At 46.4% G+C, this 59,753-nt stretch overlaps 1 protein-coding gene, 2 non-coding genes and 1 pseudogene across 11 annotated transcripts; 2 read left to right on the top strand and 2 right to left on the bottom strand.

Annotated features, from left to right (window-relative positions):
• The first annotated feature begins 7,961 nt into the window (after window positions 1-7,961).
• LOC139707423 (uracil-DNA glycosylase pseudogene) lies at window positions 7,962-9,875 on the top strand (annotated as a pseudogene).
• A 12,630-nt stretch (window positions 9,876-22,505) lies between these two features.
• Trnav-cac (transfer RNA valine (anticodon CAC)) lies at window positions 22,506-22,578 on the bottom strand. The gene has a single exon. It is a non-coding gene; the product is annotated as a tRNA-Val (tRNA).
• Window positions 22,579-25,130: 2,552 nt separating this feature from the next.
• On the top strand, window positions 25,131-58,937 carry LOC114081927 (CD48 antigen-like). 9 transcript variants are annotated; one of them, XM_071618309.1, is made up of 8 exons: window positions 25,131-25,345; window positions 33,473-33,619; window positions 35,423-35,708; window positions 38,914-39,297; window positions 47,932-48,225; window positions 49,465-49,617; window positions 51,063-51,271; window positions 51,685-52,639. In XM_071618309.1, exons 4-8 carry the CDS (start codon window positions 39,099-39,101, stop codon window positions 51,778-51,780), a joined length of 951 nt encoding a protein of 316 aa, XP_071474410.1. In that variant the 5' UTR covers window positions 25,131-25,345; window positions 33,473-33,619; window positions 35,423-35,708; window positions 38,914-39,098; the 3' UTR covers window positions 51,781-52,639. The 9 variants fall into 9 exon arrangements, 8 of the variants coding, with proteins under 8 accessions (XP_071474410.1, XP_071474411.1, XP_071474409.1 ...); XM_071618310.1 differs by lacking the exon at window positions 33,473-33,619; XM_071618308.1 differs by lacking the exon at window positions 35,423-35,708.
• On the bottom strand, window positions 52,965-53,037 carry Trnaa-agc (transfer RNA alanine (anticodon AGC)). The gene has a single exon. It is a non-coding gene; the product is annotated as a tRNA-Ala (tRNA).
• Window positions 58,938-59,753: the final 816 nt, after the last annotated feature.

Below are 59,753 nucleotides of genomic sequence, written 5' to 3'. Positions count from 1 at the left end.
GGGCCTTCTGGTCTCTTGCAGTCCCTCCAGGATAGTTTCAGACCTGCCCAGGGTTTCATCCATCCCCTGCAATTCCCGTCTGCTCAGCTTCCTTCCCTCTGCACGCCTCGCCCCCCTTCCCAAACCTCCTTCCTGCTCTAGCTGACAGCCCCCTCCCCAGCTGGCCTGAGTGCTGTGCTCTCCATCCCCACCCTGTGTCTGCAGCCTCCTGGACCAGCTCCCCGCAGCAGGGGTGAAGTCAGCTCACTCTGCCTCTCCAGCCTGCCCCTCCTGCTGCTCCAGCTGACCCAGGATGAAGGGAGCCCAGCAGAAAAGAGTGGCACAGCCCTGTGGCTGCAGAGGGGGAAGGGATGCCAGCTGGTCAGATCCCAGGTTCCAGAAGCCCGGCCTGGCTGCCTCCTTTTCTTACCCCTGGCCCTCCTTGGGTTGGTTTGATTTTTGGCACCAGGTGTTCAACCACTGAGCCATTTTATTTTATTTACAGATAGGGTCTCATTTAGTTGCTAAGGCTAAGTTGCTGAGGCTGACCTTGAACTTGCAATCCTCATGCCTCAGCCTCCCTGGTCGCTGGTATTACAGGCATGTACCCCTACATCTGGCCCCCCTTGGTATCTTTAAAATCTTCCTTTCTATGGATCTTTCTGCTCCCTCAAAACACTGAGGAGGCACCTTACTGACAAGACTGGGTTTCCCCAGTGGATATCTAATATGTAGAGATAATTAACAAAATAGAAACTACAACCAGCTAACAAACATTTGGGGAACTCTTCTAACTTACTAGTAGTTATTGAAATGCAAATTAAACAGGGCTTCTCATGTGTATCAAGAACTGTAAAACTATTCTTATTACATGCTTAAATCTAGGAATAAATCTGGAGGATGAAAATAAAAATCTTGGAAACACATTCAAAAGTTATTCACAGTATTTTTGAAGTATTTTTTTAATTGTGAAAAAAACCACAAAGTAAAGTACATAAAAATGGATGTGCAGATTAGTGATTTTTTTGGTAATGGTGCTGGGGATCAAGCCCAGAGCCTATGTACACTAGGCCAGCACATTACCACTGAGCTACAGCCCCGGCTCCAGCTTCATGAATTGTTATAAAGCAAACCCAGCCATCCGAAATCACCACCATGTCAAACAACACAACACTGCCATCTCCCCAGGACTCTGTGTCCCCGGCAAACAAGCACCTCCCCCTCCCCTCTGAGATAACCACTTCCTCGTTTTTCCCACAGTTTGACCCCTCAGCGTGGCATCCACAAGCATGAAGGTGTGGGTTCGTCTTGAGTCTGGGATTCACACATGTGTGATTGGTGTGTGTTATTATTTTTTGTGGGGCTGGGGATTGGACCCAGGGCTTTGATCTTGCTGGGCTAATGCTCTCCCACTGAGTGGCATCCCTGGTCCCAGATTGGTGTCCCTGTCTCTGGCTTCTTTCATTCAACATTACAGCAGCCTGTTCTAGGGGTGCCGTGCGCAAGTGCATCTCTGTGGCTGAGGCAGGTGGGGCAGAGTGGCTGAGTCACAGGATTGCACTAGACACCGAGTATAAGCCCTGCCAGCACTGGGCGCAGCCGAGGCGGGCACTAGCTCAGGTCTCGTCTTTGCCCTCCCTCTGTGGGTGGACCCAGCTCCGTTCCTGGAGCGGGATTCTCCCCACTCCTGTCCCAGCACCCACCAGCTTCCCTCCCTGCTCCCTGCGCTTCCTGCCACCAGCATGGGTGCCCTGGGCCCTGAGGACAGAGTGTGGGCATTTCATCCTCTCCTGTCCACATAGCTGGCCCTGCTCCTGGGAGGGGCCTGAGGTTTTCTTTCAGGAACACTGAAAAGCTGTCCCAGGCTGAGCCCCCTCCGCCAGCCACCCACCTCCCCAGCCTTCAAGAGGTCCTCGCTGTGAAGAGCATTCAGGGGGTGTCTGTGACCTGCATTAAAATACCCAGCCGTCTTCAGTCAGCATTTCAGAGAAAAAGGGACACTCAGGTTTTTCTGGGCATTTTTTCGAAGAAGTTGAGGTGAGAGAATGAAATTTGGAAAGTGGAGCCAGGTGAGATGTTCGGAGACAGGAGGTGTTGGGGGAGGGTCTGGGACAAGGGCAGAGGTGGACAGGGCGGGGCCTGGAGAAACAGCCTGGGTGACTTAACCCCCTTCTCTTCTATGCTCATCCTTTCAAAAGTCACCTTTGTGTCCCCAGTCCTCAGTTTCAGTGTCTTGTGCCATTTTGAAAGTGGGTCTTCTTGTAACAGTCACATTGTGTCCAAAGTCACAAGAATGGTCCTAAAAATTCTTAAGGGCTCAGGAACAGGCTTCAGTAGGGAAGCTTAGCAGGAGAGATTGACAGGAAGAGAAGAGGACTGTGATCAGGCCCTCATCACCCCCTGGACAGGCAGGGCTGGGCTGGCATGGTTCACTGAACACTCACAGCGTGGGCTGTGGACAGAGAAGGGACCCTCTGCCCAGGTCTTTCTCCTTCTTGTAGGACAAGGCTGGACGATGAGGGACCAGGCAGATCATTGGCCTCAAGTGTCCAGGTTGGGTGCCAGCAGTTTATGAGGCCTCTGGGAGAGGCAAATGCCCAGCACCAGGCACCTGGGGCCTTGGGGCATGTGTAAGTCTTCTGGCCCAGAGGATAGAGGTGATGGTCCCAGGGGAGCAAACTCTCCCAGGAGGAAGAAGGACTCCAGTACCAGTTGGAGTGTGCTGGGGACCAGACTGAACTCCAGTGCCATCTATGCCCAGTTCTGCTCCTGGCTCCCCAGGAGGCCTGGGAGAGGGGGAGCCTGTTCACTGAGTTTTGGGTAAGTCTGTGGCCTCGGGTTTGAGAGAGACTCCACAGCCCTGGCCCAAGGCCCCTGTCCAGTCCTGAGCCTGGACTCCTGTCTTGGTCTTAGTGTGATGGGGCAGGGGTCAGGTGCTGGGGGGGTCAGGCTGGGCTGGTGGGGTGCCTCCTCTGTAAGGCTCAGGCTGGGCAGAGGTGGGGCCTCTGTGAGCAGATGTTCTAAGCAGACGGAGCTCTGCGCATGGACTGCAGCCCGGAATCTCTTCAAAACATTAACCAGAGCCTGGGCCTTCCATCTGCAGTGAGCGCTGCTGCAGGAGTCCCCTGCCTGCCCAGGGCTGGTCCCCTCTCGGGAGCTTCTTCTCTAGAGGACACTTGTCTCAGTTCTCAGGTTTTCGGAGACTGAATCGTCCCCACACCCTGCGTGAGTGTGTTTGGTCCCCACCACCTGAAGGGCCCGTGGGAAGCCTTGACCTCAGGGTTTCGTTCCCTGGACAGGCCACAGACCCTGCAGCCTGGCCTGGACCCTGAGTCCTTGAGGGGAGGGGGAAGCGGTTCGTCCTGGCTCTTCTGTCTTCATCGTGCTGACCTGGCCTGTGACATGGGCTTCCGTCCCATCCTGCCCCTGCTGGCCTTCACCCCGGGCCACTTGGCTGTAGCTTGGTGCCCTGCGGCCTGGGCTCTCCTTCCTCTTGCTCACCCTCCTCCTACCTGGGTCTGCCCTGGGTGGACACTACTGCTTCCATCAGGCCTTGCTGCCAAGCCCCATCCCCTCAGCTCCTGGTGGTGAGGCCTGTCGTCCCCCCCCCAGCTCCCATCAGCCCTGTGGATGCTGAATCCACAGTGGGCTGGGCTCTGGGGGAGTCAGGTGTCCCTTCCCTGGCTCCATTTGTTTCTGTCCCCTGTGCTGAGATCTCAACCTTGTGTGACCCCCTGGAGTTGTGTGAGGAAGGACCTGTGACATCCTGTGAAGATGGGCTTAGTGACTTCCTCGTTGTCCTCCCCATCCAATGGTCATGCAAGGTTTTTAAGCAAAGAGGAGCTCATATTTGCTTTTTTTCTCTTTGTCAATTCTAAGCTCATTGTCCTGGCCAGCCTTGCACCTCCTCAGACACTCGGGGTCAGGGGAGGGCGCAGCAGTCTGCTCTGCTAGTCTCCATCAGGGGCAGGGACCTGGCCTCAGCCCCCCGCCACAGCCCTTCCCTTCCCTGCAGCCCCCTCACCTCCTGGTGGTCTGTGGTTTGGCCTGTCCTCTGCAGGCCCCCTGCCTTCTCCCCAGGCCTCCCTCCTGCTTTATTTAGGTTTCCATGGCTGCCTCCTCCTCATGAAGGCACATGCTTCCCTCAGAGCAGCCCTCACACCCTGCTCTGACGGGATTTCTGCTTCTTTCCCACCACCCCTGGGCCACTCGAGGACAGCGAGTTTGCTTCTGTCTTTGTGCTCCAGAGTGCTGGCACGCAGTAGGCACTCATTACAGGTGTGTTCCATGGAGGTGACCTGAGGGAGGATGGCCTCCTGTCAGGAAACCCCACCTGCAGTTTGGCCCTCAGCCACGAGGTGGCGCTGCAGGCAGCTCTGAGTGACACTTGGGCAGAGGCTGCAGGTGATTCTGGAGGAGTGTGGAGTCTCTTGGTTTCCCTCCCAGAGCATCCACAGGGCAGGCAGATGTGAGGGCCAGAGAATGACACCTGGAACATGGAGCCCAGGTGAGATGCCCCGGGATATCCCCAGAGGAATCCAATATGTATAGATAATTAACAAAATAGAAAATACCACCAGCTAACACACAGTTGGAGAATCTTGCATGTCCCTGAGGGGGTGGCAGATCAATAGCTGGGGGCGGAAGTTCCACTGTGAGAATGTGTGACTCAGTGATTGGGGGCCTGGTCCCAGGGCGATATGTGCCCAGGAGAGAACTCAGGGGGTCCTGCAGTGGGAGGGTCAAGGCTTGGCTCCTTAAATTCGAGTCTCTGCTGGGGCTGAGAGAATTGCTTGGGTGGGATGGGGTCGGTTCCCACTGGGGATCCTTGAGAAACCAGTGTGTCTGACCTTAGCTCTTATCATCCAGGGAAGAGATTTCTGAACTGAAACTGCCTCAAGGAGAGGAGAGTCAGGGCGCTCTCTCCCCAGCCCCCTGGAGACAGACCCTGAGAAGTGGAGGTGGGTGCCTAGGGGAGGGGACGGGGAGTCAGGTGCTTTCCTGGGGCTGGAGGCTGGTTCAGGTGGGGAGCACTCAGCCCTGGAGAGGATTTCCAGCCCCTGGAAGTGGATCCTGCTTTGAAGGACTGAGAAGGGTCTCAGCAAACCCTGGGTTGGCACCCACCTTTCCCCCTTCACGTCCTTCCCCTTCTGAGCTGGCCTACTCTTCTGTAGGTGGGGTGCTCACCCCTGCCTCTCAGCTCAGATTGGAGACGGCCTGAGCTATGGACCGCAGAGCTTTGGAACCTGGAGGTCACTTCTAGGTCCTCATCTCCAGCCTTCACAGCTGGGCACCTGCCTGGCTCTGGGGGTGGAGCCTGGTGTCCCCTCCCTCCTGTGTGACCTTGGGCAAATCAACCAGTCTCTGTGTGTCCAATGGGGACCTTACTGGCACAGGCCTCATCAAAGTGTTATAAAAACTAAATGACCCAGGTGTGTGGCACGTGCCTGTAGTCTCACCACTCAGGAGGCTGAGATGGGAGGATTTCCTGAGCCCCGGAGTTTGAGACCAGCTGGCAACAAAGTGAGACACTGTCTTAAAAGAGAGAGAGAGGACTGGGCTGTGGCTCCGTGGCAGAGCACTTACCTTGTACATGAGAGGCACTGAGCTTGAGTTTCAGCACCACATAAAAAGAAATAAACAAACTAAAGATATGTTCATGTGTAACTAAAAACTATCGGGAGGGGGAGGTGTGTGTGCGGGAGAAAAGCCTGGTGTGATGGCCCACACCTGTCATCCCAGCAGCTTGGGAGGCTGAGGCAGGAGGATGGCAAGTTCAAGGTCAGCCTGGGCAACTTAGTGAGACCCTGTCTCGAAATAAATAGGGCTGGGGATGTAGCTCCTGGTAGAGCACCCCTGGGCTCAACCCCTAGAATACTAGGAAAAAAAAATAGAAAAATAGAAAAAAAAAGGACGATATAAAGAAAAAGAAAAAGAACCTGGATCCAGAGGTCTGTGAGTGAGAGGCTGGCCTCCCTGGTCTTTGGCTTGCCCTGGCTGGGCACAGGCAGTGCTGGAAGGAGCTGGCCTGCAGGACGGACTGTCACACAGTCCCCAGATATGTGCAGCCTGGGTGAGGTTTAAAGAGAACCAGGGGAGGTATCTGCAGAGTGAAAACAACTTCCTTCAGGTCTCCATCCCCCCGTCTCCCCCCCAACCCCAGCCAGCATCCCCTACCTACTGTTCCCTATAAGTGGCAGTCTTGAAATACTAGGTGAAGATTCAGGTTGTCTCAAAATCCTGCCTGGATCCAGGGAAGCCCCAGGAGGCCACTGATAACTCAGTTATGAAGGAAGCAGCGCCTCCACAGGCCACAAATCCTTTTATCCCCAGGAAAAGTGGCAGATCCCTTTGAAGTGGCCCCTGAGGATGGCCTTCATAGGCCGTTTTCATTTCCGAGGTTTTGCTCTTGTTCTTTGGGGATGTTGGAATATCAGAGGGTGAGTAGGTGGGGATGCCGATCAGCATCATCTCTATGACCTTGGGAAATGACCTTTGAAGTGAGCCTCTGAGAAGGCATAATCCTATGCCCCACAAAGGGACCTGGGGTACATCCAGCCTCATGGGAAACACCAGCCAACTGGTGTGGAGTCAGCATTAGGGGACTCCAAGGTTTTCTAGTTGAAGGCCTCTGATGATGTCCAGATTTCACTTTTACTCATCCATTTCTCCAAGATGGCGACCCTATTTCCCAGTCATTAGAGTCAAGGCTCCTGTCTTGGGCACAGGCCACCAGACAGTGGCCTGGAGGAGTTAGCCTGAAAATTGATTAGCATCACTGAAACAGCCCTGGCAACAACTCAAATTCCCTGAAGAATGTCTCCAGAAACTAAGAAGGCAGAGCCACAGCTGGAGTTGGGCTCTTCCTCGGGTCCCAGGGTGGGAGTTAGCTCAGTGCCACAGGAACTTAGCTATGGCTTGGGGTGTTCCTCAGGGAGCACATGGAACAGGCCTAGTCTGTTTTTTGAGATTAAAAAAAAAAGTGCCACAACAGGACTCTTCCCACCTCTGCTGTCCTCCATAGTGACTTTGGTGGGCTGGATCCCAGAAGGACTCACCAGAGTTTCTTCTGATTCTGGGGTCAGTGGGGACCCCCGGCCTCCTCCATACCTATTGTCCTCCTAGTGACCCTGTTCTGTCTTGGGACAACCCCAGTTCTTTCTAGAGAGTCCTGGTTTCTTTCTGATAGAGCTTCCTCCCTACAGGCCATGCTTTGGGCTGCACAGTCACTGGTCAGGGACTGACTCTGGTGTTGAACCTACAGGGAGACCTACATCTGGGGAGTCCTGAGGCTGGTCTCTACGACACCGGGGTCAGAGGCTGCCATCGCCTGTGCAGTAAGTGCTGTGCTTACCAGGCTGAGATGCTGCAAGGGACCCTCTTCTTCTCCTGCAGTGACATATCCCTCTCCTTGTCAGTCAGCTGACTCCCTGCCTCATTCTGCAGCTTCCCTGATCAACCCGGCATTGCCTTCCTCATGCAGAATGTGGCATCTCACCACCATCATGGTTTCCCCCTCTCATTTCTCCATAGAACTAAGCACCGGGATCTGGATCTGCCATATCCCGGTGACACACTCATTACAGGTGTGTTCCATGGAGGTGACCTGAGGGTGGAGGGCCTCCTGTCAGGAAACCCCACCTGCAGTTTGGCCCTCAGCCACGAGGTGGCACTGTAGACTGCTTTGAGCGACTCTTGGACAGAGGCTGCAGGTGATTCTGGAGGAGTGTGGAGTCTCTTGGTTTCCCTCCCAGAGCATCCACAGGGCAGGTAGATGTGAGAGCCAGAGAAACCCGAGGTAAGAGAATGACATCTGGAAAGTGGAGCCAGGTGAGATGCCCCAGGATATCTCCAGAGGAATCCAATATTTATAGATAATTCACAAAATAGAAAATACCACCAGCTAACACACATTGGGGAACCTTCCATGTCCTGGAGGGGGTGGCAGATCAATAGCTGGGGGTGGAAGTTCCACTGTGAGAATGTGTGACTCAGTGATTGGGGGCCTGGTCCCAGGGCGATATGTGTCCAGGTGAGAACTCAGAGGGTCCTGCAGTGGGAGGGTCAAGGCTTGGCTCCTTAAATTCCAGTCTCTGCTGGGGCTGAGAGAATTGCTTGGGTGGGATGGGGTCGGTTCCCACTGGGGATCCTTGAGAACCCTTATCATCCAGGGAAGAGATTTCTGAACTGAAACTGCCTCAAGGAGAGGAGAGTCAGGGCGCTCCCTCCCCAGCCCCCTGGAGACAGACCCTGAGAGTGGAGGTGGGTGCCTAGGGGAGGGGACGGGGAGTCAGGTGCTTTCCTGGGGCTGGAGGCTGGTTCAGGTGGGGAGCACTCAGCCCTGGAGAGGATTTCCAGCCCCTGGAAGTGGATCCTGCTTTGAAGGACTGAGAAGGGTCTCAGCAAACCCTGGGTTGGCACCCACCTTTCCCCCTTCACGTCCTTCCCCTTCTGAGCTGGCCTACTCTTCTGTAGGTGGGGTGCTCACTCCTGCCTCTCAGCTCAGAGTGGAGACGGCCTGAGATGATCTACCATAGAGCTTTGGAACATGGAGGTCACCTGTAGGTCCTTATCTCCAACCCCACAGCTGGGCACCTGCCTGGCTCTGGGGGTGGAGCCTGGTGTCCCCTCCCTCCTGTGTGACCTTGGGCACAGGCCTCATCAAAGTGTTATAAAAACTAAATGACCCAGGTGTGTGGCACGTGCCTGTAGTCTCACCACTCAGGAGGCTGAGATGGGAGGATTTCCTGAGCCCAGCAGTTTGAGACCAGTAACATAGTGAGATGCTGTCTTTAAACAGACAGAGGCCAGGTGTGGTGGTGAATGGTGAACGCCTGTAATCCCAGCGGCTTGAGAGGCCGAGGCAGGAGGATTGCAAGTTGAAAGCCAGCTTCAAGCAATTTAGTGAGGCCCTAAGCAACTTAGTGAGATCCTGTCTCTAAATAAACTATTTTTAAAAGGCTGAGGATCCGGTGTGGTGGCACTGGCCTGTAACCCCAGCAGCTCTGGAGGCTGAGGCAGGAGGATCACGAGGTCAAATCAGCCTCAGAAAAGAACTCAGTGAGACCCTGTCTCTAAATAGAATGCAAAATAGGTCTGGGGATGTGGCTCTGTGGTTGAGTGCCCCTGAGTTCAACCCCTGGTACCAAAAAAGAAAAAAACCAAAAAACCAAAAAACAAGACAAACATACAAACAAGACACAACCCAGAAGGGATGGGGTGCTGGAGAAGGAGAAGTGAAATAAACCATGCCTCATGCCGGGGGCTGTGGAGGGTTTCAGTTCAGAAATCTCTTCCCCTCAGTGGACAGTTTGGGAAACCGTGATTTATAGAGCTAATGGGATCTGTTGCAGAAGAATGAAGACATTATACTGTTTATCCACCTCCACACCCAGCCTTCACATGGACCCAAACATGTGACACGAGAGATGTGAAGGTTGTCATCCTGGGTCAAGGTCCTTGTGATGGACCCAGTCAGGCTCATGGGCTCTGCTTTAGCGTCTAGAGACCTGTTCCATCTCCACGCAGTTTGGAAAATATTTATAAAGCGCTGTCCACAGACTTAGAAGGTTTTGTTCATCCGGGTCACGGAGGTTTATCAGGATGTCCTCCTGCTCAATGCTGAGCTCACTGTCTGGGCCCATCAAGCCCCTGAGTCACGTAAGGAGGGGGCTGGAGCAGTTCCCTGATGCAGTGTGGCCTTGGCTGAATCAGAATTTGAAGGCCTGTCTTCCTGCTCTGGGGATCTTCTGCTCAGAAGTGCCATCGACAGGAAGCGGCCTCCTGTACAGCCGACTGCCCATCCATCCCTGCTGTCTGTGTAGAGCGGATTCTTTGGGTGTAGACGTTTTTCTAAAGCTAATGAGCTGCTCAGAAATCTGGTAAGAAGCCCATGACTGGAAGGAGCTGTGACCTTGCACCAAGGGGGAGGGGTGTCCCTTCTTCTACAGCCGTGGTTTTGAGAAGCTGCTGTTGAAGTATTTGTCAGGTATGAAGTCACTGAAAATTTCCTTCTTTTTTTTTTTGGGGGGGGCAGGTACTGGGGATCGTACTCAGGGGCACTTGACCATGGAGCCACAATCCCAACTCTATTCTGTGTTTTATTTGGAGACAGGGTCTCACTGAGTTGCTTAGTGCCTTGCTTTTGCTGAGGCTGGCTTTGAACTCTGGATCCTCCTGCCTCAGTCTCCTGAGCTGCTAGGATTACAGGTGAGTGCCACCACACCTGGTGAAAATGTCCTTATTCTTAAGTGCACGTATAAGGTGAGAGGGCTTCCATAAAGCAGCAGAGAACCAGGCAGCCCAGCCAGGGACATCAGAGATAGACTCCAACCATTTCTTCCTTTGAACCCTCCAGGCACAGTGAGATGAAGACCCAAGGTGGCAAAGGTGGCTGAGCCTAAAAGAAGCACACTTCTCATAAGACAGATGAGGTCCAATACCGGGTTCTTCTGTTATGCCAGATTCGTGGGACCCCAATAGACCTCCAGGAGCTGAATCCGATGCAATCACACAAGGGTCTTTATTGCAAGCTCGACTTTATTGCAAGCCTGGACTCACAACTCTTTCCGACGCAGCGGTCCCAGGGAGTGAGTCCCGGTCCTTTGTTCAGTGAGATTTTATAGGTTTTGGGGGGGTACTCTATGCGTCACAACATCACACAGCAAATCATTCCATACCACAGGAAAATCAAACAACTCTTAACATTGATTAGCACATTCACTGGCAGGAACAAGTTGAGTAGAGGTGATTGGTTAATATAAGAGGGGGATTCCTTTGAACTGATTGGTTTAAGCCAAGAGGGGTGTTCGTGCTGAACTACATGCTTTCCCAACACCATAAACTACTGGGAGGGTCATCTGGCATCCCAGGTATTTCCCTGTCTCATGCTGATTGGTGGCTGCTAGGGGGTTGCTATGGGTCCCCACCTAGCCTGACTGAGCCAGGGATACCTGGCACAGCAGATCTCTCCTGTTATTTGTAAATAAACAACTCAGCAGGATGGGAATGTGCCTAGGAATGCTCTGTGGGTCTTTCCAAGGACAAAGATCATGTCCCTTCCTTGGACAGGCTTTGCTCTGAGGTAGAGGCTGTTTTTTTCACTCCCAGCCTAGGTGTCCTTCAACAGATGAATGGATAAAGAAACGGTGGTATGTATACAAGATGGAATATTATTCAGTCTTAAAGAAGAATGAAATTATGGCATTTGCGGGTAAGTGGGTAGAACTGGAGTCCACCATGCTAATTGGAATTAGCCAGTCCTAAAGAACCAAAGGCTGAATGTTTTCTCTGATATGTGGATGCTAATTCACAATGGAGGGTATAGTAGAGAGGTACTTTGGATTAGACAGAGGAGAGTAAAGGGAGGGGAGAGAGTATGGGGTAGGAAGGGCAGCATAATGAATTGCACATTATCACCTATGCGCCTATGTTGATTTAATTCTACATCATGTAGAATTACCTGGAGAATGAGAAGTTGTACTCCAATTACGTATGAGGTGTCAAAATGCATTCTACTGTCAAGAACAACTAATTAGAACAAATTAAAAAAATATTTTGTCCTCTCTAATCTCTTACAGGAGGGATGAGATGCACCTTTTTGGTGCTTTCTGTGAGCATTTTTAGCTAATAGGTTAGACTTTAAATTACACGGCCTTTGGTGGTTTGGCTTAGAAAAGGCCACTTCATCTCTGTGGGGCCTTCAGGCCATTTCCTGGAGGAAGCTCTAGGACCTTTTGCAAGTTTCAAGGAATGTGGCCCCCAGGCTAAGGATCAGTTTCCTGATTGTGGGAGAAGATGGTTCTATTTTTTCTTTTCATGTGGGGACGGATTGCCAGATTCTTCTTTTATGGATTGGCATCACTTGGAATTTTTTTCCTGCAACATTGGAGAATTTCATATATTTGTAAATTATGCAGATACATATTTTTTTAAAGGAAAATCTCTACAGGTCTGGATTTCCAAGGAGATTTGGTTTTTGCTGTTATCTGGGTTAAGGAGTTAACCTGCGTAAGTTTGGTAGTAAAAGATCGTGGAAGTTTAAAAAAAAAAATTCACAATGTGAATAGGCAAGTACATTAAAGTACACATTGGTATTTGATTCTTTCAATGTAAATGGGTTACAGTGGCTGTAGACAGGAGCTAGCTGGAGGAACAGTGATGTCTATCAGGTGTTTCCTGTTCCTAGTTTTTTGGGTTTTTTTTTTGTAAGGAGAATTAGGAAAATGCAGATCTACAGGGGGTGCTGGTGGCTCTGGTCTAGTAGCAAAGCAGCTGGCATTTCTTTTCTTTCTTTCTTTTTTTTTTTTTTGTTCCAGGGGCACTTAACCACAGAACCACATCCCCACATCTCCACACCCCACAGTCCTTTTTATTTTTCATTTTAAGACAGGGTTTCCTTAAGTTCCTGAGGCTGGCTTTGAATTTGGCAATCCTCCTGCCTCAGGCCCCCCACCCCCAGGGATGGGGGATGACAGGTATGTGCCCTCATGCCCTGCAGCAGCCAGCAATTTTGAAACTGAAGTTACAAATCCAGGTAAAGGATTCCAGTTTAAAGAAGAATATGTGTGAATATCTGTTGAGCATCCGCTAGTGTCCTCACGGAGCATGTGTGCGGGGCCTTGGTTACTAAACCACAAGCACATGAGCTCATAGGCAAGCTGACCAGTACGCTGTCCAGGGTCACTCAAAGAATTGTTAAAAAATTTCTTGCAGACGTGGTTATGCCTCGGGTGTGACCCAGTCTTTCCCAGGGCAGCTAGCTGCCTGTGGAACCAGCTCATCCATCTTCTAGCCTAAAAGGCACTGGACAGCACAGAAGCCCTGCTGGTCAGGAAGAGTCCAGCCCCAGGATCAGAGTCGTGAACAAGCCGCCCCGCAGACAGGTATTTTCAGTTGGGTCGGGAAGTTTCGGGGTGTTCCTGAACATGCAGGAATTGTCCCAGCACCCAACATCCCAGGGTCTGTGCCCAACTATTCTCCTTGCTGCTGGGAGGAGAGCTCATTATGGGAGGAAAAAATCTTGGTTTGCAGGTCCAGCCAGGGTCCCATAGCAAGGACAATCTATTAGAAAAGTCTTTCATTATATGATGTTATGATATGCAATAATATATTAATAGTTTTATAATTATAAAAATATAAAGTTATATAAAACGTACTATCCAAAAATTCAATGTAATGTCTTTTGTCATAGGCTTGGGATTCTAGTTTTTAAAAAATATTAATTTCTTAGTTGTAGTTGGATACACTACCTTTATTTTATTTATTTATTTTTATGTGGTGCTGAGGACTGAACCCAGGGCCTCGCACATGTTAGGTGAGTGCTGAGCCACAGCCCAGCCCTTGGGGTTCTATTTTTAATGTATTCTTGACTTCACCAAGATTAACACAGTGAGTCTCTTATTAAATATTGTAAACATTTAGAGGTTTGCCTTGAAGTATGGAGATTTTGAGAATCTCCCTTTCAGGGATGAAGGGTCTTGGGGGAAATTAGAGGGAAATTAGGGATATAGGGGATATTAATATCCCCTATTGGAGGAGTAGCTGGCCAAGATTATCTCTCATTCTGTAGACTCTCCCCTCATACTCTTATTTCCTTGTCTATGCAGAACCTTTTTAGTTTAATGGCATCCCACTTACTGATTGCTGGTTTTGTTTCTTGTGCCTTAAGGGTTGTTGAGGACGTTGGTGCCGGCACATATAGGTTTTCTTTCTTTTTTTTTTTTGCGGGGGGGGGGGGGGATGCTGGGGCACTCGACCACTGAGCCACCTTCCCAGCCTATTTTGTGTTTTATTTAGAGACAGGGTCTCACTGAGTTGCTTAGAGCCGTGCTTTTGCTGAGGCTGACTTTGAACTCCAGATCCTCCTGCCTCAGCCTCCTGCGCCTCTCAGCGCGCCAGGCGATCCTGTGTTTTCTTCAAACAGTTGTAAGGGTTCTGGTCTAATTCCTAAGACTTTGAGCCATTTCAATTTGAAAGTGTGTGGAATGAATGGGGTGAAAGACAGGGGTGTGATTTCACTTTTCTACATATAGCTATCCAGTTCTCCCAGTGTTATCTGTTAAAAAGGCTGTCTTTTCTCCAAAATATATTTTTAGTCCCTTTGTCAACTATCAGATGGCCATAAGTTTGTGGCTTTGTCTCTGTGGCTCTTCACGTGTATTTTGGTGTAGAAAGGTCTAATTTATCAGAATCTGGGAAGGGGGACTGGAGGGTCAAGAACGATGTGAAAGGCAGTAGGTACTTCTTGATGTCTTTCTTCTTTAGGGTATTGGGGATTTACCCCAGGAGCACTTTACTGCTGAGCAACATCCCCCAACTCTTTATTTTATTTTTTAAATAGGATCTCACCTGGCTATTTCTTTTGGGCAATTCTAGTGTAGCCACTAGGTGGCGAAATTGCCTGACTTTGTCTGTCCCTGGGGGACTGGAAGGAGGGGAAGTAGTAGAATCATTTCACAGTTTGAGTTGTTATTTTTTCCTCTGTCTCATCTTTTGTTGTGAATGGCAAAGAAATGAATTTGAGAGGTAAACCAAATGTCTGGGAAGTCCACTCTGGAAATCGAGGTGACAGACACTGTACTTTGTCTTTGGGCCCAGTCCTGTGAGGAGTCTTGCCTGCGTCTCGAGGAGGCGGAGCACTGTTCTGTATTGTACTGTGCTATCTGCTTTTCCACCATATCTATTTAATACCTATTTAGTCTGGTTCAGCAGACCCGAAAATGAGGTCTAACCTCAGCTCGCAGAGGAGGAAACTGAGGACCAGCAAGCCATTACCAGCTTGGTGACAGGAGCAGGAATAGAATCAATGTTTATCAGGATCCCAAGTCAGGCCTCCCAGGCATGCTGAGGTCCCAAAGGAAATGTCACCTGTGCTTTCCTGTGTGGAGGTAGATGGTGGGGACCTCGCATGAGTCTGGCCTGTTTATTACTTAGTGAAGGCAGAGGGCGAGTGGGCAGTAACTAAACCTCATCTATGGTTAGTTACTGCAGGGAAGAGTTAGATTTTAAGGTGGAAATCCAGTGCAATGAAAATCATTCTTTTGAAGACCTTAGGGTGCTGCCATATTGGAGAGCAACATTCTATCTCTCAGAAGTTTTCCTCCCTCTTTGGAGCACACTGTCTCTCCCCCGCCCCCTGCCCCCATGAGATAGTTGGCTGGTGTCCAGGGGACATGCTGTGTGTAAAATGTGTCCTATGTATTGAAACATGAGTTTTCCTTCCCAGCTGTGAGTGCTGGAGACAGTTGGTGTGATTTGTGAGCAGGTTTTGTGCATCTTTTCCCAATTCTGTGTTCAGGGTCATGATGTTGGTAGTTTGAAATCAGCCATGGTTGGGGTATGAGTCCCACAGAAATTGGAAAACGTCAGAAACCAGTTTTTTTTTTTTTTGCTCCAGAAAAGCCAGCTTCCAAATGGTTACCTGCACATCAGTACACACTGGGCAGCAGGAGCTCACACCTGAGAGACAGGTGGGGGCAGGGATGGACCTAGGGGCCCTGTGGTTTGTAACTCTTACCTCATACTTATTTTTGGGTCTCACTAGTCTCACTAATTCGAGTTGTTATTTCTTTCCTCTGTCTCACTTTTGTTGTGGGTCTTAAGCAGGTGGACCAGTGTCAGGCTGAGGCTTGGACCCTGGGAAACAGACTCAGGGTCCCAGCAGGTGGAAGAAGATGCGAGGCACAGCTGGCACAGTAGACATGTTTTATTTGGAGGCAGCAGCCGCCCCCAGCTCCCTGTCTTTTCATAGGCCTTTTAAAATATTCAGGCCAAAGGAAAGGCACATTGTCGATAGGTTACACGAAATCACATGCTGGTAAGAAGGTGTCCATGACCTTGAGTACATATGCTGAATCAAGATGCATATGTCAAGGTGCTGATGTCAGAGTGCTTGGCTGCATACTGAAAATGGCTGGCCAGAGGACTCAGTGAGGGAGCCTAACTGTATCATCTTGGGCCTGCCCTCAGGCACCCTCACATTAGGCAGGTGGGCTAGGTGTCTGTCAGAGGAGGTGATATAAGGTTGTGTTGCCAGGCAGTCGCCTCAGGCCCTGACTGCAGCAGATGGTGATCGGGATCAGATAGAATGACCCAGCTAGTATAAAGGCGCAGATGTGCTTAGCAAATATTTGCTGAATAGGAAACCCGCCCAGTCTATATGGCATTACTGCTGTGTTTTCTTGAGCACATGTTATACTTCCACGTCTTCAGAGGCAAAGTGGGGACTGGGGTGAGCAATAGACCCTGCATTTGGACCTCAGGTAGGGGAGCAGGTGGGCAGGGTGCAGGATGATGGGGGGTTTTTCTGAGGTCCACAGGGGATGGGATGGACTGCCATAAGTCCCCCCCCCCCAATGAACAGCCCCTGGTGGGCTATTGAAGGCACTGGGGTGCTCAGTGCGTATCTGCTAAATAGAAACCTGTCCAGGTTGCGTATGTGGTTGAGCTGAAAGCTGCTGGTCTTGTTCTTGAGCGTAGGTGATGCATTAGGAGGGGCCCAATCAGGAGGAACCCCAGTAGACTGTGGGCACGTTCTGGGGGCTGCAGATTGAAGTCTGCAGAGCCACAGTGTTTCCTGGGGGAGAGTAGCTGTGGCCTGAGGCCCGTGGGTGGAGAGAGGTGGTATTGGGTTAGGTCTGACCACCCACACTGCACAGTGAGAGACGCTGAGAACTGTAGAGAAGAGAACCACTCAGGAAGTCTGTGTGGCTGGTCTTCCACTTCTCTACAAATGACCTGCTCCAGAAGCAAGGGAGCCCAGTAGAATGGTGTCTGTGATGTGGCTGGGGTGTGAGTGTCACTGACACTGAGGTTGTGCAGGAGCCCTGGGTGGGAATGGGGCATATGCATAAAGCAGAGCATTATCTTCACCCCTGGGGGCTGCTCCAGGTTTAAAAGGAAATGGAGTTGGGACAGTGGACAAGACTAAGATGAAAAGACCTTGTGAAAGCAGACTGTGAGACTCCTGTGCAGGACAGTGTTTCCTGTGCCGGGGGAGGCCGTGGCTCATAGCTGGGGAAGGTCTCCTGGCAGCTAGAAGACCAGTGGAGGCAGCAGTGTGTGCGTGCTGAGATGCAGCCACAGGCCTCAGTCCTCTCGCTGGGGGCGGTGTGGAGGGGGAGGTACTTCCTGGCACTGGCCTGACCTTCATATGGCTCAGCATGGCTTTTCAGAATTTCCCTCTGAGAGGTGAAGGGTCTTGGAGGAAAACAGAGCCCTGCGAATAGGATTATGAAGATGTGGCTGTTCAGGGACTACTGGGGGGTGCAGAAGCCAGGAAGGTGACCTGGGAAGGGGGACCAGGAGAGGGCTCAAGAGCAACATGAAGGGGAACAGACACTTTAGGAATATTTTCTAATGAGGTAGAACAATTGCCCCCACTTTACAGATGAGGAAACCGAATTTAGAGAAGTGACATCAGTTGCTGAGGGTCAAGCTCCTGACACTTGGCCAATCTAGGGCTTGAACCAGGTGTTTCATATGCCTTGTTAATGTGGAAGATTCACTTCCCTGAGAGGGGAGCTTGGATCTGGGAAAACTGTTGGACAGGGAGATGGGAGGCGTGGGCCTAGTTCTGGCTCTAACACTTAAGAGCTTTCCAGACCTTGTGTTTACCAATTTCAAGCTTTGAAAATGCAGTTTTCACATCTGTAAAGTGGAAAGGTAACCATGGTACCCAGGACCTCTCACAGGTGCAGGGCTCTGTAGACTGGGGTGGGTGTGAAGGTGATGTAGCCGTCTGGGGCGCTTCTGCTGCGGGGATTCAGCTGGGCCAGGGTGAACAGGCCCCATGTGTCCATGGATCAGACTCCCCCTATCCTGAACCTTGTGGGACTTATCCCAGGGCTAAGTCTCATTGCCCTGAGCACAGGGGCCCATCAGTGACCTTCACACAGGACTTTGTATCACCCACATTTGGGGGCTCCTCAACCCAATAATGGTTACTGTTGGGTTGCCCAGTCTCACAGAGTAAAGCTACTTCCCAAATTCTGCTCATGGAACGACACACCTGTCTTTATTTACATCCACATTCATGGGACCTGAGGAGTCAGGATCAAGGTGCCAGCAGATCTGGTTGGTACAGCCCTCCCACCTGGGGGGATGCTGTGTCCTTACGTGGAAGGAGTCTGAGTCCCACTAGAGCAAGAGGCAGGACACTGCATGACGCCTTAATCCCATTCCCCAGGGAGGAGCCCTCATGCCCAAGCCCCTGTTAAAGGGCCCACCTCCTGACACCATCACAGTGGCAACGCCTGAGTTTTGGAGGGGACATTCTTCAAGCCATAGCAGTGCTTGTCCCCCTTTGCTAGCTCCAGGCTGAGTTCAGATAGTGAGGACATATCCACTGAGACAGTGAGGATGGAAAAGTAAAGAGGAGGAGAAATATTTTCAGAGAGAGGATCTCAGAGAAATCAGTAGTTAGGAAACCACAGGCCCTGAGTAGACCATGTATATGGAGCCTTTCAGTAAGGGCCTGTGTGGGGAGAAACAAGAATGAGAAGGGCACAGGGGACCTCAGCTAGGGAGCAGACAGGCAAAGTGACGCGAGGGGGCAAAATTGTGATGTGTGCAGTCGAGGGGAGAAATAAAGAATGTCCACACGCTTCTGCCCCTTTTAATGCCCTATTCACTCAAATTACTCAATACAATTTCTCTTTATAGGTCAAGAAAACGACGATCCTTAATGCTAGGCACTGCAATAGGCATAGTCAATTCATAGTATTCAATTCTAGATTAATTCTAAGCGCTGCAGAATACTTAATCATGACAGGCTAATGACAGACATTCCCTCTGCATGCTAAGTTCAAAAATCTCAAGCCTTAGGCTTTATGTCCAGCAGATGGACACTCACTCAGACTGCAGTGACCAGGTCTGGAACCAAGGCATGGATGACTGGTTGAGGAGAGGGTTGTAGGGAGAAGTTGCGGCTCTCACCAAGGTCCAGATGAGGTGGTAGAGTTTGAGAGTGGTGAGGATCATGCAGAGGCTCAGGAACAGTGACAAGTGATGTGATGTCAGGTCCTCATCATGCTCTCCAGCCCGAGTGCATCCTTGTTTCAGCTGGCTGAATCCCTGCTCATCAGCTCTATTATTTATGCTAAATTTGGGGGCTTTTGACCCCCCTTTCAATCCTTATCAGCTACCACTGGTTTTCTCAGTGACATCACTTGCCCTGGGGTCAGAAACATCTGATCTGGTGGTCTCCACCCTGATCCTCTCCCCTTTCCCTCTTATCAGGGGAGGACAGCCTGCCAGGGGCTTCACTCTGTATATCAGGGTGACGGGAAGTAACTTGTCTGAGGCCACACTGGAGGGCTCTGTGGGTGTGCCTGCATGATAAAAAATTATGAACAATTATCTGATAACCTAGAAGAAATGGATAAATTCTAGTAACAAACAACTACTGAAGCTGAATCACAAAGAGATTGAAATCTGCATAGATCAACAATGAATAAGGAGCATGGACCAGATGATTTCACTGGTAACACTACGAATATAAGGGAGGAAGTAGCACCATCTATCTCCAACTCTTCCCAAAGATTGAAGAAGGGGAACACTTCCCAACTCAGATCCCAAGGCCAGGATTCCACTAATGCCAAGGCCAGGGAAAGACACAGCAAAAAAGAAAATTGCAAGTCAGTATCTCTGTCAGGCATATAATACTCACATAGACAGTAAGAATGGGAGAGAAGAAAATGAGGCTGAGAAGAAAACAGAATTGGGTGAAAGATCTCATATAATCCACAGGAAAACCAGAGGCTTTGTATCCACAGTGGAGTGACCCAACATCCAAACCCTTTTAACATGGCTTCTGAGGGGACAGAGGAACAAGGAGAGGGCAGCAGGTGGCCAAGAGGCATCTCAGCTGGGGGAGCAGAGGGGCCACTGGATGAAGGGCTAATGGGAGGTCCTCACTTACCAATAGTTCCCCATCTGGTTTGACTGTAAGATGATATTAGTAGGTTAATAGAGGAGAGAAAAAGCTGTGTCCTACAGTCATTCTCAGGAGAAAGGGAGGACTGACTCATATCAGAGGAAGTCGACTCCAGAGTAGACGATGACCAGGGAAAGTGGGATCAGGACGGTTGGAGGAAACTTGTGAAGGTTGAGGTCAACCAGCTGGTCCCACTGCAACCTCGCCCACACACAGCACAGCAGTGCCAGATCCCACTGCTAATAATGGATTGTGCCTTCAGGTGGGAGAAGAGTTCACCTTCCTCCCCAAGTGCCACGGTACACAGGAAGGAACCCGGCACAGGCAATAGTGGGTGAGGAGGGGGAGTGGGCAGCAGGAAAGCATCCAGGGCACATCCTGGGCTGGGCCAGGGAGAGGGTGAGGTAGGGGTCAGTTCCACAAAACGGGGGAGATCTGAGAACAAGCCATGGCTTAGGGAGCTCTGCTTCCTTGACCTCACCACTAAGTGCCAGGAACAGCTGATGCTGGATTCACTCTGCCTTTCCACCAGGATTTTTGGACAATAAAATAAAATCACTGCATCTGAGGTGCTGAGTGATGGATCTGATTGATCAGGTGTTTGATCAACTGCCCTGGGGTCAGCAGAGGAAGGAGCCCAGGGCAAGGCCAGGGTCTGGATGGGACTATTGACTGAGACTGGGAACAGCACTCTATGAGAGCCGAGGTGACCAGTGCAGCCCTGGCACGTGGTTGTGGGCCCAGTGGAGACTCTGGTAGAGTGGAGGACAGGGGCTGAGGCCCAGCAGGGGCAGTGGGTGGAGAGGCAGGGCTTGGCACTGGAAGGTGACAATGATCGGGGAAGCCAGGGGCACAAGGGCCCTAAGGTGAGGATTGAGATGATCAGGGGCCTGTGGCAATACCAGATCTGAAATTATGCCACAGAGCTGTAGCAACACAAAGAGCATGGCATTGGCATCAAAACAGACACCAAGACCCATGGAACACCACAGAGGACACAGAGACAAATCATCTGCCTAGTTCTGTCTGACATTTGACAAAGGGGCCAAAAGTATATCTTGGAGAAAAGACAGCCTTTTAAACAAATGGTGCAGGAAAATTGGTTAGCTTTATGTAGAAAATGAAACTAGACTCCTGTTCTCGTCCTGCACAAAACTGAAACTGAAATGGCTGAAAGTCTCAGGAATGACACCAGAAACTTTATGACTGCTGGAAGGAAACATGGAGTCGACACTCCATCATAAACACGCTGACACCAGCTTCCCTCACAAGACCCCAAGGCACCAGATATAAAACCAGGCGTCAATAAGTGGGGGGCTATCAAACTAAAAAGTTTCTGCACAGCTAATGGAACAAGAGAATAAAGACAGACTACAGAATGGGAGAAAATCTTGGCCAGCTGCTCCTCTGATGGGGGACTAGTACCCAGGAATAAAAGGAACTAAAAAATCTTGACACACACAAACACACAGAGAGAGAGACACACATACACACATACATGCACACATGCACGCACACACAGAACCCAATCAATAATGGGCAAAAGAACCAAACAAACTTCTCAATAGAAGAAATGCAAATGGCCTGCAAATATATGAAAAAATGCTCCACATCTTTGGCATCAGGAAAATGCAAATCAAAACTACACTAAAATTTCCTCTCTCTCCAGTCACAATGACATAAGAATATGAACAATAATAAATGCTGGTGAGGATGTGGAGAAAAGGGTTCACTTGTACATTTTTGGTGGGACTGCAAACTAGTTCAACACTCTGAAAAGCAGTATGGAGGTTCCTCAAAAACTAGCGATGGAACCACCACATGACCCAGCTATCTCGCTCCTTGGTGGATCTCCCAAAAGATCTAAATTCAGCACACTGTCTCGATACAGCCACCTCAGTGTTTCTACCAGCACAGTTCACAACAGCTAAATGTTGGAATCAACCCAGATGCCTGACAATAGATGAGTGGATTAAGAAATCGTGGTGTATACATATGCTGGAATTCTAATCAGCCATAAAAAAGAATGAAATGATGGCATTTTGCTGGTAAATGGATGTAAATGGAGAACATCATGTTAAGTGAAATAAGCCAACTCAGAAACTCAAAGGTCAAATGTGTTCTCTCATATGAGGAAGATAGACTAAGACCAAGGGAAGAGGGAGAGAAGAATAGGATAACACAAAGAGCCAATCGAATATGAATTAATAGATGAGCAAAAGGAAGTCGAGTAGGGCAGAGGAAGGAGAGTGGGAGACGGGAGAGCGATGGGGGAGAAGGGAGGGTCATGAACTGAAATCAATTTCCATACTACTATGTATAACTATAAAGCTCTAATAAAAAATAAAAAGAAAAAATATCAAGGCCTCTGTGGACATCTTGTTCTCCAGGCTTTTTTTTTCTTTTTCTTTTTGTATGTGGTACTAGCGATTGAATCCAGGGGCACTCTACTGCTGAAGTGCATCCCAACCCACTGTTTTTACAGGGTGACCTTGAATTTGCCTGGCATCCTCCTACCTCAGCTGCCTGAGTAGCTGGGATTACATGTGTTGGTCACCATGATCAGCCCTAGCTTTTTTATTTATTTTGGTGGTGGTACTGGGGATTGAACCCAGGGCCTTGTGCATGTGAGGCAAGCACTCTACCAGCTGAGCTATATCCCCAGTTAAATCCTTAGCTTTTAAAGGTCCTAATTAGTGCAGTGCTCCACTTCTCCATTCAGGACATTAAATGACTGTATGTAATCGGTGTTGATAATTGATAAATTGTTGGATAACTCTGCATTGGGAGAGCTCCAAGTTCCGTCATGTCAACTTCCTTGTTACTGAATTCAGATCCTGACATTTCACTGGGATTGAGGTTTGAAAGGGTCTTTCTTGTATCTCTTATGCTGTTGAGTGTCACCATAAGTATAGGCTGCTATTTTTTTTTTTTATGAAGGAGAAAAGTTTTGAAGTTATTTGATATTTTCTACTATGGCTAAAATTGTCCAGAATTGCACACTTCTCCCTGAATGAGCTATTGAAACTACCCCACCCACTCTCTTATTATGATCTGGTGTTTTATATATTATTTATTTACTTATGATCTATTTTTTATGTTCTATTTATTTTTAATGAAAAAGAGCACACACACACATTTTGTTTTACCAGCAATTGGTAATAGGGATATAGAGGGAGAGGGAAGAGGACAGGGAGGACAGCGATGCCCAGCTGACTGTCCTCTGTACCCTGCTGTCTGCTGCCCTCCCAGCACAACCCCTGAATGTCGGATGCTCCTCTGCACCCCTTGCAGGCCTGGGCTGAGGCTCTTCTGTTTCCCGCAGGCAGAAAGGTCAGAGAAAGACCACAGTGCAGAGCTTCTCCTGCAACCTGGCCTCTGCCTGGCCCCTTGCCCTCCTCCCACTCCAGGAAACAGCAACCCTGGGCCCCCTAGGGTCTGAGAGTCCTGACTTGACTTTCTCAGAACCCTCACTCCCTCCCACTCCTGGGGCACATCATGGCTGGGCTCCTTTTGACAGTTTCTGAGATCCTGGCCCCTTACTGAAATTATGACCTTGGACAAGTTTTTCATCTCTTAGGACATTCAGGATACTCCTCTGTAAGGTGCCGCTAATGCTCAGATGATACAGTTTTGAGGATGTACTTCAACATAGTATGTGAATTAGCTGAAGTAACAACTCATGTAAAGCCTCTGACACACAGTAGGTACTTAGTAAATACGTTCTTCATGTAAGCCAGCTCTCAGCTGAGGTGTTGCCCTTAGACACTCAAATATGTAGATATGACCTTCCATCATGTCCCGGAGAAGTCCAGAGCCTTCTGTATAATTTCCATCAATTCCTGGGTGTCCAGCTTTCAGGATTATCTCTTATATCTCTTATTGTCCCCTGGCGTGTTGAACCAGGATGCAAAGAAAAACCACCAACTCCAATTTCAACCAAATAAAAGCAAGCCTGGCCAGGGGCTGCCTCCCTCAGAAAAACAGGGCCAGAAGACAGCAAGCAGCTGGTCTGACTACAGGGAAGTCCTTATAACACACAAAAACAGTTATCAAAAATGGGGGGTGGCTTGGGAACTTAGAGATAACAGGGTTCTGGTAAGTGAAATACAAGGGCAGATAGCAGGTTTAGGATCTACATCCTTTAACGTCTAAAGGCGGGGAGCAGACTCAGATCCAACATCAGAGTTAACGAGGGGCAGCTGGGATTCAGGGAGGGTTGTCATCTGGTCAAGGAGAGCCAGGCATGGGGAAGTTCAAAGCAAGGGCAGGAATCCCAAGGAACTGTTTAAAACATCCCATTATGGTCAGGCCAAATAGAAGTCTTGGTATCTTACAGTGAAACAGAAATGAACTTTTCATGACTTTGTGACGAGATGGCTCCCCATCTTAACATGGAATTAGGCTGGTTCATCAGTGCTCCATGAGCCTGATCTTTGTTTCTCTTCTATTTGGCTCTTGGTGGCAAACACACTGTTGTGCAGGCTCCTCTGTTGTTGCTTTTTGTCTTGTGGTGCTGGGGATTGAACCTGGGGCTCTCTGTGTCTTTGGATACCACATCACACCTTAGGGTAGGATGGCTGGCACGTTGAAAATGTGAGACGTGGTGTTGTGAAAAGTCCCTGGCACCTGTCAGCTGGAATATCTATTGACTGACTTTTGTGCACTTAGTTTCCAGTAATTATCCTGCTTCCTCTTTAGGATCCGGCCCCCCTAACCCTGCCCCCACCCCGCAATCTAAACAGTTCAGAGGCCTGCAGAACAGAGGGAAGGGCTTGTCTTTTCTTGAGCACCATTAAGAGCTCACCATGAGGCTCACCACCCTCAAAGCCGAGTGCAAATATTTGGTGGTTACCACTCTCCATTACAGTTTGGTGTTTTTTTGACCACAGTTACTCCCATAGGCAACTGACAGTTGAAATTCTTGGAATATCAGAAAATGAATGAGCTATAGAATGGGGTAAGTGCCGAGGAAAGCCATGGAACTCAGGAGGGCTTAGCTCAGGCTTGTGAGAGGGAGACTTTTGTGCTGGCCACAGGCTGGCACTGGGGATCAGGGCTGCCTGGGCAGAGCTGTTCACCCAGTGGGTGTGGGCAGGAGTGTTTGCCTGAGACAAGCTGGCTCTGCCTGTAGGAGGGGCTTGCCAACAGATGTCAGAGACCAGATGTCCATCCAGGCTCCGATCATTCATACAGTTATTCTGCAATTTCTTAGAGCAAGTGAGGTTGCCTCTGTGAACGCTGGTGGGCTTTTTAATACTGGCCTGTGGCTCTGCCCTCAGAGCAGGGAAGCTCCTCCTCTTGCTGGTTCCCCTTTCGGATGTTTCCTCCCCAGCTGAAGAGGCCGGCAGGCAGCCAGGATGGGACACAGCTCACAGGACCCCCACCTCTGCTGGACCACCAGGCTCCTGGGAGTCATTAGCCTGCTCTGTGAGTAGCTGGATTTCCTGGAAGGGAGGGCAGTTGGGGGTGCTGGGACAGCTGGGACCCTTCAGTCCTGGGGACTGTTAGGCTCTGATGCCTTTGGGAAACAAAGAGAAATCCAGCCGCCCTGTTATAATTCACCAGTGCAGTGTGGGTAGAGCCCAGGATGAACGGAAAGAGCAAAATGGCCTTTTGGTGGTGAGGACCTGGGACCCTGGGCTCGGGCAGCCCTGGCTGCATGAGGGACCATAGCCAGGGAGCTGAGGCCACCTGGGCTGCAGCAGCAGGGAGGGGCTGGAGCTGCCTGGGGAGGGGTATGGAGACAGACCAAGAGCCTGTTCCTGGGGCACAGGGTGAGGAGGCAGCACCCCAGCCTGGGCCCCCAGGGTCCTCAGGGCCTCTGCAGCTCTTCTGTGGAGGCCCCTACTGGAACCCTGGTGTCTGAGCCGGAGGAAGCTCCTCTGGTCTGTGCTCCTTCCCCCCCACCCTGAAATGCCCCTGGCTGGGAGACCTCAGCTGGAACCTTGCTTATCTCATCACTGTTCCTGGCAAAGCCCTGGAAAAAGAGGAGGCACCGTCAATTGAGGAAAGATTGAGCAAACTGAGCAGTATCTGGGGCTCCTGTGCATGGGATGTCATGGAGGCTAAGGAAACAGTGCCCCAGTGTTCTGGGAAGAATGTCCAGTTTCCATGAGGGAGATGCCTGGATTCTCCTCAGCAAGATCGAGAGAACTGAGCTCCATGAAGTCCTTATTTTATAAAAGGACAAGCAGCGGGCTGAGGCTGGGGCTGGGGCTCAGTGGTAAAGCACTTGCCTAGCACATGTGAGTCACCGGGTTTGATCCTCAGCTCCACATGAAAATAAAATAGAGGTTATTGTGTCCACCTACAACTAAAAAAAAAAAAAAAAAAGCAAAAACCAAATATTTAAAAAACAACGAAAAGGTCAAGCTGCCTCTAAAACTGAGGGTGTCTACGTACCACGTGGCTATGGTTACATTGAACATGTAGAAGGAAACAATGGAGGGTAACACAGGTTTCAGGAGCAGGTAAAATTGTGCAGGAAAATATGCCAGGGGAGAGAGGATGGGAGGTTAAACAGAGGGCTGAAAAATATATTCTGAAAAACAGAAACTGAAAAAATACACTGATGGTGACTATGGGCCACATATCACATTTATGACATAATAGAATGTTTGTATGTAGAAGGAAATCAAAAGCTAACATACATAACATGACCTACTGAACTGAATTTTGGTGACAGCTTTAAAGGTGTTGATATTAGCTTTTTCTAATTGTACTTATTAGTAGGATTCATTGTAACATCATGTACATAAGATGATTTGTTCCAGATAATTCCCCAGTACTTCCTCTTTTTGTTCTCCCTCCCCCTTCCAACTTTCTCTACTGTTTTGTCTCCTATTTTAATATATGATTATATTGTAATCATACATAAAAGTGGGATTCATTGTGGTATATTCATACATGCATATGGCATAATTTGGTTCATTTTTCTTGTACTATTCTGTTGTGTTCCTTGACCAAACACTCAGGATCACTCCAGGTGAACTGGGCTGCATGAAATCACCACACAGAGACAGAGAAATACCTTTTTCTTTGGCTCCTCTGAACTTAGGGGTCCTGGGGGGAGAGAGAGAGAGAGAGAGAGAGAGAGAGAGAGAGAGAGAGAGAGAGACAGACAGACATGATGAACACTTTCATTGATAAGAAGCCATTCAAATTTGGCAAGAGGTCAGGTTTCAGGGGGTTGAGTCTAGAGCTTCATGATGTCTGCTGTCAGCAGGTTGACCAGCATCTAGGGAGGCCATGCCTATCTATGAGCTGTGTGGGGATCATGGCAGAGTGACCTAAGAAAAGACCAGAGTGAGGCCTGCCCAAACAGAGGGGCAATGTCGGTTCAGTCCACTTTGTGTGCTCAGTGCCCACAGTTCACACACACACACCCCATGGCTGGTTGGCCATATCTCCACACTCTCATCACTCAAGGGTAAGGGGCACTCAGTTCTATTTGGCAGCTCCCGATATAGTCTCCCTTTCTTAATTAAAAAAAAAAAGGCAATTGGGGAATCATATCTTGCAGTCACTGGATTCTTGGTCCAAGGTCATCATGATCTACTATTGAAACACAAAAAGTTTTGTAGAAAACATATTATCTTAATAACATAATCAACCTGGAAGATCCCGGTTATTATTATTATTCTGCAAACATTCATCAGGAGATTCTTAATCTTTTACAAATTTCATGGGAAACATTGTGTTTGGCCATTGTAACATAAACATTTTTATTTAGCATGGCATTTAAGCCTTTCCACAAACCATAGAGCAGAGGGCTCATTCACAATATTGATGACAGTGGCTTCTAGAGTATTTTAATTTAGTTTTAATTCTTTCATTATCACTTATCTGAGTATGAAGGATCTTGGAAGTAATTTAAGTAATTTAAGCTTGCCTAGGTCTGGTTAATTGACATGCACTTGTTTCAAAGCCTGAACATTAACTACAGCATATTATAGCTCTGAAATATTAGCTGGCAATAACCTGTGATAGAGTAAGATAAGTTGTATTCTTACAGGCTACAGGATATTCATCTTCCTTTTTCTTAATTCTCACATTTAAGGAGTCTATTAGGTCTGTCAGTAATATAAATATTTTGAAGGTAGAAGTCAAACATCAAAACATCCTTTTGGGTGCCATCTCACTGAGGGTGAGGGTGTTATTACCAATAAACCTCCAGGGATTATGGCATCCTTGCACAATCATGGTTGTCAACTCTGGGAGCCAGTCTAAAATATGCCCAATATCTCTAGACACCTTATGTTGCACTGCCAAGACATTTGCATAATCTATCCTCTTAGCAAAGGTGTCAATTTCTACTGCAGAATGATTAGGGAAACAATATATTGGTGGATATTTTAATAAATAACTGGCCTGTATAGGAAAATATATTTTAATAATCTTTCTGATAATTGTCCAGATAGGTCAATATAGTCTTCATCTCTAGGACCAGCATGATTGGCTGGTTTAAGTTTCTTATATGTGGTCTTTTTCTCAAAAGATACTCCCAGACAGCCTGTTTACCATAGGATCAACATGTAGGTCTAACTGACCAGTATAGTCAGTACAGTTAATTTAGTTTCACTGATGGACTTTCCAGTCCCCTGCAATGCACGTTAAAAGTGGACCTGAGAAATGGGTCCATAGAAGTTTTTTCATGGATTTTACTTACCTGACACGCTCATGAAGCTGCATGGTTGTAAACTCTGCAGTTGGGAGATTTACTTCCTGTGTCAGGTTTTTCAATCATTTTCATGATGACAGGTTTCAACTCTATCTTTTGAAATCTGATTTAAGGTACTGAATCATGTTCAGTAACAGTAAAGCTCTCAATAAAACAATTAAGAAAAAATTTAAAAATATTTGGTAAGATCTAATATGTGTCTGTGGGGTCCTGTTTTCCCCCTTTTCTTTATTTAAAAGGCCTGGTATAAATCATAATATAATTAGTTTAAATTATAAGGAGCCCTCAATCTCTTCTTGAGAGAAGGTTTCATAATATCTTAGAATATTAACCTTTAAATAGGGGTCTCAATTGTCCTTTTAGAAAATATGATTAAGGTTACTTCCCTCTGTGGGGAGTAGTATATAAATCTTACCATATTCTTTAATGAATAATAGGTTCAGTCAAAGAACTTACATAATACCAATGAATTTCCAACAAGTTTTGCAACTTCCATGTTCAAGACCCATGTACAACCTTGATTTGGAGAACATCAGTCCTAAGAAAATGTTCTCTCAAATCTCACAACAATCCAACAAACAAAAGTTATATGCAAGAATCAGCTGTGTCTTTGAATCATCAAATTTAGTCTCCAGGGAGAATTGTCAAAATTGGGATCTAAGTTAGCAGTTTAATATATTTAGTGTTTAATTAAAGATGTGAATTTATTCACTAAAAATAATCTTTGCCTTAAACAGTAAGAATCATTGGGAAATAAAGACCTTCCTTTAAGGAAATAAGCTTAATATTTTAATAGGTCTTTATCATGTCAAAATATGGACAAAATCTCAGCTCACATCAGTATAGTAAAATCAGGGAAATAGCCTTAAATAGCCTTGAATTAATCAGCTAAAATTTTTATCGTCAGTCCAGTATATACAGCACCTGTCTAGATAATCATATGAAGATTTTCCTCTATAGTAAAATACTTTTATCATTAAAATCTAGAATATAAAGACCTTGTTTTACCCAAAGATGATTTCTGTTTTGTTCTGAGGACCTCCAATGTGTGTTTCCTCTCTGTTGATGCATCTTCTTTTCCTTTTAGAATTTTTCTTGGTTATACTTTGGAATAATTTTTGAAAACCTTAGAATCTAAACAAATTATTATACTTTGATAAGAAATATCTCAATGAAAGTATAGTTAAAGTCTGTGGATGTTTCTGTAGACAGAATTATATTTGTTTATTATTTTATAAAGTTTGTACAATAATTTGAGAGTTAGAGATTACTCGGTGGTTGTTTTATGTCTTGAAAGTAAATTTATAGAAAAATAATTTATTTCAAATATCTGAAACTAAAAGGCAGAGTATCAGATAAATGCATGTAAAAGAAATATATAAATTTTGTGTTTTCTATTGAAGAAAAACAACAAATAAATATATATTAATTAAAAAATTAGACATATATGTTAATTATTTTATGGAGTAATATAGGTTATTCAAATATCTAGAAAAATATATAATATGAATAAGGGCATAACTTATAATCGTATAAACTTCATGTAACCATGTGGTTCTTAATTTTGGATCCATTTCGATTTATTCTTAACTAGGAGTGCACTCTTATTTGATGCAGCTAAAATAAGATCATTGTGTATATTGTATTCATTTCTTTTTAAATTACATAGTTAGAATTGAAAAGAATAAGGATTTTTTGGTAACCATAGGAACATTACCGGCTTTGTTTCTTTGACAAGCAAATGCATCCTCATAACCTTCAAAATTAGAAGCAAAATATAAAGAAGCATATGTATTTCTTATAATTGTTATATAGCTCTGCAGTTTTTCCTAATAGTGCTCGCTGCAGCGTGTGTTCTCCTATCTTTTGTATTTTCCCTTGCAGCACGTGGCACCTTAGAAGTGAGTTTTAATGGCAGACGCCAGTGTTACTATCAGATCTTAAGGCAGTCTGCGTTTGGCACCCAGGCCAGGTTGTTTAAGGGTTAAAGGCACTGCTGGAGGTGGGTCCAGTTACAGACCCCATAGGGAACAGCTGCTGAGTTATAGACATTCTGATCCAATGGGACAAGAATGTAGCAAAGAGGTTCAGTACACACTGAGTATTCACAAAAATAAAAGAAAAATAAAATTCACCTCTCTACAGGTAAAGAATCCTTGTATCAAATCTCATCACAAAATCTTTTTTTCCTGTTTCTTACTCCCTAAGCACAGACTTTTAGTACATAAACCCCAAAAATCTTTATCTAATATTCCAAAATATAAATATTCACAAAAAACAATCCAAAAAAGTCCATAAAAGTGCTTTTCCCATGGGAGAGGACTGAACCTAACATATCCCATTAATCGTCTTAATAATTTTTACATTTATTTAGGGTCTCTAGAATTGCAAAAATAAGGTTTTCTTCTAAAGACATAATATTCACAAATATTAAAAAAAGTTTAACGTCACAGATTTCCCTTCTGTCTACTTTCTACAATTCAGCCCACAATACTCTGACATCCTAAGCACGCTTAACTTCTGGAGAGAAATTCCAAACCCACTAAATTTCTAAAAATCACCCTGCAGTCACCTTACAGGCCACCGATTGTCATGTTCCATGACTCGACACTCAGGGTAGCTCCAGGTGAACTGGGCTGCGTGAAATAATTATACAGAGACAGCGAAATACCTTTTTCTCTGGGTCCTGAGATGGCTCCTCTGACTTTAGGGACCTTTCGAAAGAGAGAGAGGGCTCCTGTGCTGAACCCTTTTATTGGGAAGAAGCCATTCAAATGAGGCAAGGGGTCAGGTTTCAGGGGGCTGAGTCTAGCTCCATGATGTCTGCTGTCAGAGGGTGACCAGCATCTAGGGAGGTCATGGCCATCTATGCGCTGTGTGGGGATCATGGCAGAGTGAGCTAAGAAAAGACCAGAGCGAGGCCCACCCAAACAGTGGGGCAACGTGGGTCCAGGCCACCTTGGGTGCTCGGGGCCCACAGGTCACACACACAGCCCGTGGCTGGTGGCCACATCTCCACACTCTCATCACTCAAGGACCAGGGGCTGCGGCAGCTCCCACACTATTCTTCCTCTTTACTTCTATCCTCCCTCCCCCTTGGCCCTGACCTTTCCTCTAGCATTTTTCTTCTACTTTTATGAAATACTGCACTTAAAAAAATTTTTTTTTCTCTAACTTCTTCATGGGAGAGAAAATATTCAACCCTTGACTTTCTGAATCTGGCTTATTTCACTTAGCATGATGTTCTCCAATTCCTTTCATTTTCCTGCAAATAACATCATTTTAGTCTTCATGGCTGAGTAAAATCATATATTTGTCACACTTTTAAAATTTGTTGGTCTGTTGATGGACACCTTGGCTGGTTTCCTACCTTGGCTAATTGAAGTGTACTATCTATAGACATTGAAATTCGTGTACTGCTATAATACACTGATTTCAGTTGTTTTGGATAACTTGATGAAAGCTGTTACTGTTATAGTTAAAAAACAAACAAACAAATAAACCAGCTACTAAGTGAACTTGCAAGGAATTATATGCAATTTAATGGGTTAGAGAGCACTTGTGGAATAGGACATATTCAGTGAACAATGAACTTTGCAACTGTAAGGGGCTAGGACCCCATTTTAAATGGGCAACTGTTTGGCATCCAGTGGCACCTCAGTTAGTGTGTGGTACTTATGAATGGACAACTTTTTCTTTTTTTTTTTTTTAAAGTGGACAACTTTTTGTGAACAGCAAAGTATAGACTTTCCCCATTTCACAATGCTGTGTAAATAAGAAGTATGTTAAATGGTGTAGTGTTTTCTTCAGTAGGCTCTGGGGTTGGAAAATTATGGAGGGAAAGAAAAAAGAAAAGGGAGGAAGAAAGATGAGAAGGAAAGCAGGGAAGAGGGAGGGAAGGAGGGGGTGGGGAGGAAAGACTCCACATTTCTCATTTAGGGATTCCCAATCTGAATCCAGAGGGAGACAGTGACTCGCTCAAGGCCACACAGGAACTGGGAAGGTTGAAATGGTTGCCCCATAGGCCTGCCCTCTGTGGACCCAAATGGGACAAACCTGGTTGCAGAGGAGCTTTGTAAGAGGCTCTTGGTGGAAGGAGCCTCACCCCTAAATTGCTCTGCATCCTTCCTGGAAGCCTGGAGTCCCACGGTTGCATTTTTCTTTGGTTTCTGGATTGTCCCCTGTTCACTCAGCCTTGCTTGGGGGGAGAGATGGAGGCGAAGCAGTGATTGAGAGAGTGGTGGTGAACTTCCCCTATTAAATCACAAGCCCTTTCCCGCATGTGGTGGATGGGGAAGTGTGGAAGGGAAGTAGGGAACCTGAGGACAGCTAGTTTCACATTGGAATTTTCCAGAGACACTGGTGACTGCAGAGGGTGTGGTTCTGGACTTGTGGGGACTCCCCCACGTTGATAGCAACAGCATTTACTGAATGCCCTGTTCTGCTGGCAGGGAGCTGGAGAAGGGTCTGGGTCACTATGGACCCCAGAGAGAGACACAGAGACAGTGGAGAGGTCATCAAGGAAGGTACTTAGGGCTTCATGCATCAGCTGACAGGGAACTGCTGTTTGCATGAGAAGGAGGTGATAGGGACATGACTATATGACACACAGAGGAACCATGTTCTATGCCCACGGTTGCATTTTTAATTTTGTAGTATGAAGTTCACACTCTACCTGGTAAAGCCCATGTGCTCCATGGCTCCTCTTTCCTTGTTTAGGATGAGCATCTTCTGTAGGTCAGAGAGCTCCTGCTGCCTCCCCTCTCTACCTCCCTCCTCTGTCTTGCTGATGTCACCCACCTTTGGGCCTTGGGGGCAGATCCTCCCACAGGCTGAGGCTGACCCTCCTCTGTATTTGTGGTTCCCTCTTCTAGGAAGTGGGAGTCTGGCCAGGCTGGCTGTCCAACCCTGGGCGAGCCAGAAGTCTCAGCTGTGCTCAGCCACTCCAAGGACTCTGTCCCTGCAGGCGGGACAGTTGGAGGATGAGACTCCATCAGCTGCTCAGGCCCTGGAGGGACCAGGTAACAGCTCAGGGAGGGGCAGAGCTCCTAGTGGGCAGGGAGATGGGGAGAGCTGACGGGCAGCATCCTGGGCTCCAGGACTGGCTGTGCCCTGTGTCACCAGGATGAGTCCACTCCCCAGGGACCCCCTGCTCTGTAACAGGAGGGGCCTCAACAGATCACCTCTGAAGCCCCTCCAGGGTGACCCAGGGCTTCCACTCACACAGGGCTTTCTGTGGCCACTGCAAGGCCTCTGCTCTGTCTTTCTCGTCCTGACCTGTCCTATCCTGTCACCTGACAGGGAGTCACAGCTGGGGAGCCTGTTTAGGACTCCTTAAGAGAGGACACCCTGAGCTGTCCCTGTGGTCATTTCTTCAGCCCCCAAAGGAGGGAAGGAATCCTGCTCCTCAGCTCCTCCACCTGACCTGGTCTTCTCTGCCTCTGCTCCTGAGGGGGGACCTCAGGGCTGGTGTCCTCAGATCTCCTGCCCAAGGACTCTCCCTCCTCACACCCTTGCAGATGTGCCCTGCAAACCTTGCCCAGGAGGCCATGTTGCAGCTGTGCCCTTTAGACGAGCTGATGAAAGCCTCTGCCAGACCTTGAGGTTCCTGTTCAGCACAAAACACTAGCTTCCCTGAAGGACCCTCCTACAATGCTGGCAGGGGGACACAGACACTGTGGTGACCACAATGACCTCATCAAATCCCTGAGGATGGTCTGAAATACAGGCTGTCAGAGCACCCAATTGCGCTGTTTCCCCATGGGATAGCAGGCTGTTTCTCTGGGTACTGCATTAAATAGAGCACTTAAATGTACTGACCACCACTGTACTGACACCCAGCAAGCGCCTGCTGTCCATGCACAGAGAAACCAACACGGCACCAGGTTTTGCAAGAAGAAAGAACTTGATAGTTGCTCCCCTGACAAGGAGAGAGGAGGCAGGCACACTCTGTCTCCCCAGGGAGCAGGAAGGGACTTAAGGCAGGGATGAGAAACAGAAGGCCAGCTGGCTGGAGTCGGGAGTCTTGGTGGCATGGTCCACACCAGGTGCCCTGGGTCTTGTGGAACCTCTGGGTACTTTGTGAGTGCACTGGTCTCTCTGACCCCATGCTCCCTCCTGCAGCTGTGGCTGCACCCTGGCTTCTAACCCAGGTCCACAAGACCCTCTTCTGGTTCCTCAGCTTCTCGTCCTTGGAGACTTTTGGTTCCTCTCAGCTCTCTAGGTCTGCAGCTGCATCCTGAAAAAACAACTTGCAAAGAGTTTTTAGAAACAGGGAAATTGTGGTGTATGGCCCATTTTCACACCCAGAATTACATATTTAAATGTGTTAAACTCTGATTAGGCTGGATGACCACAGTGCTAAAGGATACTTGTATTTTGCTTATTAATTAAAGAGGGGACCATAGGATGTCACAGCCCTTTCAAAGGGAGAATGAAGGGCACCTCAGGCCAGTGGGAAGATTGAGAGGCATTTATGAATAGATGCCCAGGCTCACAGGGCTGGAGTGTCTCTGGGCACACGTCATTTCCAGTGCTTACCTTGGGATGGGGCACAATTTGCTTTCATTTGAAAACTCCATAACTTGGATACTTGTTTTCAATGTAACATATGATACTTTTGTATTATAGAGCAACTCAAGAAGGGGAAGACGGGCAACCTGCATTAATAATATAAAATTTAAAATCTTCATTCAAGCATGGGATAACAAGTCCTTCCCTCCACCTTCCCACTCCCACTCCTGGATGCACAGGGCTCCTGTGGTGCTTGGTAATGGTGCCTGCATCACAGTAAATTTCCTTTTCAACTTGACTTTTATAAACAGGAAAGCCCTGGCTGGACCTTGACACCTACAGGCACCAAGGAGATTGAAGCCACAGGATGTGTGACTCCTGTATCCCATCCCTGTACTCAGGAGGAGACCCTGGAGAGGGGCAGCTGAACAGGAGGAAGGGACACCAGCCTGGAACTGGGAATGTGCGGTTCTGACCCGGGGGTGCTGGGCCAGTAATGCCCATCATGATAACAACAGCAGCGAATGGGAACAGCACAGTTATTGAATACTGTGCCCAAAGCTCTTTCTGCTTAAATCCAAAGAAGAATTCACTGAAGTAAGCACCATCACTCCCATTTCATAGATGACAAAACTGAAGCCAGAGAGGTTAAGTAACTGTTCAAGTTCACACAGCCAGAAGATGGGGGACCTAGACTAACTCTGACTTCACTGAGGTGAAGTCCAACCTTGTAACCACTCTTTATACCATCCAGCTGTGGGACCAGGCTGAAACCAAACTTAATTTTGGTTGATCGAAACCTAACCATAAATGTTGAAACCACAAAAAGAACTTGAAGAAAACTAGAAAAAATGAGAAACATACTTTTGAAGGGAGGGCTATCCTTTTAAGCAAGATATGAAACCAATAAGTACTAAAAAAAACTTTTGATACCTTTGAGTTCATGAAATAACATTTTCGACTCCTGGGTAAAATAAACTGTAATAGATTTAATGGAATTCTTACAAAATTCCAGTGAGATTTTTCACAGAAAAAAAATTCTCCAAAAAATTTGTATGGAATCAGAAAAGACCCCAAATAGCAAAAGCAAAAAGAATAAAACTGAATCTCACCCCCTGATTTGAAAATACAATGTTATTGAAATCGAAACAGCAGGGTATTGGCACAAAAACAGACACATTGACCAATGGAAAAAGAAGAAATTCCATAAATAAACCCAGTGTTTACAGTCAGTTGATGTGATGTTTGACAAATGTGCTAAGAATATACATCGGGGAAAGGACAGTGTCTTCAGTAAATGCATATGGGAAGACGGGAGGAATAGAGGAACTTTAGACAGGGCAAAGGGGAGGGAGGGGAAGGGAGGGGACATGGGGGTAGGAAAGATGGTGGAATGAGATGGACATCATTACCCTAAGAACATGGATGAAGATGCGAATGGGGTGACTCTACTTTGTGTACAACCAGAGATGAAAAATTGTGCTCTATATGTGTAATATAAATTGAATTGCATTCTGCTGTCATATATATATATATATATATATATATATATATATATATATATATATATCAGAATAAAAAAATTTAAAAAGAGAAAAAAAACAACTCAAAATGGATAAAATACTTAATCATAAGGTTTGCAACTCTAACACCTCTAGAAGAAAGCATAAAGGAAAAGTTCCATGAGCTTGGGTGGTAATGTCTTGAATAGGATTCCCAAAGCACAGACACCAAAAGCAAAAATTGGCCGAATTGCATCAAATTAAAAAGCTTCTGCACAGCAAGGGAAACCACAGAGTGAAGAGACAGCCCATGTCTTGGGAGAGAATATCTGCAAAGCACATGTCTGATATGGGGCCAATAGCCCTAATGTGTAAAGAACTAAGTAACTCGATAGAAGGAAACAGGTAACTTGATTTAAAGTTTTGAACAGATCCTTCTCAAAGAAGAGAAATGAATAGCCAACGGATCTATAAAAAATGAATAGCCAACATCTCTGATCATCAGGGAAATGAGAATTTTAAACAAGGAGATATCAGTCACATTGTTAGCTTGGCTGTTATTAGGATGATGGATGTTCATAAGCACTGGGAAAGATAGGCAGAAAATGAACCCTCAGACTCTGTTGGTGGGAATGTAAATTAGTGTCGCTATTTTGAAGAAATGGAAGGTCCTCCAAAACTAAAACCAAAACTCCTATATTATCCAGCTCCCCACTTCTGGGCAAAACATTGAAGCTGGCGTGTTCACTGAGACGCTGTTCCCAACAGCTAAGATGTGGAAGCAGCCCAAGTGCCCATGAATGGATGATTCCTTGGAAAAAGGAAATGTGGCGTTTGTACACTGGGGCATGTTATAGATACTCACAAGTGAGAGACGTGACACAAGGAGAAATCTGCAAATTTGGGTTGTGTACTGTATGTGGCACACCCCAGTGGAGCCTGGGCTTCTGAAAGCCGGAACTGTCCATCCTCAAGGACAAGATGGTTGGGTTGCACTTTCCCCTGGTGGTTAAATCCTACCTGGTCTCCAGGAAGAAGAGAGGGTCCCCAGGTTCCCTGGGGCTGTGCCTGATGGGAGAGGAAGGGCTCAAGGAGGCCTACTGTCCAGGGCCGTGCAGGGGACAGCCACTAAGGAATACTGACGGGGACTCCAGGGGCTGCTCAAGAAAGTTCTTTCTTGGTGGCTCGAACGTGTGTTCACCAACTGTTCCACTTGCTCCTCCACATTTTCATCATCATCTGGTCTCAAAACGTGAAATACATTGGTCACCCTTGAGCTGCTGCAGGGAAAAAACAGGTGTGACTCTCTGTCCCCCTTCCCTGTGTGGGACCTTAGGAGGCTGAGAGGATGCGGTGGACTCCTCAGGCTCAGCTTTAAGGTGGTGGACCCACACTCATGCGTAACCCCGCCCTCATTGTCTCTTAATGTCCTACGAATGAGACGTGAATTTCCCTGTCCTAAGTCCCAGAGATTTATAACTGATTCCACAGCACGACCAATACTATCTTGAGTGACTCACTTTCTAGAAGAAGGGGAAGGGGAAGCACCTTCAGGAATGTTTTAATCTTTTAATCCCAGGGTCTTGCAGAAACAGATCAAGGTGTTTTCTGGGGTGCCATCATCTCGAGGTTCCACTGGGAAGCTTCTGCTTGGAGCTCATCACAGTGGGACTGTGGACAGGATGCAGTTCCCTGTGGCGCCTGCCTGGAAGCTCAGTTCCTCACTAGCCATTGGCCAGGGGCTGCCCTCAGGACCTTGCCACGTGGGCGTCTCCACGGGGCAGCTGTCAGTATGGCAGCTGGCCTCATCAGAGTGAGCAGGAGAGAGGCCGAGGACAGGGAGCAGGAGTGAGCCAGGAGGAACCCGTGCTCTGGTGGAAAATGGTTGTATTAAGTGACATCCCATCATTTTTGCTAGGTGCACACTCTTTGCGGGAGAGGATGACACATAGGTGTGAACACCAGAGAGAGATCCTTGGGTGACATTTTAGGAGCCACCTCCTACACTTACACACTCAGCATGTGCCAGACAGTGAGCTAGGTGCTTTCAATTCACAGTGTCATTTAGTTCATGTCACCATGTCAAGACAGATAAGGAAATGAAGGTTAGTCCAGTGAAGTAACCCACCCAGAAATAACTTCATCAGAACCAGAACTTGACCCAGAATTGGTTCCAATTCACTGGACAAGGCTGCCTCCCTGGGTCAAGGAAGGTGCTGGATGGATTGGTTAAGAAGAAAATGTCTGTTTCACTTGTTCTCCTTGAGGAAATGTCCATGTTCTCTTTCCCAATGCCCTAGGTGCCTGCAGCACTTTAGCCAAGAGTTCTGGAGCTCATGGATCTGGGATTAAAGGTTTTAGAACCCACACTTATCTGAAGGTGATCCGGGGAAGTTCGGTCTTGTTGCAAGTGATCCAGGAGCCAGAGGATCCCAAGATACAGGAGATCTCCTGGGGCTTCGCCTCTGATTCAAACTCCACATTCATGCTGAGACTCCAGAATGGGAAGGAAGATCCACTGTGGTTCAGTCTCCAGGACAAGTACAAGCAGAGGGTCCAGGTGCCCAGTATGTCATCCCTGAGGATTAACAATTTGACCTCACAGGACAGTGGGCAGTACTGGGCCCTGATCATGTTTCAGACGGGAAGAGAAATTAAAGCAGTTTTCCACCTCACTGTTTATGGTAAGTGACACCCTCACCTAGTCCCAGGGCCGCCCTCCTTCTTTGAGTCTAGGAGTCTCTGAGACCACATGCTGCAGGATTCTCCTCAGGCACCAACACGTCAGATATTCATCACAAACAGTAGAGCTGAGGTTTTATACCAGGGAGAAAGATCACATCTGTGTTTTGGGAGACAAAATGGAAATTTGGCCATTTTCTCAGTAACATTTCCTCCTCTTTGTAAGACTAAACTTACTGCTTTTGTGTATTAGTTTTCCTTTGCTGTTTTAACAATGCATAATCGTGGTTTAAAACAACACAAATGTGTATCCACAATATGCTGCAGGTCAAGGTCAGACATGGTTGTCACTGGGCTAAAACCCAAGTGTGGGCAGGGCTGCATTTTGTTCTACAGGATCTAGAGGGGATCCTTTCCTGCCTTTCCTACTCTCCAGAGCTGCCAGCCTCCCTGGACTTGTGGTCCCCTCCTCTGCCTCAACTAGAAAGGGAGGGGGAGTCTCTCTTGCCTCCCTCATACCTGCTCTTTTCCTTCCTTCTCCACTCTGCCTTTTTATTTTTTGGTACCGGGAATTGAACCCTGGGGTGCTTAACCAATGACTCATACTCCCAGCCTTTTAAAAATTTCCTATATTTTTGAGTCAGAGTCCTTCTAAGTTGCTTAAGACCACATGAGTCTGGCTTTGATCTTCAGATCCTCCTGTCTTAGCCTCCTGAGCTGCTGGGATTGGAGGTGTGCACCACCATGCCTGACTCTTCTTCCACATTTAAGGGTTCTTGTGAGGACTCTGGGACTATCCAGATAAACTTATTTATTTATTATTATTTTTTTTATTGGTTGTTCAAAACATTACAAAGCTCATGACATATCATCTTTCATACATTTGACTCAAGTGGGTTATGAACTCCCATTTTTACCCCAAATACAAATTGCAGAATCACATTGGTTACACATTCACATTTTTACAAAATGGCATATTAGTGACTGTTGTATTCTGCTACCTTTCCTATCCCCTACTATCCCCCCTCCACTCCCCTCCCATCTTCCCTCTCTACCTCATCTGCTGTTGTTCAATTCTCTCCCTTGTTTCCCCCCCGCTTTCCCCTCACAACCTCTTATATGTAATTTTGTGTAACATTGAGGGTCTCCTACCATTTCCATACGATTTCCCTTCTCTCTCCCTTTCTCTCCCCCCACTCGTCTCTGTTTAATGTTAATCTTTTCCTCATGCTCTTCCTCCCTGTTCTGTTCTTAGTTGCTCTCTTTATATCAAGGAAGACATTTGGCATTTGTTTTTTAAGGATTGGCTACCTTCTCTTAGCATAATATGCTCTAATGCCATCCATTTCCCTGCAAATTCCATGATTTTGTCATTTTTTAGTGCTGCGTAATACTCCATTGTGTATAAATGCCACATTTTTTTATCCATTCATCTATTGAAGGGCATCTAGGTTGGTTCCACAGTCTAGCTATTGTGAATTATGCTGCTATGATCATTGATGTAGCAGTATCCCTATAGTACGCTCTTTTAAGATCCTCAGGGAATAGTCCGAGGAGGGCGATAGCTGGGTCAAATGGTGGATCCATTCCCCGCTTTCCCAGGAATCTCCATACTGCTTTCCAAATTGGCCTCACCAATTTGCAGTCCCATCAGCAGTGTACAAGTGTACCCTTTTCCCCACATCCTCGCCAGCACTTATTGTTGTTTGACTTCATAATGGCTGCCAATCTTACTGGAGTGAGATGGTATCTTAGGGTGGTTTTGATTTGCATTTCTCTGACTGCTAGAGATGGTGAGCATTTTTTCATGTACTTGTTGATTGATTGTATGTCCTCCTCTGAGAAGTGTCTGTTCAGGTCCTTGGCCCATTTGTTGATTGGGTTATTTGTTATCTTATTGTTTAATTTTTTGAGTTCTTTGTATATTCTGGATATTAGGGCTCTATCTGAAATGTGAGGGGTAAAAATTTGTTCCCAGGATGTAGGCTCCCTATTTACCTCTCTTATTGTTTCTCTTGCTGAGAAAAAACTTTTTAGTTTAGGTAAGTCCCATTTGTTGATTCTTGTTATTAACTCTTGGGCTATGGGCGTCCTATTAAGGAATTTGGAGCCCGACCCCACAATATGTAGATCGGAGCCAACTTTTTCTTCTATCAGGTGCAGAGTCTCTGATTTGATATCAAGCTCTTTGATCCATTTTGAGTTAACTTTTGTGCACAGCGAGAGAAAGGGGTTCAGCTTCATTTTGTTGCATATGGATTTCCAGTTTTCCCAGCACCATTTGTTGAAGATGCTATCCTTCCTCCATTGCATGCTTTTAGCCCCTTTATCAAATATAAGATAGTTGTAGTTTTGTGGATTGGTCTCTGTGTCCTCTATTTTGTACCATTGGTCCACCCGCCTGTTTTGGTATCAGTACCATGCTGTTTTTGTTACTATTGCTCTGTAGTATAGTTTGAAGTCTGGTATCGCTATACCTCCAGATTCATACTTCCTGCTTAGAATTGCTTTTGCTATTCTGGGTCTTTTGTTTCCATATGAATTTCATGATTGCTTTATCTATTTCTACAAGAAATGCCATTGGGATTTTGATTGGCATCGCATTAAACCTGTAGAGAACTTTGGGTAATATCGCCATTTTGATGATGTTAGTTCTGCCTATCCATGAACAGGGTACATTTTTCTTTTTTCTTTTTTTTCAGGGTACATTTTTCCATCTTCTAAAATCTTCTTCTATCTCTCTCTTTAGGGTTCTGTAGTTTTCATTGTATAAATCTTTCACCTCTTTTGTTAGGTTGATTCCCAAGTATCTTATTTTCTTTGAGGATATTGTGAATGGAGTGGTTTTCCTCATTTCCATTTCAGAAGTTTTGTTGCTGATATACAGGAATGCCTTTGATTTATGCGTGTTGATTTTATATCCTGCCACTTTGCTGAATTCATTTATTAACTCTAACAGTTTCATTGTAGACCCTTTTGGGTCTGTTAGATATATTATCATATCATCCGCAAATAGTGATAATTTAAGTTCTTCTTTTCCTATTTTTATGCCTTTAATTTCTTTTGTCTGTCTAATTGCTCTGGCTAGTATTTCAAGAACTAAATTGAATAGAAGTGGTGAGAGAGGGCATCCCTGTCTTGTTCCAGATTTTAGAGGGAATACCTTCAGTTTTTCTCCATTTAGGATGATGCTAGCCTGAGGTTTAGCATATATAGCTTTTACAATGTTGAGGTATGTTCCTGTTATCCCTAGTTTTTCTAGTGTTTTGAACATAAAGGGATGCTGTACTTTGTTGAATGCTTTTTCTGCATCTATCGAGATGATCATATGGTTCTTATCTTTAAGTCTATTGATGTGGTGAATAGCATTTATTGATTTCTGTATATTGAACCAACCTTGCATCCCAGGGATGAATCCTACTTGATCATGGTGCACAATTTTTTTGATATGCTTTTGTATTCAATTTGCCAGGATTTTATTGAGAATTTTCACATCCAAGTTCATTAGAGATATTGGTCTGTAGTTTTCTTTCTTTGAAGTGTCTTTGTCTGGTTTTGGGATCAGGGTGATGTTGGCCTCATAGAGTGAATTTGGAAGAGCTCCTTCTTTTTCTATTTCTTGAAATAGCTTGAAAAGTATTGGTATTAATTCTTCTTTGAAGGTTTTGTAGAACTCCGCTGTATACCCATCTGGTCCATGGCTTTTCTTGGTTGGTAGTCTTTTGATGGCTTCTTCTATTTCTTCCTTTGTTATTGGTCTGTTTAGATTGTGTGTGTCTTCCTGACTCAATCTGGGCAGATCGTATGACTTAAGAAATTTATCGATATCTTCACTATCTTCTATTTTATTGGAATATAGGGTTTCAAAATACTTTCTAATTATCTTCTGTATTTCTGTAGTGTCTGTTGTGATATTGCCTTTTTCATCCCGTATGTTAGTAATTTGAGTTCTCTCTCTTCTTCTCTTCGTTAGCATGGCTAAGGGCCTGTCGATCTTATTTATTTTTTCAAAGAATCAACTTTTAGTTTTATCAATTTTTTCCAATGGTTTTTTTTGTTTCAATTTCGTTGATTTCTGCTCTGATTTTAATTATTTCTTGTCTTCTACTACATTTGCTGTTGTTTTGCTCTTCCTTTTCTAGGGTTTTGAGGTGTAGTGTGAGTTCATTTATTTGTTGGTTTTTTCTTTTTTTGAGGAAAGAACTCCAGGAAATGAATTTCCCTCTAAAAACTGCTTTCATTGTGTCCCATAGATTCCGGTATGTTGTGTCTGTATTGTCATTTATCTCTAAGAATTTTTAAATTCCTCCTTTATGTCTTCTGTAACCCATTGATCATTCAGTAACATATTCTTCATTTTCCAGGTGATGCAGGATTTTTCCTTCCTTCTTTTATCATTGATTTCCAGTTTCATTCCATTATGATCAGATATGGTGCATGGTATTATCTCCACACCTTTATCTTTACTAAGAGTTGCCCTATGGCATAATATATGGTCTATCTTTGAGTAGGATCCATGTGCTGCTGAGAAGAACGTGTATCCACTTGATGATGATTGATATATTCTATATCTGTCGGTTAAGTCTAGGTTATTGATTGTGTTATTGAGTTCTATAGTTTCTTTATTCAGCTTTTGTCTGGAGGATCTGTCCAATGGCGAGAGCGGTGTGTTGAAGTCACCCATAATTATTGTGTTGTGGTCTATTTGACTCTTGAACTTGAGGAGAGTTTGTTTTATGAACGTTGCAGCACCATTGTTTGTTGCATACAAATTGATAATTGTTATGTCTTGTTGGTGGATGGTTCCTTTTAACAGTATATAGTGTCCTTCTTTATCCCTTTTGATTAACTTAGGTTTGAAGTTGATTTTATTCGATATGAGTATGGCCACTCCTGCTTGCTTCTGAGGGCCATGTGAGTGGTATGATTTTTCCCAACCTTTCACCTTCAGCCTGTGTGTGTCTTTTCCTATCATATGTGTCTCCTGAAGGCAGCATATTGTTGGATTTGTTTTTTTAATCCAGGTTACTAGCCTATGTCTCTTGATTGGTGAATTTAGGTCATTAACATTTAAGGTTACAATTGAAATATGGTTTGTACTTCCAGTCATGTTTATTTATTTATTTATTTTAGTTTGGCTAGTTTTTCCTCTTTGGTTGTTTTTCTCCCTTTACTGAGATACCTCCCACTGTTAGTTTTGGGCGCTATTTTTCAATTCCTCTTCTTGTAGTATTTTGCTCAAAATGCTTTGCAGTGCTGGTTTTCTGGCTGTGAATTCTTTTAGCTTTTGTTTATCATGAAATATTTTAATTTCATTGTCAAATCTGAAGCTTAATTTTGCTGGATACAGTATTCTTGGTTGGAATCCATTATTTTTCAGCGTTTGAAATACATTGTTCCAGGATCTTCTCGCTTTCAAAGTCTGTGATGAAAAATCAGTCGTTAACCTCATTGGTTTACCCCTGAATGTAATCTGCCTCCTTTCTCTCGTAGCTTTTAATATTCTCTCCTTGTTCTTTATGTTGGCTATCTTCATAATTATATGTCTTGGAGTTGGTCTATTATGGTTTTGAATGTTTGGGGTCCTGTAAGCTTCCAGGATTTGGCGAATCATTCCATCTTTCATCTCTGGGAAGTTTTCTAGAATTATTTCATTTAATAGGTTGTCCATTCCTTTGGTTTGAACCTCTATACCTTGTTCTATCCTGATGACTCTCAAGTTTGGTTTTTTGATGAGATCCCATATCTCTTGAATAGACTGCTCTTGAGATTTAAGCATCCTTTCTGTGTTGACTATATTCTTTTCAAGTTGATAAACTTTGTCTTCATTATCTGATGTTCTGACTTCTACTTGATCTAGTCTATTTGTAATATTCTCATTTGAGTTTTTAATTTGGTTTATAGTTTCCTGCATTTCAAGGTTACTGTTTGATTTTTGTTTTAAAATCTCTATCTCCTGGTAAAGCTCGTTCTTTGCCATTTGAATTTGTTTGTTTAATTCGTTTTCAAAATATACTTTCATTGCTTGGACTTGCTGTCTCATGTCTTCTCTAATATTCCATTCCATCTGAGTTAGGTATGCCTTGAATTCTTTCCCTATCCATGTTTCTGATGCTTCTAGGTCCTCCTGTAGATTTAAGTTGTCCTGCATTGTTTGTAATCCTTTATTCTCTTGTTTTTTCATGTTGTTCACGTTACTTTCCAGCTCTGTTTGATTGCTGTGTTTCTGCTCTCTCCTGCTAAAGTGGATTCTGCTGGGAAGGAATTCCGTTGGCCGAACTCCGGTGACGTCACCTCTCTGCTATGGCGGGCCCCAGGCTCCTTGCCGTGGTGTCCAAAGGGAGGGGTGGGACTGGTCTGTCTCTGGTTGGTTTCAGCTCCCGGTTGTCTACTTCATGAAGGCCTGGCTATAGACCGCTTCCTAGAGTCTCTGCGCCGTACCTGCTGGGCCACACCTCGGGGTCTAGCTGCCCGGTCGCCGGCGGGCAGGCGGTTGGTCTCCAGTTGCCCAGTCGCAGGGGCCGCGGGCGGTCGCCGGCGGGCGGGTGGTCTCCAGCTGCCCAGTCGCGCGGGCAGCGGGTGGGTGGTCGCCAGCGGGCGGGCGGTCTCTAGCTGCCCAGTCACGAGGGCCCGTTCTCTAGTCCCCTGGCTTCTCCTGCTAGCCTGGCCTTCCCCTGTGTGATGCCTCTCGGCAGTTCAAACTGTACTCTGGGCCTGCGGTTTGCTGGGTGTGGAGGGTGGCTATTGGGAATTGGCACCCTATTGTTTTGATTTTTTCCACTTGCCCCTCCCCCAGAGCTGGCAAGACAGGTTTCGTTTTCGATGCTGATGGGAGGGGGAGTTGGAGGTCAGGTGTCTCTACCTTTCCCCGCGTCTCTATGCAGGCTCATTCTGATAATCCCTCCCCCGGAAAGCCTGGGAGAGATTTTATGTGAATTCCCCGCTGTATGGGAGATGGGCTGAGTAACACACACCTGTTTTATTGTTGCAATCTGTCGGAAACTGGCGGTGATGACGTCAGCTCTCCAAGATGGTGGCCGCTGGCTTCCTTGGTGGACTTTCCGTTGTGGGGGATAGAACTGGACCTCTTCTTTCCTGTCTCAAACCCCGGACTCAGCCTGGAGATCAGTGAGGGCACAGCCGGCAGGACTCCACAGAATCCGTAGCACCGTTTCTCTCTGCTTGCTGGTCGCTTCTCGGCGGCGCTCCACCGTCTGTAGCCATGGAGCGGGCTGCATGGCGAGCGGCTGATCAGTCAGCCTGGATCTCCAGTCGCACAGTTGGCTCACGTTTGAGACTCAATAACCGGTCCTCGGTGATGGAAATCCTTCCTCTAGGTTTTGGTGCACCCCGATTTTGCTGTAAATTCCTGACAAGATAGCTTTTTGTCGTTCTAACTCGTTATTCACCTGCACAGTGTTGCAGTACACGGGGTGTGATGCACTCTATTCGTGGCCATCTTGGAATCTCAAGTTGCAGCAGTTTTAAAAGTGGTCCATCAATTATATGGCTACTCTGTTCTCCATGGTAAAGTGTTCCCCGATATTTTGCATGGTAGGTGTTTGATGTGCAATCAGTATCAGGCTCTTCCTGGGTTCTTCATCCTAAAAGCCATCTAGCTTTTACTATTTTGTTTGATAATTTTAAACATTTACAATTTTGTTTCTTTAGAATTCTATTCCCTCTCCCCTACTTCCAGCCCTGGCAATTTGATAAACTCATCTCATTAGGACATCCTTAGTGTGCCATAGTTGATGCTTCTTCAGATAAACTTATTTAAAGCTCAGTTCTTTTTCTCATAACTTAGCATATTCACAGGTTCTGAGGATAAAGATGTGGAATCCACACATATCTAGTTCACCGTCCCCAATCCTTGCAGGGAGTGGCCAGTGAGAGGCCAGCCTCACTTCCACAGACCCCACAAATCCTGCTCTGCAAGCCTTGATAGGGTAGGAGAAGTGATGCTGCTGCACATCACAGGAGATCCGTTTTGCCAACTCTAGGGTCCCCACAGTCCCTCTCTGCCTAGGGCAGTCCCTCTGCAGGGAGTGGACTCCAGGTGCAGGTCCTGTGTGATTTCCAGACTGGCCTGTGGATCTGACCTTTCTCCTCCAGTTGGGAGCACACACTCAGGGTCATGTTCTAACTGTCTGCAGAGCTGTGCTCTCTGTTGCAGCCACGGTATCTCCCACAATGACTCCTGTTTTGACCTGAGCTTTCTGGTTCCTCCCAGAGCTTGCCTGGTGTCCTGCCCCAATCAGGCTGTGCAGTCCCAGGCACTGTCTCAGCTGAAGACCCAGGACACAGGACCCTGGCCCCAGACAAGCTCTTCTGTCCCACTCTTCCTTCCCTTCCAGAAGACCCCTATCTTCTAGGAATAATGGTCCTTAAAAACTGGGATTCAGCCATCATTTTCTCATGGTAAAAAAAGTTTAGACTTCTTTCATCTAGTGAGATCACATGAGCTTAATAAAGTGGCTGCTGTCACTTGTCAACATGTAGCTCTGGGGACATTGTGCTTTATTTGTAATGTGCTCCAAGCTTCCTCCTAGGGCTCCTGCCTCTGGTCAGTGAGACACTGGAGGACAATGTGTGGCATGTGTGAGGCTGTCTCCTTTTGTCCCCTCCTTCCTCAGATCCTGTGCCCCTTGCCCAGATCTGGACCACGTCAGCGTCCATCACGCCCAGCTGGTGCAATGTCACTCTGGAGTGTGGGGCCCGAGAGGCTGTAGAGGTCCTGAATGTAACCTGGGAGGTCCAGGGTCCCCCCAGTGAGCTGGAGCAGAGAGGGGCACCAGGACCCCCCAACCCTTGGACCCTGGCCTTGAGCCTGCCACCGAGCCAGCCCAATGTCAGCCTCACCTGTGTCCTCAGCAACCCAGTGGACCAGAAAAATGCCACCTTAGAGCTCCTTGACCTCTGTAGCCCAGGTGAGTGCACCTGCAGGAGGGAGGGGCACAGGGAGGGGCTCAGGTGGCTCTGGAGCCCCAGAGTCCTTGGCTTTTTTGCTGCTGTGTTTATGAACAGCACTGCCTTCCCTTGGTCACTCCAATCCAGAAGTGTTGGGTTGCATCCAGCTCACAACTGTCTTTAAATATCCCTCACCTCCATGCCCTTCCCCCTGGGCCAGGGGCAGTCTTCCAGGACCTGTCTTGCCCCATCCCCATGCCCTGTGTCCAGTGTCATCTTTGAAAAAACAGATCGGATTGTGGCCTTTGTTTGTGTCATCTCTGGGGTCGACCTCCACTTAGTCCCCATAGGATGTAGGGTTTAGAATGTCCTGTGTCCCCAATGGTGGCCTCATACACACAGGGACACAGCTGCTTGCTGACCTTCCCTAATGTGTGAAGCCACTGCTGGCTCTGAAGGCGCAGCCTCTTTAAGGAGCTGCCCACGGCCATTCCCCCTGAGTGGAAAGATCCCTTTCTGGGTCTGAGTCCACCCTGAGTGGGACACCATGAGGGCAGGGGACACATCCTTCTCTCCTCTTAGCCCAGGTGTCAGGCTCAGTTCTGGGCAGTTTGTGCCCAGTAGGTGTCTCACTGAACCCGAATGCCTGGGACCCGTGTGCACCCCGTCCTCTCTCAGTCTTCCTCCGGGGGCTGCTGGAGGAGCCTGACTGGTCAGTGCAGTCACCACCCCTGGTCATGTGCACACTCCCCTCCACCCTGGAGTCTCAGAGGAAGTTCAACATGGCCCACCAAACCTCCTGGCCTCACGGCTGCCTCCCGGGCCTCCCCACCTAGCCCTGCCTCCTGTGCTGTCCCTCCCCTGCAGGACGCTCCTGCCACACTGAGTATCTGTGAAACTCCTGCCACTCCCCACACACAGGTGACTGCGCATGTCCTTGGGGGTCTCACTGGAGACCTTGGACATGGGTCAACCTCTCTGCAGTGAGTTCCTTCACCTGGTGATTGAGAGCTTCTGTCTCTTCCTGGTGATGACTTGTTCACAGACCCCACCTTGCTCATCCCTGTCTCCCCTGCACCCCAAAGGACCTGGGCCACTGCTTGAATGAGTCGACCTGCCAGGCCCTCCCTCTGCGGCTTCTGCACCAGGCCCTCCTGACACCTGCGCCTTCTCCACCTCCCCTGGAAATGGGTGTGTCAGCTTCTCTTATGCTGTATCGTCTCTTAACTCTCTTGTTTTCTTAACGCTCTGGAAATGAGCGCCCACAGCTGGCCACACGAGAGGCGCCATAGGGGCCTTCCTGGCTGGGTTTTTCATCCTGGGAGTCGGAGGGTTCCTGTTCCTTTGGCACTTACGAGAGAAGGAGAAGAAGAAGAAGAAGAAGAACAAGATGGAGATGGAGATGGAGAGAGGCAGGTTGCACTTACCTTTCTGGGTCCAGATGTCTCCCCTCTCCCCTTGGATCCTGGACTTCCTTCCTCCTGCATTTTAATGGCAGGAAGTGGCCTTGTAGAGGGGATGATGTGTGTAGCCATGATGGCCTTGGGTTCCTGGCTGTGTGTGTGAGTGTGTGTGTGTGTGAGAGTGTGTGTATGTGTTAGTGTTTATGAGTGTGTGAGAGTGTGTATGAGTGTATGTGCATGTGTGTGAGTGTAAGTGCGTGTGTGAGTTCATGTGTGTTAGAGTGTGAGTGTGTGTGAGAGTGTGAGTGTATGTCTGAGTGTGTATGAGTGTAAGTGTGTGTGTGTGTCTGTGTGTGTAGGGTTGTAGGTTTCCTTGGCACAGAATCAAGCTCCAGTGAATGTGTGAATGTAAGTGCATGTGTGAATGTAAGTGGGAGTCCATGTGTGTGAATGTGAGAGTGATTGTGTGTGAAAGTGAGTGAGTGTGAGTGTGAGTGTGTAAGTATGATTGTGTGTTTTAGTGAGTGTGTGAGTGTGAGTGTAAGTGTGTGAGTGAGTGTGTGTGCGTATGAGTGTGAGTGTGTGAGAGTGTAATTATGAGTGTGTGAGTGTGAGTGTGTAAGAGTGTGTATGAGTTTAAGTGCATGTGTGAGTGTGAGTGTGAGTGTGATAGTGTAAGTACGAGTGTGTGTTAGTGTGTGAGTGTGAGTGTGTGTTAGTGTGTGTTTGTGTGTGTGAGTGTGAGAGAATGTGAGTGTATATATGACAATGTGTGTTAGTGTGTGTATTAAAGTGTGTGAGTGTAAGTGCATGTGAGAGTGTGTGTATGAGTATAATTGCATATGTGAGTGTGACTGTGTGTGTGAGTGCTTGTGTGTTAGATTGTGAGTGTGTGTTACAATCAGTGTGTGTAAGTGAGTGTGTGTGTTGCAGTGAGTGTGAGTGTGTATTACAGTGTGTGCGTGTGAGAGTGAGTGTGTGAAAGTGAGTGTGTGTGATAGTGTAAGTATGAGTGTGTGTTTTAGTGTGTGAGTGCGAGTGTGTGAGAGTGTGTAAGTGCATGTGTGAGAGTGGAGTGAGTGTGTGTAAAAGTGAGTGTTGTGAGTGTGAGAGTGTAAGTATGTGTGTTAGTGAGTGTGAGTTTGAGTGTGTGAGTGAGTGTGTATGTGAATATGAGTGTGTGTTTGTGTGTAAAAGTGTATGTGTATAAGTGCATGTGTGAGAGTGTGTGAGTGTGTGAGAGTGTGTATGAGTGTAAGTGCGCGTGTGGGTGTGAGTGTGTGAGTGTAAGAGTGTGTGAGAGTGTGAGTGCATGTATGTGTTGGAGTGTGAGAGTGTGAGAGTGTGAGTGTGAGAGTGTGTTGGAGTGTGTGAGTGTGAGTGGAAGTGTGTGAGTGTGTGTATCTGAGTGTGTGTGAGTGTAAGTGTGTGTGTGTGTGTGTGTGTGTGTTTAGGGTTGGAGGTTTCCCTGGCACAGAATCAAGCTCCAGTCTGTCAAGACTCAGATGCAGGATTGCCAGAGGACCCCAGGGCCAAGGACGATGCAGTCTATGCACAGCTGGCGGCACAGGATTCTCTGAAGGGCAAGTGGAAGGTGAAAACTGTGAGTGGTGACCAGCCAGGTCTCATGGCACCCAGCCCTGGGCTGCCTGCCCAAAGCCAGGTATCTGCTGTGCTGTCTCTATCCTTTTTACCTCTTTTTATGTTTAGAGTGTTAAAATTTATGGGTTGGTGTCATGGTTAATTTGAATTGTTGACTTGATTGGATTAAGAGATGCCAAGGAGGGACTGGGTCTGTGGCTCAGCAGTAGAGCACTTCTGGGTTCACCCCTAGTAACCCCCATCCCCCTGGGGTTTAAATTTTTTAAATTTCAAGACATAGTCTCACTGATTTGCTGAGGATGGCCTAGAACCTGCAATACTCCTGCCTCAGCTTCCCAAGTTTTGGGACCACACTTGTGCTCCCCCATCCCTGGCTTAAGCTATTCATGTTAATGGGCGTCAATTGTCTTCTGGTCTCTCTGGAGCCACTCTGTCCTCAAGCTGCTCTGAGAACCCTCTTTCTTGTATTCTCAGGATATTGATGAGAAACATCTGGAAGGAAAGGGGCCCTGCACCAGTGTTTACAGCGTGGTCCAGAGACCAGGCCAGGCCTTGAAGATGACTTATTAGGAGGAGGGAGGAGAACCCAGCATTAGGGAGACACCTGCACTCTGCACCTGACACCTGTGGATACCTACTTCCTCTGACTTCAGTCCAGCTCGAGATGCCACTGGTCTGCATGAGCCTGACCTGGTGGTCATCTCTACCTCTGTGGGCTCATGTGGCCCTGTCACTTCTCCTGCCACCTTCCCAAGCTGCCTTCACACTCAGAGCTCTGGTGCCATCCAGCCAGGGTTCTTCCTCTGTCACTGCTGTGGCTTCTGACCCCTCCCTTTCAGAAGCCTTCCCAAAGAGAACCTTGCCCGACTCTGCAGCTGGCAGAGCCTCGCCACCTCTGCTGCGTCACTCTTGCCATTCTGAGACCCCAGGTCCAGGTGTGGGCACCGTGAAGAGGTGCTGACTTGCCCCAGCGGAGGGGGTGAAGATGGGTCCTGCCGCTGAATTGGGGCTGATGGAGGCAGCGTGGCGAGTGGGAGCCCAACTTCCTTTCTAGGTTTTCCTTCCTTTCCTTGTGTAGGGTTTCTCTGGAGCTAAGTGTGTGTGTGTGTGTGTGTGTGTGTGTGTGTGTTGGGGGAGTTTCTTGTGCACATTAGACACCAGAGCCAGAGTGGCCTTTCCGGCTTCCTGTGCTAACCTGGACTTAAGCCTCAAACTCCTGCAAACCCATCATCCCGTGGACTGGGAAGAGGAATCCATATTATTTCAGGTCCTTCTCAACTTTCTCTTTTCCTGAGAATGACTCTGGACTCCCCAGACTGGGGTTGCATTTTTTTTCCTTTTTAAATGGCGTATTATAATTTTATATGACAGTTTGACTTGCTATGATCTACTCATATGGGCACACAATAAAACAGCATAATTGAATCAATTTCATTCCCCTTTCCCTCCCCCTCCCCCTGATCCCCTTCTTCTAGTCTGCTGGTCTCCTTTCTATTTTTTAAAATTTGTTCTAATTAGTTATAGATGGCAGTGGAATGCATGTTGACACATTGCACACAAATGGAGCACAAGTTCTCATTCCTCTGGCTCTACATGACATAGAGTCACATCATCATACATGTATCTATAGGGACATACCGTCTGTCTCACTCTACCGTCTTCCCCATCCCCTCAGTCCCAATGGGGTTGCATTTTTTAATATTTATTTTTTAGTTGTAGATGATTGCAATACCTTTATTTTATTTCTTTATTTTTTGTGGTGCTGAGAATCGAACCCAGGCCCTCGCACTTGCTAGGTGAGCGCTCTCCCGCTGAGCCACAGCCACAATGGGGTTGCCTTCTTAAGGAAACTGCTTCAGCTCTGCTCTTGGCCGGAGAAGGAGGCACTTGGTTAACAGGGTGTGTCATGTTCCCTCTCTCCCCTTGGGGGCAGCTGGGCGAATGTGGGAAGATCTGATACAAGACATAAAAAAGCATCAGGAGGACAGCCCTCTCCAGCCTCTGCTAGGGACCCTCAGCCCGCTGCAGCCCTGCTGGCCCCGAAATAAGGTCAGCCTCCTTTTTGTCTTTGAGAGTCAAACAGGTTTGTTAGCAAGAGGTCCAGCATAATATTAAAAACCGTATTCAAAACTATCAGTTTGGCCAAGTGCAGTGGCGCACACCTCTCATCCCAGCAGCTTGGGAGGCTGAGACATGAGGATTCCTGGTTCAAAGCCAGCCTCATCAAAAGCAAGGCACTTAGCAACTCAGTGAGACCCTGTCTCTAAATAAAATGCAAAATAGGGCTGTGGATGTGGCTTTTCTAAGCTTACTAATTCCATTTATGAAGGTTCTGCCCTTGGGAACTAATCATCTCCCCCTGCCTCCAGCTCCTAATATCATCATCTCAGGAGTTAAGTTTCAACATATGAATTTTGTTGTGAATACTGAGATCATATCAGCAGTGATTCTAATATTCTGGTAAATTATAAAAAAAATACCTTAAATAACACAGCCTGATAGAACACAAAATTGACAGAATTTCAAGGAGGAAAAAACAGATCCAGATTCACACAGTGAAAGATTTTAGTCTGAATATCAGTAATCGAAAAATATAACAAAAATCAGAACAATCTTCTTAAAGTGTGTTAAAACAACACAATGAAGCAAATTGATTTAATAGATAAAACCCAAACACTTAATACTGCATTTTATTTTCAAATGCACCTGGAACATTTAGAAAAGTTAACTAGTGCTACTACTAGGAGTCCATGAAGTGAATTTCAATGAATATTAAAGAGTCACTAACTTTCTTTTCCAACTATTATGCAAGTTGTATAGAAATTAATAAAAGATAACTGAATAATTCCATATTTTTATAATAGAGAAGACAAAGATAGTAAAAAGTGATAATATGATAAATAACATAGGCTCCTTGATGCACCATTAATGTCTCTCTCCTTTTTTTTTTTTTGGTGGGGGAAGGGGAGCACTAGGTTAAGTCTCCAGGGGCAATTGACCACTGAGCCATATCTCCAGTGCTGTCTATTTTTATTTTGAGAGAGGGTCTCACTAAGTTTCTTCGGGTCTTACTTAGTTGCTGAGGCTGGCCTTGAACCTGCGATCCTCCTGTCTTAGCCTTCTGAGCTACAGGGATTACAGATGTGTGCCCCCATTCCTGGATGATTAATATCATTTGAAGGAACTGAATCAATTCACTCTAAAACCATGAGACTCTACTTGGGATTTGTTCTTTTTTCTTTCTTTCTTTTTTCTTTGGTACCAGGGATTGAACTCAGGGGCACTCCACCACTGAGCCACATCTCAGCCCTATTTTGAATTTTATTTAGAGACAGGGTCTCACTGAACTGCTTAATCTTGAAGTTGCTGAGGTTGGCTTTGAACTTGCAATCCTCCTGCCTCAGCCTCCTGAGCTGCTGGAGTTACAGGTGTGCACCACCGCACCTGGCTTGTTCTTTTTTGGGCTAATGCATTCAAACACTTAATTAGATAATTTCCTAGAAAAATGTAACCTGAGACCCTGTGCCTATTAGAAGAAAATGTAAGCCCAACTCTCTATCATATCTGCTTAGGAACTGACTTCCTCAATAAGACTGTTAAAGTGCAAGAAGTAAAATCAAGAATCAATAAATGGATAGTATCAAACTAAAAAGCTTCTTCCCAACAAAGGAAGCAATCAATAAAGAGAGAGCCTACAGAATGGGGAAAAAGTCTTTGCCACTCCCAGCATATATAAAGAACTCAAAAAACTTGACACCTAAACCAAAAATAACCCAATCAATACATGAGCAAAGGAACTGAACAGGCACTTTACAGAAGAAATATGATTGGTCAACAAATGTATGAAAAAATGTTCACCATCTCTATTAATTGAAAAAAAAATGCAAATTAAAACTGCACTGAGATTCTATCTCATTCCAGGCAGAATGACAATTATCAAGAATAAAAGTTACAATAAATGTTGGCAAGGATGTGGGGGAAAAGGCACACTCATACATTGCTGGTGGGACTGCAAATTGGTGCAACCACTCTGCAAAGCAGTATGGAGAGTCCTCAGAAAACTTGGAATGGAATCACCATTTGACCCAGTTATTCCACTCCTTGGCATATACCCAGAGGGCTTAAAATCAGCGTGCTATAACGACACAGCCACATTAATGTTTATAGCATCTCAATTCACAATAGCTAAGCTATGGAACTAACCTAGGTTCTCTTCAACAATGAATGCATGAAGAAAATGTGGTATATACACAGTGGAATAATACTCAGCCAAAAAGAAGGATGAAGTCATGGCATTTGCTGACATTTGGATGGAACTGGAGACTGTCATGCTAAGTGAAATAAGCCATCCCCCAAAACCAAACACTGAATGTTGTCTCTGATATGTGGATGCTGACACAAAATAAAGGGTCCAGGGAAGAATAGAAGTTCATTGGATTAGACAAAGGGGAATGAAGGGAAGGGAAAAGGATGGGAATAGGAAAGTGGAATGAATTGGACATAACTTTCCTCTGTTCATATTTGACTACCTGACCAGTGAAACTCCACATCAGGTACAGTAACAAGAAAGAGAACCTAGTTAGAAAAAGATATACTCATGTGTATACAATATGTCAAAATACTGTCATGTATATCTAAAGAACAACAACCACAAAAAGAAACAGTCTACCTGAACAGTCTCATGAATACATACAAAAACATAAAGTGGGATTATGAAAGAAATCACAACAAAAGTTACAAGTCTATGGGGGGGAGGGGGAGAACAAAACCCAAGTAGACTCAATGGTTTTAGAGTGAATTGATTCAGTTCCTTCAAGAGATTTCTGTGGCGTGTCTGTCTAAAGAATAGAGAAAACATTTGTCACATCTTTTCCTTTGTCTTCCTGCCAGGCAGGAAGAGGACCCTTCCTAGCTGTCCTGTAGGCAGGGCAGATCAGCCAACATGATGACATTCCTTAGCTCCTGGCTGGGGCAATTGAGAGCTGTGTGCTTCTCCCTGTTCACTGGCTCAAGCAAATGACCTCAGTGTGGCAGAGCCTCGTGATGGTAGAGCCCTGAACCCTCCTGAGTCACTGCTTGAAGGTGAACTTTAAGGAGAGCTGCTCACTTTGTATTAATCATGAGATTCTAGGGTTTTAAGAAATTTGTTCTAATTAGTTTTACGTGATAGCAGCATGCCTTTTGACTCATTGTACACAATGGAGCATAACTTCTCATTCCTCCGGCTGTACACGGTGCTGAGTCACATCAATAGTGTGATCCTACATGTATATAGGGTAATAATGTCTGTTTCATACTAGCAGCCTTCCCATCCCCACAGCCCCATCCCTCCCCTCAATAGCCTCTGCACAATCCAAAGTTCCTTCATTCTTGCTTCATTCTACCACCGCCCCCAACCCCGGCCCCTGCCCCACTATGGATCAGCATCTGCTTATCAGAGAAAACTTTTGGTCTTTGATTTTTGGGGATTGGCTTATTTCACTTAGCAAATTTTATCCATTTACCTGCAAATGCCACAATTTCATTCTCCTTTAAGGCTAAGTAATATTCCATTGTGTATATGTACCACATTTTCTTTATCCATTCATCTGTTGAAGGGCATCTAGGTTGGTTCCATAGCTTAACTATTGTGAATTGAGCTGCTATATACATTGATGTGGCTGCGTTACTGTAGTATGCTGTTTTTTAAGTCCTTTGGGTATAAACCAAAGAGTGGGATAGCTGGGTCAAATAGTAAAGATTTTTTTTTTTTTTACAATAGGTAGTATTAACTATCCTGATGAATACACCTGGGTCAGGTATTATTTTAGGGCTTCAGAATAAAGCAGTCAGCAGGTAGTGTATTAAGCAGACAGTTCCTGCCCTCCTGGAACCTGTATTTTAGTTGAGGGAAGTTGGGAGGAGGGGCAGACAGACTTTCACAGAATGAAGAAATAATTACGCAAGAGAGGAAAGTCTGAGGTGTCATGGAAAGAACAAGTAGTATGATGTAAAGAGGATCAGATACTCTCACCTCTGGCTATGCCATCATTTGGGTCTGTTTCTCCCTGTGTTCAAGGCTTGGCCCCAGAGTCTGTAGGAGGGGTGTGCTCTTGAAGGGGATTGTCAGACCCTAACTGCTTTGCTCTTTCTCTAAAGTATTCTAAAATCATAACAGAATGGTAGGTGGTTTCTATGCGTCATTAAGGGAAGAAAATATAAACACAGATGAACTTTACCACTAATGTGAAAACTGGTAATTTCATATGGATGTCAAAATGTGAGGGACAGAAAATGATGAAGAATTTTCACAACTTGTCTCCCAGAAAGCAATGAAAAAAACCTACTAACTTCCTGAAGAACCATTTCAGAACTCTGCAAATTTGTCATTGATTTGCAGCAATCTAAGAAATTATTTATTCAGGAAAAACAGCTTACATTTGATAAGAACAGGGAGTTTTTGGTGTTTCAACCTGTCCTAGTCCCATTTCCCATCCTCCAGTTCCTCTGTAGTTTGGAAAATAACAGGGTGCGGTCAAGTCCAATAGGCGCTTGAGGAGCCGATGGGACTGGGCTCTTTCAGAGGTTCATTTCCAGAGAGTTGCCATCCTTTGACCTCTCAGTGGTCCCCAGGAAGACCCCATGCGCAGTGCTGTCTGTAGTTGGTCTAAAGGGGAGTAGCCCCACTGAGACAGATCCTTTACTTAGGGGACATTTGTTGAAAGCGATGACTAGTAGTTGTTGGTGGCTGTGGCTGTATACAGGAGAGGATAACAGTTGATGCTAATCATAATCAAAGAGCTTATAAGGAAAAGCTGGATACGAGATGTGTGTACACAGGGACTCTGAAGAGCTCTGATGTATTCCTCGGGATCTAGACGCTCACACACATCCATAGAGCTGGACAGATTCCCAGTAAACAAGCCCACAGCAGCCACGGAGAGTGTTGGTTCCAGGTCGGTGGGATAAAGGATTGGCCCAAAGTGAGGTCCCGCCCTGTGCCTTTAGGATGTGATGTTTTATTTCTTGGAATGTCAGACCTGGAAGGAGTTTCTTTGATTGGCTGGAGGGCTTTGGGCCACCGAACAGTTTAACAGTGTAATTTGGGATGGAGGCTGGCCCTACTAGATTATTTTAGGGTGAGAGCTAGCCATGTCCCAAAGACCAACACTATAATTTAGAGTGGGGACTTTGGTTCACATGGCATCAGGTGAGCTCCAAGTGGTTGAAGACTGAGGTTGACCATGTGGATAATTAGTCATGCCTACATGTTTGTTATGCTTCAGATACAAGTTGTCTCCCAAAAGCTCATGTGTGAGATGATGCGAGAAATTTCAGAGGTCAACTCATTGGGTGATGAGAGTTTCGACCCAATCAGTGCATTAATCCCATGATAGGGTGGTAACTGTGGGCACGTAGGGTGTGGCTGTAGGAGGTGAGTTATTGGGGATGTGACTTTGAGTTAAAATTTTTCTTGTCAGGTCTTTGGTCACAGAGGTGAAAAAGTGACTAAAACAATGATGGAGGCCAAATAATACCTTTGACCATGAAGACCCAAGACTGGCAAACTGCACACTCACTGTATCACACACCGGTGCAGGAAGGTAATGCTCTCCCGTCCGATTCCATGACGAGAGAATGACTGGAAACTCTGGTACTTCCCTGGGCTCTTCCTGATGTGTGTTTCCTGGGGTCACTTTTAATCTGTGTCCTTTCCGAGGTTATAATAAACTATAACCTTGACTGTAGTAGCTTTCCGTGACTTCTGTGAGCTCTACCCAGGAGTTCTCACGTGCCTCGCAAATCATACACCTTGGATTGATCCAGCTGTCTTCCATCTCTCTTTTGTATATTTTGAAAAAAAATATAATTATCCTTGTAATTATTATGAGCGGTGCTGGAGGCCAAGCCCAGGGTGTCACTTGTGGTAGGTGAGTGCTCTGCTGCTGAGGTACAGCCTCAGCACCCTGCAGTCTTCCCTCTCTGCATAACATTCACGCTGCCTGACAAAATCGTCAACCTCTCAGGTTATAAATTCAATATTTGGTCTCAACCAATCTTTAAAACCATTCAGCAATCAGTTTTACACATGACTGATCATATTGAAAGACCGTATAAATTAACTATAGCATTTATTGATTACTTGCCAGATGTCATATACTGGTCTAATCATCCTGTGTGATTTAACTCACTTAGTCCTCATGAATACTCTGTGACACTGGTGTTATCATCCCCAGTTGACTTATGAGAAAAGGAGACATAGAATAAAGTATTTGCTCAAGTCTACACTGGGCTGTGAAGAATCAGAATTAAGATTCAAATCCAGGTAGTTTGGCTCCAGAACCCTCATGTTCGTCATGGTGCTATTTCTCACCTTCTCCCAAACCTCCCCCAACTTATTCTCAGCAAAACACAGAGAAAAAAATATAGAAAACAGGAAAGGGATGCCTTTACGATCCGACTTCCTAACTTTTATCTGAGTTGCAGTTATTCACATCTGTCCTGTTCCTCTCCTGTTCCCACGGCAGACGATGTGTTCCTGGTGCGGAAGGTCAGAGTCGGCT

Source organism: Marmota flaviventris, chromosome 10 (assembly GCF_047511675.1).
Source record: "Marmota flaviventris isolate mMarFla1 chromosome 10, mMarFla1.hap1, whole genome shotgun sequence".
NCBI lineage: Eukaryota > Metazoa > Chordata > Mammalia > Rodentia > Sciuridae > Marmota > Marmota flaviventris.
This window is presented reverse-complemented; position numbering and strand designations above follow the sequence as displayed.

Coding starts and splice junctions, on each gene's coding strand:
- LOC114081927 (XM_071618303.1), top strand. CDS start 37,595: ATGGTTGGGTTGCACTTTCCCCTGGTGGTTAAATCCTACCTGGTCTCC. Junction 39,298..47,931: donor TTTCCACCTCACTGTTTATG/GTAAGTGACACC, acceptor CTCCTTCCTCAG/ATCCTGTGCCCCTTGCCCAG. Junction 49,618..51,062: donor GGAGATGGAGATGGAGAGAG/GCAGGTTGCACT, acceptor GTGTGTGTTTAG/GGTTGGAGGTTTCCCTGGCA.